The sequence below is a fragment of the Helianthus annuus genome, chromosome 12, assembly GCF_002127325.2.
Source record: "Helianthus annuus cultivar XRQ/B chromosome 12, HanXRQr2.0-SUNRISE, whole genome shotgun sequence".
Classification (NCBI taxonomy): domain Eukaryota; kingdom Viridiplantae; phylum Streptophyta; class Magnoliopsida; order Asterales; family Asteraceae; genus Helianthus; species Helianthus annuus.
Window position 1 is genome coordinate 37,413,050 of NC_035444.2, and position 72,089 is coordinate 37,485,138.

A 72,089-nucleotide genomic window follows, 5' to 3' on the forward strand; every position below is an offset into this window, starting at 1 on the left:
ATCCTTATTTCCAGCTTTATTAAACTAAAAAAATATTAGAAATGAAATGCAAAGTAGGAAAAAACAGAGAGAGAACGTCAATTTTCAATTACCATTTTACATATTTTGAATTTCAAAATTACTGATATTATCAGTAATTACTGATCTGATTTGAAAGCAATTGTCATGATGACTTTTCTAATTTTTATTTGAACTTTAGTTAAGAGATAATAACCGTCAGTTTGAAATGGTAATAGTCATCAAGATTTTATTTATTTTTTAATTTATCTCCTTGGAATGTAACGATTAGGTAAAATGGTAATTTCATTGTAATTCTACTTTTTTACTTGATAATTTCAATCTATCACTAATTAACACCATTAGTAATAAAAATGTGAGCAGTGGCTGTTTTTTAGGAAAACCGCTGATGGTCAATATCAATGGATGTCAACAATAAAAAAGTGAGTAGTGGCTATTTTTTCCTATCAGTGGATACCCATCAGTTTTTTAAACACTGATGTTTGGTCAGTCAGTGGTCAACACGAAGATTGAAGAAACAAAGGTTGTATTTCACCAGTGGATAACTTTTAACAATTAAATGTTTCAACCAACATAGTGGTTGTAACAGGCTTTTAAACAGATGTTGGGCGTTAAACAGATGTTTCGCCTAATATATCAGTTGTCTGGACTTAAACAGAAGTTTGACCTTAAACACATGTTTGCCCATAAACAGAAGTTTAGCCATAAACAGATGTTTGGCCTTAAACAAATGTTCGAGCTTAAACAAATGCTTGCCCATAAACATCTATTTGCAAAAAAGACAAATTTCAAGAATACTATACTCAAACAATCAAAATGAGGAGCTTAATAAACACAAAGACTGTTATAGCAAATAACCTTTGCTGATAAAACAACCTCTGCTGCTGAATATGAATACAAAAGCATCATAAAGCTAACATCTGTTGTTGAAACAAAAGTCTACAAAACATAACATCTGCTAATCATTCCACAGTATAAATTGCTAACATCTACTGTGACTTAACAGTGATACAGTTCAACAGAGGATTTCAAACATCTGTTTACACATGCCTCATGATGAATATCAGCTGATAAACACCGAGACGGTTCAAGCAAAGGTCTACCAAAGAGAACCTCTGCTATGGACTAACAGATGATGCAGTTCAACACAGAATGTTTAGGGAAAATGGGATTGAAAGATGATAACCCAATGGTGGAGGATCTCATTCGACAGCTTCGATAAATTCCATGGTATTCTCAAACAATGCTTCTTAGATTTTTGAAGACCGACAAGGACCAGCAAATGTCCACAGTGATACTTCTTTAGACATTTGTTGGTCTTTAAAAATCTAGTAAACATTATTTGAGAATACAATTGAATTTATCGAAGATGTAGAATGAGATCCTCAACTGTTGGGTTATCATCTTTCAACCCCATTTTCCGTAATTATATAAATTCTGATTTTCAGACCTCCCAAAGCCACCTATCAGCCTCCAAAGAGATCGAGACAGCTTGAAGCATAAGCTGGACTTGCTGTCATTCCACCAGTTGAGTATTTAATCCCAATATATACCAACTGAAAATCAATCTACTCGTAATCACATGGTACACCAATGCAAGCATCTGAATAAACAATAAACAATAACAAATCAAAGACAAAATCAAAAGCTACAAACATATCAAACAAATTTCATAGAATCATGATTTATTTTAAACACAAACAGACATTACCTCTTCATCAATAAAGTTGAGATCCATTTTATAACCTTGATCACATTCGGAAGCTCGGCCAACGAACTCAAGACTTCAACACCAAATAACAAATCCAGCAAGATCTACCTGAAGAACATTTAGCATCCAAACTTTCAGTTCATGATAAAAAGAAAAAAATCAAAAAATATATATTTTTAAACTACCATTCAAATCGATGTTAAATGCAACGCCTCTGTCGTCTTCATCCTCTTCTCTATATCTACAGTTTTAGAGATAGAGAGTTGAGAGAGAGTAGACAGAGATATTGAAAGGCTGATGTGTGATGGGAAGCTTCACTGAAACGACGATGTTGGAACAATGATACTAGAACGATAACATGTAAACATATTGAAATTTGTGATTGATTACGAGCTATGGATTCATAACGGAATCGTCACTCATGATCGCTATACCTCTTTGCATCTACTCCAACCTCTCAACCACTCTCTCTAAAAATTTCATCACATATCTCAATAATAGTATGTATTCTACATCAGGTGATGGGGGTAACTTATCATCATCGATCTCAGCACACAGTTGTCCACAGCAATCTGTAACCACAGAACTGATAATTGAGAGAGAGAGAGAGAGAGAGAGAGAAAGAGAGAAAGAGAGAGAGCAAGTGAGTTTTCGAGAGAGAAAGCTGAGAGTTCAATTGCGTTGAAGAAACATACTGGAGAGTTCTTCTTGCGTTGAAGAAACATACTGGAGAGAGAGAAAGTGAGTTTTAGAGAGAGAGAGAGTTGAGAGAGAAATTGATTAGAGAGAGTAATTGATTGAAGAAGATGATATGTTATATACCTGGAGCCATAATTTTGAATTTGGAGCCATAATATTGAATCATCAGAGGTTTTGAAATTTGAATTTTGAATCATCAGTGGTTTGATTACAGTGGTTTGATTACATTCATTTGAATGGGCAGACCTTTGAATGGACAATGGTTTTGATTACAGTGGCTTGAATGGACAGTGGTTTTTTATTACAGAGGTTTTGAATGGGCAGACCTTTGGAATCTAAATGTGGGTCAGCTTTAAATTTAAAGTTTTTTAATATTAGGCATTATGATGTAATAATGACATAAGAAAAGCCTTGTTGGACATGCTCTCAAGCTGACACATCAGCTTTTCTTATGTCACTTGGATTTCTCATTTTATAGAAAGTACAGATAGATAAGTAATTATGTTAAAAGAAAAATAGGAAATAAAAAATAAAATATCATCCAATCCTTTGTGCACATGTGGCATGAAAAGGTAGGAAGATGAGTGTCCAACCTAGGTCGTTCCATCGACCAGGTTTGACTAATTGAATTTTTTGTTTTTTTTTTTTAATTATTTGGGCAATCTAGATTGAGAAAAAGTAGGATAGTCTTAGGGATACTTCTCTCAAATGATTTGCTTAGAAGCGGATTTTGATCCTAAGACTATAGGGTGTGGTCATAACCTTCATGATCACAATAACCCTTTACATAGGCGTCATGTCATCCATCTTTAATCCACCATTCAAAACCACTACACTAAGGGTGTGGTCATGACCCAAACCACTATCCCTTTTAATTTTTTAATTTATTTTTGTCTTAAAATTATCAAATGAGACGATCGTGGTAATCGTAATTTTATCCATGGAAATCACCATCAATGAAAAAGGAGGATGCTACACCATTTAATTAATAGTCCTATATGGAAATAATATTCCAATCCATAACCTACACCTATGGCACTAACCTTTTTATGCTTAAAGTGGATTAACACTTCCAATAGCTTTGAAAGTTTAATACATTCTATACTAGTTTAGTATGAATTCTAGCAAGGGTTGGACATTTATGGTGATGATTATTCTCGTAAGTGTTCAAAACATCCATAGTGTTTTTTTTTAATTTTTTTTATTAAAGTTGTTTTACAATTAGGAAACTGGATTCTAATAATCTCTAGTAGTCGTCATTGATCATTGCTAGTTTCACTTTTTGATTCCCACTAGCAGTCTTACCTTTCAAATATTTTGCCTACACCGGTCCTCAGTTAAAAAACTTAACGAAATTAAGTTTTTTTCGACTTACAAACTGAGGGTTATGTTAACTAGTGAACAACCCCCTTGATAGTAAATACTAGTGAACTAATCCTAACCCTTGATTATTAATACACAAGTGTAAATCAATGGCCAAAATTTGATGATGAAAATACATTAGTTTATTTTACGATTTGATGATGTAGATCAATGGCCAGGATTTGTTCACTCAGTTCACAAATACACTAGTGTTCACTCTAGAACCCCACCCTACAAACTGATATGTTAGGACTTTTGATTAGAACGAGAATACGAGTCGTTGATGTAAAACTTACCTCGAAACAGTGCTCCAAATGGCTTGATATTTGTTAATTGGAAGTTTAAACACCCGAATTGAAGCACCTTTTCGAGGTAAGTTTTGCATCAATCGACTCGTATCCTCGTTTGATCAAAAATCCAAAAACATCAGTTTGTAAGTCAAATTAAAAAAAACTTAACGAACTTCGTTAAGTTTTTTTTTAACTGAGGACCGATGAAGGCAAAATATATGAAAGATGGAACTACTAGTGGAGTAAAAAAATGGGACCGCTAATGGCCAATAACGTTTACTAGGGTTTATTAAAATCTAATTTCCCTTTATAATATAATTTATTATAAATGATTATCTAGTAATAAGGTGTAAGAATTTTTGAAGAAACTACCAAATTATTTCCAAATGGATGAAGGTGTGAATTTTAAAAAATGGTTGACCAACTTGGTCAACAATGGGTTTAACATGTTCAAAATACTTCCAATAGTATTTGAGAATGAAAATTGGTGTGGAACTTTATAAAACTCATGTAGATGATTTCATTCGACACGGGTCCATATGGGTTAATTTTTCATTTTGGAGTAAAATGTACAAATAGTCCATGTAGTTTGTTAGTATTTTACCTTTAGTTTCTACGTTATAAAAATTACATGTATGTTTCATGTAGTATGATGGTTGGTTACTTGGACCACCACCCACTAACACAACATCATTAGCAACAGTTATTTATGCAGTACATTTTATAAGCTTGTGGTATGTTTTAACCTAAAAAACAAATCCTATAATTCATCCTTAACATCTTCATGCGACTCTTCTTCCGTCTGTTTTTCAACCTTAGCTTCTTCTGGTGTTTCTTTTACTTCATCATCCTCATCAACTGCTGCATCCCGACTTATGCTTAGGCTCGTCTTCACAGACTCATATATACGTGACGCAAAGTCCTTAGGATCGGGTAACATAAATCCACTCTCCATCAATGCCGTTAGGTACATAAGTTGAGCCGTTGTCTTTACACTTGCATCCTGAAATAAAACTAGTTCCTTTTATTCCTTGTATAATAAAAACAATACCATAAAAGACTAGAGTTAACCTTCGGGTCCTTCGCAACTCGCTCACGGAGCTCTTTAACGATGGGATGTCTTGCATTGATCTCGAGTACTCGTTTCCCACGCGTGTATCCTTGCCGTCCGGTCTCAGATAGAGTTTGAGATTGCATGATCCGTTCCATATTAGCACTCCATCCATATTTTGAAGTAACAACGACACAAGGCGTGTCAGCCAATCGGTTGCTAATAGTCACATCATCAACATCCTCACTAGCAAGAGTTTCCTTCCACCATTTTGTCAATTCTTTAAACGACTCCTTTATTTCCTTGTCATTTGAATCTTTACCTAGCTTCAAACCCTCTTTTGAAACACTTTGGAACTTCTTGTTTTCGTAATCCATCAAGTATTGCATCAAGTACTCATCCACAGGCTCTGTGAAGATAATCACTTCATAGTTTTTCTTTTTAAGCCTCTCGAGGAACGGGGACTTCTTGAGCTGTTCCTTGTTGGGGCCGGTAATGTAGAAGATATCCTTTTGCCCCGGTTTCATTCTCGAGATGTATTTATCGAGTGTAGTTAGTTTCCCGTCCGTTTTCGTGCTGCAATGTAAATTCAAAAAGATATCAGGATATCATATCATGCAACTATTTTTTTTTCAAAAAAAATGCAAGAAAGGTTTTATAAAGCATACGTCTCGAATCTAAGAAGTTTTGCCAAACGGTCCCGATTTGTTGCATCCTCAACGATACCAAGTTTGATCGATTTTCCAAATTCATTCCAGAATTTAGTATATTGGCCTCTCTTCTCATCATTCCCCTTTGAGTCTTCCACCTCTGCAACACAAAGTCTTAAATACTTAAATCTTGGTTTATAAACTATATCATATCGGATAGACCGACTTGCCTTTCTTGTCTTTGTCATCACTAGATTCATCGGGATCTTCTTCAGCAAGTTTGCGGAGCATGTCAAAGGCCTTCCTAATAAGTTTCTTCTTTATTGTTTTTAAACTTTGGTGCTGTTGAAGCATTTCTCGAGATACATTAAGTGGTAGCGTGTCAGAATCAACAAGACCCTGATGAAATAGAACGATAAGTAGACGTTGTTCGCAGCCTTTTTTCGAATATAATGATGGATAGAAAGATATATTACCATCAAGAACATTAGATACTTGGGTAAAAGCTCATCAAACTCATCAGAGATGAATACTCTTCTAACATAAAGCTTGAGGTTAGATCTATTGACAGTGTGGTAATTCTCGTATAAATCAGTAGGCGCTTTAGGAGGTACAAACAGAACAGCCTTGAACTCCACATCGCCTTCCGCATTAAAGTGACTCCATGCCATTGGTTTCTCATCACCAAAATCCTGCCAAACAGAAAACCATTTAGAACAATCGCGTAACACGATTGTGCCATTTTGGGTTTATACTTCAAATGTATCGCGTTTTAAATTCACCTTGGAAAGAGATTGATAGAATTTTACGTATTCTTCATTGGTCACCTCCTTTGGGCTTCTCAACCATATAGCTTTAACATCATTCAAGCGTTCCCAATCGTATGTCATTTGTTCGGCGGTTTTGGTCTTCGGTTTTTGTTCATCATCGTCTGTGGATTCTTCTGCTTAAATCATTCAAGAAAATTAAAGAAAATATTAACTTACGAGTATGTTAATAGATGTAACGCGGGTTTATAACATACGCTCATCTTCATCATCGCTAGAGTCATCAACTTCTTTGCTGGCCCAGAGGTATATCGGGAAGTTAATAAATTCCGAATACTTTTTCACCAAATCCTTCAGTTTTGATTCTTCCAGGTATTCCCCAGCTTCGTCCTTTAGGTGCAATCGTATTTCAGTACCACGACCGAGTGGCTCATTGTATGTATCTTCCGAAATTGCAAATGCACCATCAGCCTTCGACTCCCACACATACCTAAATAGTTACAAGTTGAAGCAGGTTAATTAGTAAAGCTAAAATGGACTCCTTCAAATATAATGCAATTATATCTAATGGAATAAAACCAGAAGACATACTGTTTGTCGTCGTTGTGTTTGCTGATGACTTCCACATAGTCGGCAACAAGATATACAGAATAAAATCCGACACCAAACTGTCCGATGAGGTTAAGATCGTCTCCTGTCTGCATTTTATCCATAAAAGCTGGAAACAAGAACAAAGAGCAAAACATATTATTAAAGAATTTGAGTAAAAAAAACTATTCTGTAAACTCTGGGATGCTGAGATGCGAATGCGCGATACCTGAAGTTCCAGACTTGGCAAGCGTTCCTAAGTTGTTGATCAGATCCTCCTTTGTCATACCCACACCTCTGTCACGAATCGAAAGTATTTTGTTTTCTTTGTCTAATTTAATCTGTATGTCATTTCAAAACCGAAAGTCGATTAGCTTTAGTAACTCAGGACAACGCTTAAAACAACAACGACACTGTATATACAAACCTTGATCTCAAGCTTGGTATCATCACCTTCACCGAGTATCTCCTTATCGGTAAGAGAAAGGAATCTAATTTTGTCCAAAGCCTGAAAATTGTAATTTACGAAGAAAGAATAAGAAATTTGGAAAATAATATTTATGCAGGCTTCAGATTAATAATAACTTACATCGGATGCATTGGAGATTAATTCTCGCAAGAAAATGTCCTTGTTGCTGTAAAGAGAGTTGATGATGATGTCCATAAGCCGCGATACTTCAGCCTGGAACTCAAACTTCTCTGCATTGCTGCGAAGACGTTTCTTGGACATTGACACAGCTTCTCTGAATCATGACAATGAAACCTCTTAGAATAACTAACATTAACACAATGCATTCTTTATAAAGGCAATGATATGCTCAATATTCAAGAGTACCAACTCCTAGCTAAAAATTCAAACACTACATGAATGAAATTAGTTATATCTCAGATCATGCATAAAGGTTTAGCAAACCTCTTGACGACATCAGAATCAGTAGATAAACCATGTGGAACAGCACCAAGCTTCTCTTCAACCTTGGGTGGATCCACCAGTTCATCTGAATTAGACTCCGCATTTGCGTGTAACTTTTGACCTAGAGAGCATAAACAAGAAAGATTATCAAACCACATTCGCGTGTAACTTTATGTATTTAGGGGGTGTTTGGTGTTGCGTTCTCAAAATAGATTATGCGTTTTCAAAATAGATTTTGCGTTTTCAAAACTGCGTTCTGAAAAAGCATGTAGGTACATGCTTCTCCAAAACTGCGTTTTGGAGGCAGATAATCACTTTTTCATCCAAACACTTTTTTAGATTATTTATGTTTTACAAACGCAATAATCAAATAATCACTTCAAAACGTAATCCCAAACACCCTCTTATACTACCATTTCATGTGTTTATACCTCCATTCCATGTATTTCTAAGGGGCTGTTTGTTTACCTCTTAATAAGGCTCTTAATCAAGGGCGGACCTAAGCCCAACCCAAGGTGGGCAGGCGCACCCCCGGGGAAAAAAAATTTAGTGCTAAATTCCGTCGAAAATCCCGTCCGCACCCCTTGGAATTTTTCGTCCGCACCCCTTGGAATTTTTCGACCGCACCCTTGAAATTTTTTGTCCACACCCCTTAGGTAAAAAGTGTTATCAATTTATATTTTAAATTTTTTTTAGTAAACTCTTATTTAAAAAAAAAATACTACCTAAATTATATAACTTTTAATACCTAACTAACTAAACCCAAATACCCATACCTTTACCCACTTATAATTGCTAAATAGCTAGCCCAGTAAGTCTTAGCCCATTAACCAAACCCAACGATATTTCAAACTATAATAAAATAATTAAAGCTCAAAACCTTTAGAAATTCTCTCCCGCTCTCTCTCTCTTGCGTCCCTGCACTGCCAACGAACAACATCACCCAGCGACAACAGTCCAGCAGCCGGCGACCACCGTAATCAGCCACCATACCACCGTCGTTTGACACCAAATCTAACCGGAATCCGAACATGGGTAAGTTTCTTTGTTATTTTGATGATTTTGGTTGATATTATAGGAGAAAAAAGGGTAATAAAGGTTTGACATGTTTTTGATGATTATATGAGAAAAAGGGTAATAGGGTGATTATGTTGTTTATATATTTTTAGGGTGATTACAACTTACGTTATGATTTCTAGGGCTTGAATAGTTGAAAATTAAAATTGAAACATTATGTTATGGAGCGGTGAACTTATGTTATATAGAGAAAGAATTGCTTAAGAAATTAGTTTTAGATGATATTTTGATAGATTTCAAAAAATGAAAACCCGTAGGGCGTTGACATTTTAATTATGTTTGTAACAAGGTTTGACATCTTTTTGATGATTATATAAATTTAGTTTGATGTTCCTTTATTTTACATGACCCGACCCGACCCGATACGAACCAATTTTTTTACTTATATACCTAGGGGCCTAAAATTTTTAAAAATGTTCCGCACCCCTATGGAAAAATTCCTGGGTCCGCCACTGCTCTTAATGGTTCAGACCTCTTACTGGTTCAGCACTTAATGGTTCAAACTGTTTGTTTCGCGAGCAAATGTCTGAATGGTTCAGACATTTGCCTCTGAATGGTTAAGAATTATACAGAGTCTGAATGGTTAAGACCTCTAATCTGAATTGGTCAGACATTTGCCTCTGAATGGTTAAGCATTATACTAGCTCTTAATGGTTCAGACCTCTAACTGGTTCAGCACTTAATGATCTAGACCTCTTACTGGTTCAGCACTTAACCATTTAAGAGTTGCCAAACAGCCCCTAAGTAAAACTTATAGCCCAGGTTTGGTTATTAATCGAACTGAACCAAAACTGACAAACTAATCGAATGGTTAATAAAATAGATTAACCGACGTCTTTGGTTTTGGTTTTGGTTTTGGTTATGGTTAAGGTAAATCGAAGAATACAACATTCAAACGAGCTCATAACATCATAGAATCTAAAAATACATCAACAATTACACTAGTAAAACACTAAAATAATGGGTGTGTACCGTGATTCGGAAGAAGAAAGAGGAGACATATAAGAAACAAAACGGGAGGAAGACTCCACCTCTGCATTCCGATCGATCAATCGCGATCGAAGTTGATGTTTTTTGTGTGTGAAATATGGTCGTCGTTTGCTTCAGCAGACTTATATAGTGTGGAAGAATAACTGAATAAAGAATGAACGGTTAGTGATGCCAGCGTGGAACGGTACCAGGTGGCAGTGTTTCATTGGTGGATATTGTCGCATGCCACGTGGAAAGGGATTTCTACTCCATACTGGAAGAAGACTTCAACGGACTTGTGATAGGGTTTTAGTTTTCATATTTTCAATAGTACACAGGCTAAATTAATATGTTTTGTTTGTTTCAAATAAATTTACATGAAACATTGAATAAAAAATATAATATTGTAACTAGAATTAATAGTTAGAAAAGTAAAATTATAATAATAATTTATAATTCTCTAAATAGTTCTTCGTATACAACATTTTTTATTTTATTTATCACACTATTATTTTTATCTAATATTAATTAGCTAAATTTGAACCATTCAAATAAGGAAAGATTGGCATCTATTAGGCTTAACTTTTATTTGACCACGTTTAAAATAAAACACAACCGCCTAAGATACTCTTTATTTGACATAAAAAAAGATAGGGTAAAGTTCTTGTACAAATAATCTTAACATACTAAACATACAAATTGAAGGAAAACTCAAAAAGACAAGGTGGCATTTTTGTAATTATCAATAACTTTCAAAGTTACTCTACAAATATACCTAAAAAAACCTAACCACTCCCCCCACCCCAAAAAAAACCTAAACCCCCCACCCCCCCCCCCCTCCCAAAAACCTAAAAAAAACCTACCCCCCCCACCCCCCAAAAACCTAAAAAACCCTAACCCCCCCCCCCACCCCCCAAAAACCTAAAAAAAAACCTAACCCCCCCCACCCAAAAAAAAAAAAAACCTAAAAAAAACCTAACCCCCCCCACCCAAGCTAAAATGCTAAAAACTAAACCCCCCAAAAAACTTAAAAAAATAAAAAAAAACACACAAATTATTTTTATTTTATTTTTTTAACATTTTTTATTAAAAAATCGCTACTTTTAGTAGCAGCCAAAAAAAAATTTTTTTTTTTTTTTGCTAACGAAATGTAGCGATTTTTTAATAAAAAATGTTAAAAAAAATTGTGTTTTTTTAGGTATTTTTGGTTGTAACTTTGATAGTTGGTGGTAATTACAAAAATGCCACCTTGTCTTTTTGGGTTTTCCTTCAATTTGTATGTTTAGTATGTTAAGATTATTTGTATTTGATCTTTTGCCAAAAAGATAATATAAAACTGACAACACTACAAGAAATAATCACTTTTAGCGGCGACATCATTAGCGGCGACATTTGGCATGTCGCCGCTATTGGTCGATCCGCGTCCCGGAGGCTAAAACCAAACCCCAGCCGTTGATCAAAATCCTAGCTGTTGATCAAAATCTTGATCTAACGGTTGGGAATTTAAAAGGTATTAGCGGCGACAAGAAGTGGGCAATAGCAGCGACATATCGTCTCTGCTAAAAGTGTGTGTCAGAACTTTAAACCCTAGCCACACAAATCTTATCTCTGGTCAACCCTTTAGCGGCGACTGTCACACCCCAATTTTCCACGTGTCACCGGTGGGCCCGGTGGGGAGTATAGTGACGTAGTTGGCGTCATCATAGACAAACAACACAATATAATAATGCACAGCGGAAGCAAAAGATAAATATATTACATTCCGAATATAAGTAATGTCAAAGTATTACAAAGGAAGGTAAAGGATCCACAGGCGGATCAATAATAGAAAACTGTTCAATAGACTTTAGGCATCTAGGACTTGCAAGATTCCCTAGTGACGCCCCGAGCTCCCAGCCAATTACGCATAGTACCTGTCACTTAACCTTTTGGAAAATACGTCAGTTTACACTGGTAAATACAATTAACTGACTCATTTTGGAAAAAGAGTTTGAAAAGTGATTCGAGTGCAAACGGCACAAAATATCTTGACACATCGATTAAAATGCACAGAGGCAAAATTAATCTTTATACTTGGGACAATTTTATTAATAAAAATCTTGTATCCGATTTACATGGTTGTCCAACATTTAGGGCCGGTGATTATACAATACAAGCCGGACAAGATTAATCGACACACCACAAATATAATCTCACAAGAAGATAATCTCACGAGTGAGTATACGTTATACATATGCAACAGGAGGTGTTCTGCCTACACCTTGTGCTTACGTCGTGGCCATTCACTTTTTAAAATGAGCCAAGGATATCCAGGACACGGTCATTAACCCCCAATGTTATTTGTTATCAATCAACACAGATTAAAACGGGATTATGCAATTTAATCATCTCCGATTAAACAGTTTCTACACCCGACCAAGCGGTATTTTTATAATACCGTATCCCAAGCCCGTATAAGGGAAAATAAGTTAAAAGTATTTACCTGAGCTAGCTCCTGTCTTAAATAGCAAGAATAATAACTCAGCCGTATTCCTAAGTAAGCGTAGGTACAATTTACCAGAAAGCTCTAGTCTGGAACGATGGTATAAATGACCAATTAGAATACTAACGGGTCTTTAATTAAGCCTAAGCTTAGACCGGTTAGTTTTAAGGAAATATACGGTTCAAGCGCACGATTAAGCGAAAGACCGGATAGAATGTGATTTAGACCCGACAAGTTTGGATACTTGTATAATATGGGTATACTAAATACATTCTGGATTTTGAGATAAAAAATGATAATGTTTGACCCGTTTTGGTCAATTTACGCAAACTAGTTACGTAAACCGAACCGAACGCAAAAAGGGCGTTACGGGTAACCAAAAGAGTCAAATGCAAGTTCCCTGAGATAATATGCCTTAAATATGACATAATATCAGTAAGTTATGTTCTATTATGCCCCGAATAGTTTTAAACTCAATTTATGCCTTAGAAGGGCATTTTGGTTATTTAAAAGATTATAAAAGAGTAAAATTGTAAATCTGAGTTACGGGTCTGGTTTATACAGTGAATATACTTCATTTAACATATTATAACAGTAGGGTATGACCCATATACCAAACTTGTCATTTAAAATCAAACTATGCACCGTAGGGGTATTTTAGTAATTTCACAAGGGCTAAAAATGCCAAAACTGGAAATCTGAGTTCATATACCTATACTTACTCTTATTATATGAAAATATACTAATTACATCAGTAGGTATAAGTCTTATATGTTTAAAACGAGTATAACGCTTACTATGCGCTTAAAACGCTAAAAATGCGATTTAAGGGCGTTTTCGGGTTTTCAAAGAAAAGCTGAGATTTTTATATTTCCAAAATACTTAAAATACTTTATTCAACAATTTAAAACAGTAGGAAAAGGTTTCGGGTCAAAAGAATGTATAAAACTCATTTTATGGCTTAAACGGTCAAAACCGACATAACCCGAAATAACTAAGCGATCTAAGATCCGTTCAGCCAAAAATTAATTAAAAATCATCAAAAATCCCAAAATATTATAATACATCAGTGGGTAAAAAGTTTTATATCAAAACGTGGCCAGAAATGGGTTATACGCGAAAAGGGCCGTTTATGTAACTTTAAGATATAGTTTTACGCTAATGGCCATAACTCAAAATCTGGACCACCAACTGATCCGAAATTTTCGGTGCAAGTTTATATATTAGAAATAAAGATTTCTACTCTTTCACTTTTCCAAAAATCACGTTTTATCTCAAAAAGGGCAAAATAGTCAACTTTATGTATAAATCGGAAACATGCATTTGAATCGGCTAAGTATAGACTCAATCAACAAAATTTAAGAAAGTTTTACCAAAATAAAAATGGTCAAAAATACTTTCCAATACAGATCTCGAACATGCATGTGCGAATCCGAATCGATAGTCTACGAAATAATCGTTTTACAAGACTTTCGGTTCCGATTCGTGTCTATACTATATATTGTCGAGTTGATGATGGTAAAACACATTCTTATATGTATTACAAGTTATTTATGATGATCAATCAGATTGCATGTCTAATATATTAACATTTAAGCTTATTTTTGCAAAAATCACTTCTGTTGACTTTTTGGAAACATATTTGACTCGACAATTAGCATGCATATAGTGGGATTCAGATAGTACCCTTTAGAGGGTTTGTTTCCCACATAAATACCAACCTATATCAGGTTTCAATTCGAGAAATGACTGAAAGAAATCCGTTTAATCATAAAGTCAAAGCTTATGAACAAACAGTTTGACTTTTAGCAATAATCAAAGCAAGAACGGATTAGAGAACGAATTGGAAGCTTACAAAGGTCCTATAGGTGCTTAGATAACACTAGGATGTTGCCTTGATGATCAGAAATGCTCCAGAAATGCTTGAGAGAGTTTTGCAAGTTGAGAGTGTTCTTGATCACAAAAGGAAATGCCAAGAAATGGAGCTTTGATCTAATTTAAAGATGGATTCAGAGGTTTGAGGATAGGTTACTATTGCACTAGGCATGCATGGGGTTTTATTGGAGCTTGTGGAGGTGGAATGAGCTGTTAAACACTTCCAATTCGGACCAGAATTGCAATTTTCACGAATTTTTGTTACTGGGGGTCTCACGCGGCCCGCTTGGGGGTGCCAGGCGGGCCGCCTGGCTTTGTCTGATCTCCAAAACTTTGTTAAATATTGCAGTTTGGTCCCTGCACTTTGGTTACGAGGTTTTGGCAACTTTTCTTGACTCGTAAACCCCCAAACTTGGTTTCTAGGAACCTTGGGACATTTACCAACATGGAAATGTCCTCGGATAACTTTGCGCTCAACCGAAAAGCCATGAAATTCGACGTTGACGCTTTTAGTCCCTCAAGTACGGTTTTGGCCATAACTTTCTCATACGTTGACGAAACTTCATGAAATTTTAACCACATATTCTAGTGAGTATATTTTAGCTTCTCAAAGCTTCGGGTCTGCCAAAAGTTCACTCAGAGGTATAAATTAAACATGTTGACACTTTTGGCCCCTATAGTTTGCAATACATCACTTTTGTGCAATTTCCGTGTCGTATGATCCATGAACCATCCGTTTAAGGTTATAAACATTATGTTGGGTTATCATAGAGTCTATTTATCCATTGTTGACACTTTGGACCCTTACGTTCCATAGTTTTCACTGTTTGTCACTTTTAGTCCCTCTAAAGTATGTTTTCACATACCGGAACCTTATGACACGTGTCAAGACATTATTGGACGGAAAGTTTCGAGGTGTTACATCCTCACCCCCTTAAAAGAAATCTCGACCTCGAGATTTACTGAAACAAATGAGGATATTTTTCCTTCATCGTGGATTCCACTTCCCACGTATATTCGGGTCCTCTACGGGCATCCCATTTGACCTTAACAATAGGCACATGCTTCCTTCGAAGCTTCTTCACCTGTCGATCCTCAATCGACAAAGGTTTTTCCACAAACTTTAGATTCTCGTCTATGTGTGAATCTGTATGCGGTATAACCAGTGATTCGTCAGCAAAACACTTTCTTCAAATTACAGATGTGGAACACATTATGAATAGCGCTAAGTTCCTCAGGCAAGTTTAACTTATAAGCAACTGCCCCGACACGTTCGTTTATCTCGAAAGGCCCTATGTACCTCGGGCTTAGCTTGCCTTTCTTTCCAAATCGCATCACACCTTTCCAAGGTGATACCTTAAGTAACACTTTTTCACCTACTTCGACGTGAAAATCTTTGCGCCTTGGATCCGCATTCGATACGGGTTTATCGTTATATCACAATTCTTCCAACCGTTATGTGATAGTGCTTCTTGGCTTATTGGCGAAACATATCCCTTAATCCTTGGGGTGTAATATATTGCGAGCTCCACCAAGCTCCTTAAATAGGTTTTAGCTCATAAGTTATATGATCTATGATACATTCGATTCCTTCGAATGATTTTTATATGTAATCAGAGTTTAACTAGCCTGATACTTATTAATTTGGCGCACCCTTCCAGAGTGATGTCTTTGATGAACCTTATTTCTTAACAAGGACTTAGGAGGGTTGCTATTTTCACAACTCTTTGATTTTTCTGCCCAAACCGGCAATCTTACAGATGATCATGGATTTGCCTGATCTTATTCGTTGTTTCCAAGGCAATTATCAGACCGGATGATTGGACTTACCAATCTTCTATTTAGCAATAGATAACTAACATTCCGTCTAAGCAAGGTCTCCAAAGGAGTAGCCTTGATACTTATACATCACTATTATAGAAATGCTTATCTTAATGTGAGATGGTCCTTCCCACCATTACTTAAAACTAGTCTTAAGGGATAGTTAATTCTCTCAGTTAGTCGAACAATCGACGATCCTGGGCAGCTGATGGAAATTCTTAATTGTTGCCTAAATTGGGTTGTGGTATTCAATGCATCAGCAGAATGAACCTTCTTTCTTAATTAACAATACCGATTTCTTCAGGATATCGAGTTAGGCTATATGAATCCTTTATTTTAAAACTTACTTATTCGGGGTTTCGATTTCTTCCAATGATGGTACTAGCTACCTTGAAGGTTTCATAACAGACTAACCCGAAATGGGATATAGATCTTAACTCTACTTGCCTCTCAAGAGGTGAACATAGTAATTCTTATAAGGAAGCTAATTATGACACATAAAGATGTCAGAGATTTCCGTACTCTCAGGCTTTGGCTCACCTATCGCTGTCGGTGTCAGATAAATGACACATTCCTTTTACCATTGCAAAGATGCCCTAAGTAGAGATACTTATAAGGACATTTTTATATAGGATATCTTCTTTGAATATTACTAGTCGACTTTAGTACAATATGACTATTGGGATATCTTCGGGGATCCCATGCATTAAACTTCCATACTGATCAGGCATGGAAGCAATCTATGGGACGCACTAGGATACGCAAATCCTCATATGGCACTTTTTATCAAACACAGTTTGGCATTCGCAGGCGATATAAAACAATGAGAAGAAAAAGAGGAAAAAATAATAATTAAAATAACATATGTTGTCGTATTCTATGCGAAGAAAGAGTACTCTTAGATCCTTCGGAAGGATCCCTTGCCGATACGAGAAGAATCGGTTACTAAGGTTTCCTTGGTAATTCATACCCTATGGCTAATATAAAGTTTACTAAGCTTATGGTTTATGAAGGATTTACTGGTATCCGAACCAAAATAAAACTCTTAGCATTTAGATTACTGATAAAACGACAAGGAATTGTACCTGTTGTCATTATTTATGGCCAGCTTAGGCATCTTGAGTGCTTTCAATTTTTGGCTTTACTTCCTCCGCCGCATTTCCTTTGACATATTTAGGGCACGTAGTCTTGATGTGGCCTTTCTCATTACAGCCAAAACAAACTGCATTCTTCATGTCCTTACAGTCCAATGCTTTATGTCCCTTAGACTTGCAGATCCCACAAGCCCTGGGCTGTGATTTGGATCTTAGTTCGAACCTGCATTTCCCATAATGGCGCTTCTTGCAGGTCTCACATACTGGTTTCTTGTCAGACTTTTGTTTGTTCTTTTTCTTAGAACTCTGGGAGTTATCTACCTCCCTTTTCCTTTTTAGTTCATCCTTCGCATCCGAGGCATGAACGAGATCCTCCTTAAGAGCAAGGAAATATGGTCCTAGATAAAACTTGGACCGAGCAGCATGGGGCTCCTTTAACTTTTTCACAGCCTTCTTTACAGCTTTTCCAACGGCTGCGTCTATCATAGTCTGAAGAACATCTTTGGAAATTCTAAGGTTTACAATTTCAGCATCATTAGCATGCGTCGCGTCATCAATGGCGCGATTGACTGTTATCTTACCCGAGTTTGCCATACTCGATATTGGTTCCTAATACCAATAAAACAATTTCTTAGTTGAAATCCAACAACTGCTATTTTTCACTCTGATGGCCTTAATATATACTAACCATGGTGTCAATCACCTATACAGGCTACTATAGCACTAACATTCTTAATGAACGTTATTTAAAATATAATAATATTACTTAGCCTAGGTTGCAAAAGACCATCAATGGCATTAAAGGTTTGGACCTAGTCCATTACCTTTCTGACAGAGGATCAAAACGTCACATCTGACTTTATTATATTAAAGAATTTAGGTAGCTTGAAAGCTTGTCATATGAATATCAGAAAAGAGTGATTCCTATTTAGATATAAAATATCCATCTAAGGTTTGTTGGAGCATTTTCTAAAGTATCATCGGCCAGTTCCTTCTTCGTATAAAATGACCGAAGTCCTACTAAGACGGAGACAACAGTTCTCAACAGTGATCGTTCATTATTGAATCACATGTGTCAGTATCAATTTAATTTCTGCATAAACTGCTTGATAAGGAAAAGTACCTGCTATATAGTTATCCTTCCTAGCATTCATCCGGAAGACTCATGCATTTGTTTTTCCTGGCCTCTCAGGCTTCTTTATAAGCTTTGGGCAGTTGGTTTTGATGTGTCCTTCCTCGTTACAGTTGTAGCATGTGGCGTTCTTTAACCCCTTGCATTCTAAGGTTTTGTGGCCCTTGGTCTTGCAAATTCCACACAATTTAGCGCGTGGGTCTATTGTACATTTTCCAAAATGCTGCTTTTTGCAGTTATTGCATTTGGGTCTGTTATCAGACTGACTCGAGTTCTTCCTAAACTCGGAATCTTTCCCACGCTCCGAGCTTCCCTTCTTCTTCTTGTTAGTTTGATGAGAGTTTTCCTCCTCTCTTTCTCTTCTTCTCTCGCCAGAAGCCTTAACAGACTTAATTCTGATTGCATCTAAGGTGAGAGATAAGGATAAGTCCACCGCGGACCTATATGTGGTTGGCCTAGATGCTTTAACATTTCCTTTTATCTCTGGTGCTAGGCCTCCAATGAAACGCGCTATGCGTTTAGGTTCAGGGGTGACTAAATAAGGAACTAGGCGGGACATAGTGTTGAAACTTGTCACATATGCCTGACAATTCAAATTTTCCATGACCAAAGTCAAGAAGTCTGATTCTATCTTTTCTACTTCATGCTGAGGGCAGTAGTTTTCCTTGACTAAAGCAACAAATTGTCCCCAAGATAAGTTGTAGAGTAGAACTTTCCCCGTGGCTTGGAGCAATGATCTCCACCATGCCAACGCTTCTCCTTTAAATGATTGTGAAACAAATTTCACAACATCTTGCTCCGCACAACCGCTGATGTCAACAACGGCGTCCATCTCATCGAGCCATGTCATGCAATCGATGGCCCCATTTTCTCCTGTAAAGTCTCTGGGCTTGCAGGAGATAAAATATTTATATGAACAGGTCTTAACTGGTGCCTCTTGATGAAACACAACTTGTCTAGACGGAATTCTCCTTTGATTTGACAAGTCATGATCATCGTCCTCCCTTGACTCATGCGTTTCAGGAGGGGGCTTACTACGAGCCATAGATAGAGTCTTGGAGTGGGTATCATTTGATTCATCATTCTGTCGATCAAGAGCTCGAGTAACAGCATAATCTATTATTGCCTGCAGTTCTGCTCCAGTTACATTAATCCCGGTAGTATCATTGCTCTCCTTCAAACGACTGTTAACTTCATCTAATCCAGCCATGTAGCTTGATTGCTACATAATTATTAACAATGATTTATTCAGAGATTGTTATGGAATCATCATCTTTGACGATTTATCAACCATGGTAATATAAACCATATTGGTTAACTTGTTAGTTATATTTAATTAGTATTTTCCATTATAATTTATCCTAGTTATAAAACATTAAGGATATTAAAGTGGCGCATAAGGCCTAGTCACAAGGACAGTTCTAATTTTTTTTTTTTTTTTTGCAAGCCATGATTTCAGAGAATCGAGGCATTTAAGGTTCGAATCACATTCATTACCTTCTATTGACAGGGAGTTGTAGACTTCAACTGTCTTTTGTCCTTTAGGACAATAGGCATAGCCCGTGGGCGTTCCCCTTTTGAGGGATGGTTATAATATGATCATCTTCTTTGATGCTATTAGTCGAGATCGTATGGATCCTACCGACTATTATGCTTGGACCTGGTCCAACACTTTTAGACAGGAGGTCAAAGACCACCACTGTCGTTGTCTTATCGGACAACAAGTTTAGCCCGGAGGCACTTCATCACTATCGGATGTTTATAATGTGATCATCTTATTGGATGACACAAGCCATCATTTCTGGATCACTAGGCTAGATGAGAAAATTGGAAGAATCCAATATAAGGATGACTGTTGTGATTTTATCGAATCACATTTGTCAGGAGTGCTAACACGTTCTTAGGTGTTAACAAGGATCTGAATCCCTTGGGTAGGTTTCACCATCTTGGCCGCGTAGGCTAGATTTCACCTTTAAGATTCTTTTTAAAAATGCCTACTGGCAGGGAAGGAAAGATATTTATTTTATTCAGGATTTTATCATAAATCCTAATTTATAAGTTAATAATAGCACAAATGGCCTAGTCGCGTAGACAAGTTAATTTATAAGCCATGATCGTCTGGGATCGAGGCATTTAGTAATAGCACAAAAGGCTTAGTCACGAGGACAAGTTTAATTTATAAGCCATGATCGTCTGGGATCGAGGCATTTGGTAATAGCACAAAAGGCTTAGTCACGAGGACAAGTTTAATTTATAAGCCATGATCGTCTGGGATCAAGGCATTTAGGTGTGAATCAAAGTTCATTACCTTTTCTTGACAGGGAGTCATAGACCACCACTGCTTTTTGTCTTATATGACAATTAGTATGGCCCGTAGGCGCTACATCACTAATGGATGTTTTAAATAAGTTTGGCCCGTAGGCATTACATCACTAATGGATGTTTTAAATAAGTTTGGCCCGCAGGCACTACATCACTAATGGATGTTTTAAATAAGTTTGGCCCGCAGGCACTACATCACTAATGGATGTTTTAAATAAGTTTGGCCCGTAGGCATTAAAAGATAATTATGTCCTTATAAGGACTAATAAGGAAAACGATTTTCAGTAAAAGGAGTTTCTTCTTCATCTTATTTCTGAATGCTTTCTCCTTGGATGTTCGTTCCATTTTAGCCGTGGTACAAGACTCAGCATCTCGGGCTCCGGTGTGGAGAACTCCTACTACGGCTTCTTCGCTTGGCGGCGTATTCAATATAAAAATAATCGGAAGCAGTAAATTCCAGATTAGAATCGGGAGTATTCCTATGTTAAGTCTAGACTCGAGTATGTGCAATTGTGTCACTGAGATTAAACACATTAGGATAGCGTTTAATTCACTCAGCGTTGGCTCTGATACCAACCTGTCACACCCCAATTTTCCACGTGTCACCGGTGGGCCCGGTGGGGAGTATAGTGACGTAGTTGGCGTCATCATAGACAAACAACACAATATAATAATGCACAGCAGAAGCAAAAGATAAATATATTACATTCCAAATATAAGTAATGTCAAAGTATTACAAAGGAAGGTAAAGGATCCACAGGCGGATCAATAATAGAAAACTGTTCAATAGACTTTAGGCATCTAGGACTTGCAAGATTCCCTAGTGACGCCCCGAGCTCCCAGCCAATTACGCATAGTACCTGTCACTTAACCTTTTGGAAAATACGTCAGTTTACACTGGTAAATACAATTAACTGACTCATTTTGGAAAAAGAGTTTGAAAAGTGATTCGAGTGCAAACGGCACAAAATATCTTGACACATCGATTAAAATGCACAGAGGCAAAATTAATCTTTATACTTGGGACAATTTTATTAATAAAAATCTTGTATCCGATTTACATGGTTGTCCAACATTTAGGGCCGGTGATTATACAATACAAGCCGGACAAGATTAATCGACACACCACAAATATAATCTCACAAGAAGATAATCTCACGAGTGAGTATACGTTATACATATGCAACAGGAGGTGTTCTGCCTACACCTTGTGCTTACGTCGTGGCCATTCACTTTTTAAAATGAGCCAAGGATATCCAGGACACGGTCATTAACCCCCAATGTTATTTGTTATCAATCAACACAGATTAAAACGGGATTATGCAATTTAATCATCTCCGATTAAACAGTTTCTACACCCGACCAAGCGGTATTTTTATAATACCGTATCCCAAGCCCGTATAAGGGAAAATAAGTTAAAAGTATTTACCTGAGCTAGCTCCTGTCTTAAATAGCAAGAATAATAACTCAGCCGTATTCCTAAGTAAGCGTAGGTACAATTTACCGGAAAGCTCTAGTCTGGAACGATGGTATAGATGACCAATTAGAATACTAACGGGTCTTTAATTAAGCCTAAGCTTAGACCGGTTAGTTTTAAGGAAATATACGGTTCAAGCGCACGATTAAGCGAAAGACCGGATAGAATGTGATTTAGACCCGACAAGTTTGGATACTTGTATAATATGGGTATACTAAATACATTCTGGATTTTGAGATAAAAAATGATAATGTTTGACCCGTTTTGGTCAATTTACGCAAACTAGTTACGTAAACCGAACCGAACGCAAAAAGGGCGTTACGGGTAACCAAAAGAGTCAAATGCAAGTTCCCTGAGATAATATGCCTTAAATATGACATAATATCAGTAAGTTATGTTATATTATGCCCCGAATAGTTTTAAACTCAATTTATGCCTTAGAAGGGCATTTTGGTTATTTAAAAGATTATAAAAGAGTAAAATTGTAAATCTGAGTTACAGGTCTGGTTTATACAGTGAATATACTTCATTTAACATATTATAACAGTAGGGTATGACCCATATACCAAACTTGTCATTTAAAATCAAACTATGCACCGTAGGGGTATTTTAGTAATTTCACAAGGGCTAAAAATGCCAAAACTGGAAATCTGAGTTCATATACCTATACCTACTCTTATTATATGAAAATATACTAATTACATCAGTAGGTATAAGTCTTATATGTTTAAAACGAGTATAACGCTTACTATGCGCTTAAAACGCTAAAAATGCGATTTAAGGGCGTTTTCGGGTTTTCAAAGAAAAGCTGAGATTTTTATATTTCCAGAATACTTAAAATACTTTATTCAACAATTAAAAACAGTAGGAAAAGGTTTCGGGTCAAAAGAATGTATAAAACTCATTTTATGGCTTAAACGGTCAAAACCGACATAACCCGAAATAACTAAGCGATCTAAGATCCGTTCAGCCAAAAATTAATTAAAAATCATCAAAAATCCCAAAATATTATAATACATCAGTGGGTAAAAAGTTTTATATCAAAACGTGGCCAGAAATGGGTTATACGCGAAAAGGGCCGTTTATGTAACTTTAAGATATAGTTTTACGCTAATGGCCATAACTCAAAATCTGGACCACCAACTGATCCGAAATTTTCGGTGCAAGTTTATATATTAGAAATAAAGATTTCTATTCTTTCACTTTTCCAAAAATCACGTTTTATCTCAAAAAGGGCAAAATAGTCAACTTTATGTATAAATCGGAAACATGCATTTGAATCGGCTAAGTATAGACTCAATCAACAAAATTTAAGAAAGTTTTACCAAAATAAAAATGGTCAAAAATACTTTCCAATACAGATCTCGAACATGCATGTTCGAATCCGAATCGATAGTCTACGAAATAATCGTTTTACAAGACTTTCGGTTCCGATTCGTGTCTATACTATATATTGTCGAGTTGATGATGGTAAAACACATTCTTATATGTATTACAAGTTATTTATGATGATCAATCAGATTGCATGTCTAATATATTAACATTTAAGCTTATTTTTGCAAAAATCACTTATGTTGACTTTTTGGAAACATATTTGACTCGACAATTAGCATGCATATAGTGGGATTCAGATAGTACCCTTTAGAGGGTTTGTTTCCCACATAAATACCAACCTATATCAGGTTTCAATTCGAGAAATGACTGAAAGAAATCCGTTTAATCATAAAGTCAAAGCTTATGAACAAACAGTTTGACTTTTAGCAATAATCAAAGCAAGAACGGATTAGAGAACGAATTGGAAGCTTACAAAGGTCCTATAGGTGCTTAGATAACACTAGGATGTTGCCTTGATGATCAGAAATGCTCCAGAAATGCTTGAGAGAGTTTTGCAAGTTGAGAGTGTTCTTGATCACAAAAGGAAATGCCAAGAAATGGAGCTTTGATCTAATTTAAAGATGGATTCAGAGGTTTGAGGATAGGTTACTATTGCACTAGGCATGCATGGGGTTTTATTGGAGCTTGTGGAGGTGGAATGAGCTGTTAAACACTTCCAATTCGGACCAGAATTGCAATTTTCGCGAATTTTTGTTACTGGGGGTCTCACGCGGCCCGCTTGGGGGTGCCAGGCGGGCCGCCTGGCTTTGTCTGATCTCCAAAACTTTGTTAAATATTGCAGTTTGGTCCCTGCACTTTGGTTACGAGGTTTTGGCAACTTTTCTTGACTCGTAAACCCCCAAACTTGGTTTCTAGGAACCCTGGGACATTTACCAACATGGAAATGTCCTCGGATAACTTTGCGCTCAACCGAAAAGCCATGAAATTCGACGTTGACGCTTTTAGTCCCTCAAGTACGGTTTTGGCCATAACTTTCTCATACGTTGACGAAACTTCATGAAATTTTAACCACATATTCTAGTGAGTATATTTTAGCTTCTCAAAGCTTCGGGTCTGCCAAAAGTTCACTCAGAGGTATAAATTAAACATGTTGACACTTTTGGCCCCTATAGTTTGCAATACATCACTTTTGTGCAATTTCCGCGTCGTATGATCCATGAACCATCCGTTTAAGGTTATAAACATTATGTTGGGTTATCATAGAGTCTATTTATCCATTGTTGACACTTTGGACCCTTACGTTCCATAGTTTTCACTGTTTGTCACTTTTAGTCCCTCTAAAGTATGTTTTCACATACCAGAACCTTATGACACGTGTCAAGACATTATTGGACGGAAAGTTTCGAGGTGTTACAGCGACACACAGCAATACCGGCGATACTACGTCACCGCTAATGGTTAAAATGTATCAGTCCCTATACAGCGCCATTTTCTCCCTCCTTCTTCACTTTTCCCCCAAAAAACTTCCCTCTACCGCCGGTAACACGCGATTTTCGCCCAAATCGGTTAGTTAAACTTTGTTTTTGTTAAATTACTTCTTTATTTTGCTATATACATGTTATAGGCTTTAATTTTTGTGTATTTTTGTGTTTATGGTAGAGAAATCGGATCATCACCATCACTGCTCCGATCACCACCATCACTTCTACGGTCACCAACTCGTCTCCGCGGTCTACATCTCTTTGAAACTTGAAAATACGGTTAGTTTTATATGTATTTTTTTCAAAGTTTATAAATTGTATAATTTTTGGTTTAGGTATGTAAATGTGTATGTAAGAATGTATGTTTGTATGTCAAATGTATAATGTAGGTGTATTTGGTGAAAATGTGTATAGGGAAATCTATGTATTTGTGTATGTAGGTGTATGTAAGCATGTATGTGTGTATGTAAGTCTATGAATGTATGTATTTAGATGTATAGTATGTCAAATGTATAATGTAGGTGTATTTGGTGAAAATGTGTATATGAAAATCTATGTATTTGTGTATGTAGGTGTATGTAAGCATCTATGTGTGTATGTAAGTCTATGAATGTATGAATGTAGGTGTATGTAAGCATGTATGTGTGTATGTAAGTCTATGAATGTAGGTGTATGTAAGCATGTATGTGTGTATGTAAGTCTATGAATGTAGGTGTATGTAAATGATGAACAATTGTGCATGTAAATGTTTGCAATTGGTGAAAAATGTGTATGTTAGTACGTATGTTTGTATAAAGTATGCAAATGTGTATGTAAGTATGTATAAATTTTATATTAATGAAAAAATATTATAGTACTTTGATATATATACATCATCTTAATTAGTTAATATTCAATAGATTAATGATTGTTTTGGCCCCTGTAGTTAGCTAGTTTAACCATTTCAGTCAAAAAAAAAAGAAATTTTTTAATATATTAGACCCCGAAGTTGCATTTTATAACGGTTTTGGCACCTAACTATAAATTTGTTACTTTTTTGCAGTTATTTGTAAGAATAATTTGGTCATTATATATCTTAGGGGTTGTTTTTTGATAATTACAAAGTTCTTTAATATTTAAGAGATTATTAATGCAATTACTCAAGTTTTTTTTTATTATTTAGTTATTTTCACAATAATACGTTTTAAATATACAAATAAATATGTATTTTCATTAACCGTTTATTTTTATAAAAGTCGTTTTAAAGAATAATTTGTTATTTTACATTTTGTTTAAACAATCTATCGTTTTCAAAATTGTTCTTTTTTAAACCATTTGTTTTTTTAAATCATTCTTTTTAAAGTCGTTTGTCTTTTAAAGTTTCTTTAAACACTTTATTTCATACCATTCTTTTTAAAATCATTTATTTTTAAACATTTTAAACTATTCACTTTTTTAAGTCGTTAATTTTTAAAAGCATTTCAATTTAAGCCGTTCCTTTTAGAATCGTTTTTGAAATCGCTCATTTTTGAAACTTTGTATTTAGTTTACTTATAGCCATTACGGAATCAAATTCTTCGTATAGAAAGGACTTGTGTCCTTTTTTTGCAGACTTGACAATGGAAAGTGCTACCTAGCACTCTTGTTTCGATTCACTTTTAATAACTTCTGTTACTATGTATGAAGCTAAATTCAAGCTAGTGTCTACAAGAAGTGACATGAACCGGGTTTCCAAATTGCAACCATCACATATGAGCCACTTCATATGAAAACATAAAAGTCTTGTTAGGTTTATGTAACACACCATGTGTCATATCTTGACTTCATTATTTTGGTATGGTGACTAGTTATTTTAACATCAACCTTCTATTAAAAAAAGGTCTATAATAAACCCATTTAAATCATATAGTTTTATTAGGCATGCAACTATTTTTTTTTTTTTTTTTTGTTTTGACAGGTAATTATATATATGATCAAATTTAAGAGTAAAAATGTATCTATATTATAAGTAACATCTTTCTAACAAGTAACTTTTTTATTAAGAAAATATAAAACTAATGACGGATGATGATGAAACCAACGAACTTTAAAGTTTGTCTAATTCTAAGTAAGTGTTTAATTTACGATATCAAGATAGTTTTAGTGTCTTACTGATTATAGTATCATACATTCAATACCATGATAATTATGAGCTAACAAAGATGTTTATATACTTTATCAATGATGTGACCAACATATTAACTGAAAAAATAACAGCTAAGTTGTTTTTTATTCGTTCATTTAAATTTAACCACAGAAATAAATAATGTTTGGTTTAAGATTTGTTGTTTTGGTCTTAAACAACATACACACAAAGAATACATAATTATCTAAATATCTTTAATACAAATAAGTATTATAAGAAATTATATACATATATACAAACCCAATATACCGACTTGGTTGTCAATGTGTTTACTATTTGAAAATAGTAAATTCAGGAGTCAGGAGATATCAAATGACATTTTTCTCCATTTTAATCCCAAAAAACATGATACCTGTACTTGTAAATATCATAATGTATGAAGAAAAAGATAGGACAACCGTTTTAAATAATTTTAAACTATATTACAATATGAAAGAAAATAAAATTACAATGTAGTTTACACTTAAAAGAAAAAAAGGCGATGGCCGAAGATTCGTGTTCAACTGATTGCGTGTGTTTTTTTTTTTTTTTTTTTTTTTTTTTTTTTTTTTTTTTTTGAAAAACATATCAGATAAGACTTGAGTGCAAACGCACATGAAAGTCGTAGGAAGGAACTTTAAATTTTGGAAATCGTTTTTGTGGTGTTTTGTTGCGTTTGAGAGTATTGTCGTGTGTATAAACTAGGTTAGCAACCTTGGTTTTGTTGACAAATTAAATCAGTAATAGTTGAAAACATTAAACCCAAGAGTTGGATTTTTAAAGCGTCTTTAAGACAATTTGATCAGTTTGATTCTCAAATGAAATAACACGACATTTTATCTTTTAACTTCTCAATAGTAGAAACCAATGTCATTAGCTATCCGCAATAACTACGTATCTCCAGTGAGAACCTGTCGATACATATTAGCAACAAGTTTCTATTGCTAACCGATGGTGGAAACCACACGCGCATCAACAACAATGGGCTGCTTAGTAGGAACCCACAACCGCCCATCAGCGAAAACATGTTGTCGGCACTAATTGTCATAAGCAATAAAGTGCGCCATTAAAATACCATTAAAATACCATTATACGGTAATTGCCCACGATCACAACGTACTACGAACTAATGTCTTATTATAAAAACACCCTTTTCTTTTCTTTATACTATTGATTAGTATCTAGATCCAGCCTAATAATCAAAGAGGATATGGAGAGGGGTGTAGGTAGGGGTGCAAACGAGTCGAGCCGAGCCCGAGCTCGACTAGGCTCGAGCTCGTTTAACATATGAAAGCTCGAGCTCGAGCTCGGCTCGATTCGAGCTTTATTTCTATAGCTCGAGCTCGGCTCGAATGTATTTTTTCAAGCTCAAGCTCGGCTCGGGCTCGACTCGTTTAGTATTTATTAATTATAATTATTGTTATACATATAATTTAGTTATTTTTTATATTTATATTAATGGTAAATATTATTATTTAAATATATGTTTAATATATTAATAAAAAATATATAAAAAGAAAGCTCGTTAAGGCTCGCGAGCCGGCTCGAGCTCGATAAGCGAAGCTCGGGCTCGGGCTCGTTTACTAAACGAGCTTGTTTTTAGGTTCGGGCTCGAGCTCAAGCTCGTTTAAGCTCGGCTCGTTCGAGTTTTTTTTCGAGCCGAGCTCGAGTAGCTCGCGAATAGCTTGGCTCGCTTGCACCCCTAGGTGTAGGGAATACAAGGGTAACTTTGTCAAAAGAAAATTTATCTTGATTAACACACTGACTAAAAGCAAAAAAGAATAAAAGGTAAGAGCTGGTTCTTATGAAACGTCGCCCACCGTGGGGCTCGAACCCACGACCACAAGGTTAAGAGCCTTGCGCTCTACCAACTGAGCTAGACGGGCCGTTTGAAATGTTTTTCATTTATGTTTATTAGATCATTATACACGAAGACTCGGGAAAAAGAAAACTGCATGTATAGTCGTTTTCTTAGTTTCAGACTTTCAGTTGTTTTTCATTGTTAGTAAATTTTATATATGATTTTAATTTAATATGATATGACATATTTTAGTTGTTTTTAATAGTTAATAAATAAATATAATATAATATAATATATGATTTTATATGATATGATATATTTCAGTTGTTTTTCATTGTAAATAAATATTATATATGATTTTAATATGATATGATATATATGGCCGGCCCTGAGGGTGAACAGGGAGGACCACCAGTCATGACCCGATATTTTAAAGGGCACGTATTTAAAAAAAAAAAACCCGATATGTATGTGTAAAAATAAATAAATTAATAGTGTATGCCCATACAAATATCAACATAAACATAAGCTCACTTACAAAACTATTTTTATGGTTTAGATTAGTTATTAGCCCATTAACATTAGGCTTAGACCTTTAGTGAGTTCAATACCCAATTTCGTTAAGGCACGACGACACGTTTTTTCGAGCTCGAACATGATACATGAATTGGTCGGCCCTGATGATATATATCTTAAAGTGAAATTTTAAAGTTAATTGCTAAAATCGTCTCTGAGGTTTGGGCGGGTTTGCCATTTTCGTCCAAAATGACACTTTTGTACCAAATTGCCCCCAACGTTTGTAACTTTTTGCCATTTTCATCCAAATCACTAACCTAGTTTATTTTTTCTGTTAAGTTGAGAATATTTGGATGAAACTGTCAAATATAACAGGGAGGATTTTGGCAATTTACTCAAGCTCTTTTAAATTTCTTTTATTTAATTAATTTTTTTACATATATAATAAAAAGAATATACATGCAATTTTTATATGAAAAAAATAATAGCTTTGTCACATAATTTTTGTAAATTTTCATCCAACCACTAAGTTAATTTTTCTATTAACGCGAAAGATGTTTATAAACGAAGACAAAAATTAATTTCTAATTTTTTTATATAGATCAGTTTTATAAAAATAAAATATACTTAAACCTCTAAATTTTATAAAACTAAAATGCTGGTGACCTTATTGAAAAAGGTCAAATTAAAAAAATCTTATCATATGTACCAAGTTTGTAATTATCTTCTACTCTTTTAAATTCGCTACTAAGGAAAAACAGAAATCAGTGCCCCCCCCCCCCCACCTATCAAAAAACGTATCGTTACCAAAGCTTAAAATTACCCACCAAATTGTAATTATAATGCTATGAACCAAAAGTTTCTTACTCAAGGCACTCAGAATAAGTATTAGTTAGTTACCCTCATAATTTTAGTTAACTAAATATTTTATTTCTACCAACATATTCCTAGGTGCTCAATACATTTAAAAAATATGTAACCTTTTACAATTTTTTTCTATCTCTACAACTGATAAATACTAAAAGTTGTAATCGATTGTTATGTGTTGCACACCAATGTCGTTTTCTCTTTATAAAACTGATTTATATAAAGAAGCTGTAAATTAATTTCTGTCTTAATTTATAAAATTTAAAACATGCTTCACCTTAACAGAAAAAATAAACTGAGTTAGTGGTTTGATGAAAATTTATAAAAATTATATGACAAAACTTTTAATTTTTTCATATAAAAATTGTATGTATATTATTTTTATTATATATGTAATAAAATTAATTAAATAAAAGAAATTAAAAATGGTTTGGCTAAATTGCCAAAATCGTCCCTGTGGTTTTATATTTACCAGTTTCATCCAAATATTCTCAACTTAACAGAAAAAATAAACTAAGTTAGTAGTTTGAATGAAAATGGTAAAAAGTTACAAACGTTGGGGGCAATTTGGTACAAAAGTGTCATTTTAGACGAAAATGACAAATGTGCCCAAACCTAAGGGACGATTTTGGCAATTAACTCTAAAATTTTATGTAATGCTAATCTTTGTTTGACTAAATATGCGAATTGTGTCGTGTCTTTCATAAAAAAATATTGAAAGCTAAGATCTTATGGATACTCTTTAAGTGGGTGTGGGCGTGGGCGTGGGTTTTGGGCCTTTTGGCCCTTTAACGTCGGGTGCTCTATCCTAGTTTGGCGTTTTGGTCAGCGTTACCTGTTTGGCGTGGAGATTCTGTCTGACGTGGGGCGGGGGGCTGAGTGACATGGCGGGCTGTGTTTGGCTGGTTCAGTGTAGGTTTTTTTTTTTATAATTTTCTTTGTAGTTTTTTAAAAAATTTCCACATGGTTGGCCACGCCCAGCTAAGCGATGCCCCACCACACCCCTAGTTTTTGAGTTAGGTTTTTTTTTTTTAATTTTCTTTGTACTTTTTTTAAAAAAATTCCACATGGCTGGCCACGCCCAGCTAAGCGACGCCCCACAACACCCATAGTATTTGAGTATTAGCTTGTGGATCTTACCCTCGTCATGTGTCGAACAATGCCCCCAACCCAAGCCCCTCCACAGCCCATAGCCTAACGAATGCACCCAAGTTAGTTATTGAACCTCGGTCTCCATTTGGTTGTTAACTTCAAATTTTATTTATGAGTCTGTGACATGTTTTCTAAGTCCATGTGTTATGAATTATGGGGGCAAACAAATCATGGAACAATGCAACGCCATGGGCGCTAATGATTTTCTTATGCTAATATTTGTGAGTGTATATCATGTATTAAATGTAGATTGAAAGATTAAGTGAGAATGCAAATACGAGGGTTTATGAACCAAGCAATTGTGGTGTTTTTAGGGTCTTGCTAATGAAGCTTTACTTGTTTTTTATTTCTTATTGAAAAAAAAAATTGGTGTAGTTTTGTTGGAAAACAGAACCAGTGTTATACAAAACTAATGATTATAATCAGGGGTGAAGGATAAGAGAGGCGGGGAGGGGCGCCCACCCCTCGAATTTTTCGCTCAGTAGTGTTATATATATGTAGTTTTCGTATAGAAATTTGTGGGTATATACGTTTTCGCCCCCCGGTTCTATAGAAATTTTTGGGTATATACGTTTTCGCCCCCCGGGCCAAAAAATTCAAGCTTCGCCACTGATTATAATGTGGTTATGAAATTTGAAAGTGGTAATGTGTATATACATTATAAATGGCTAAATATATTTTACTTTGGTTAAATTCCTTAATGGATAAATTAGACTTTTCGTCCTTTATGTTTGTATTGAATTGCAATGGATAACCTTTAACTTTAATAATTACATTCACAATCCTTTATTTAGAAAATTATTACACCTTTCGTCGTTTACCACTAAATAGGTTAAATTTTTCAGTTAACTTTAATCACTTAAGGGTAATTTAGTCTTTTAACTTTAAAAGAATTTTAATAAATAAAACGAATATAATTTAACCATCACATCACCAGTGAAGCATCAAATCTACCCATCTAACAAAAATAATTTAATCAGCACTATCAAACAAAAAAAATCTCCAGTGAAGACCAAATCAAGCATAAACTACAACCCACCGCCAGTAAGGGTTTTCATTAGTCTATTAGGAAAGATGAGGATTTAGGGTTTAAGAATATGGATCAAGTTGAGAACAAGTTGGAACCGGTTGAGCAACCGGTGCATCGCCTGAGCCGGTTTGAACAGGTTTAAGGTCTATAGATCTACATATAACTTAAAGTTCTTCAGTCAGACTAGTGGTGATGATTTGGTGCTTTGGACGCTAGAAACCATGGTAGAAGACAGTGGTGGCTGATGGTTTCACCATCAAGTATCTAGGGTTCAGATCCTCAACTATCTAGGGTTCCGGTGAACTGTAAGTTTTTTGTGCTTCGTGTGTTATAATCAAATGTTGTTAATTAGTTTATTATTGTGTTTGTTATTGATTGATTATGGATGCCTAACATATAATCTTGTGTTGTATGTATATATGTACGTATGTTTGATTAGATTTATACACACATATGTGTGTATGTTATTGAAATAGATTTGGAAATTGTGATGATTGATATAAAAAAAGGTTAAATTGCACTTCATATTGTTGTAAAATGAATGATTTATTGGTTGCGGATCACTCCAAAGTGCTGTTATTTGCAGGGCAAGCTTTAGGAATGCAAAATCTTATATATGGGTTATGTGCTTAGGATTCCATCTATTGAATAACACATATCATATCAAACTCTAAATATTTATTCCGATTTGAGGCAAGTTGCTGTAGTTTTGAAGTTTTAAAAAGGGTATAATCTACGCTACAACTTATAATATGGCTACCTATTAACATAAAATTTGCCTGGCACATTTAGCATTATCTTGATATCTTGTAATATGAAACCTACTGCTTATTTTATAAATTAGGTAATATAGTTCATTAGATTTTTTGTTTAATTTGAATGAAATTTTGTTACCGCACACTACGAATTCTGAATTTACTATCAGAATCATCATCTTTTCTTTAGTTCAGCTCATGTTAGACTTATTGTTGTTTTGTAGTGTAACACCCCGAAAACGGGTTTGGTAATCAAACCACGTTGATACTAAAAGACGGGTAAAGTACCTTTAATGGTAAAATTAACCTGAAAAGTATTAGGATTTATTTAACTAAACCTAATATTAAATAAAAGTTAAACGAAAGCTTTAGAAGAAATAAAGTTTATAAAAAGGCCCGAGTTAACGGGACTTAAAATAAACTGAGTCCTAAATTCCCCAAACTCATTAAGTTAACTAGGAATGTTTAACCTAGTTAATAAGTGGAATATTGTTAGAAATTAAGTGGGTTATGGCCTATTTAATAAACTAACCAAACAAGAGGGGCCAAAGTGGATAAACTTGAAATTTTATTTATAAAATGAAATTTAAAACAAAACACACACTTAGTGTGTGTGTTCTGTTCGACCAAGAGAGCTCCCCAGGAGCCACAAACCCTAGTTTCATAAGAATCATCAAATTGAAGGCTCAAAAAAAGTCTAAATTCACAATTGAACGTGAATTAACGATCACCCAAGCTAGGGGATCATAAGGTATGTCAAATTTTAATGATTTGTGAAGTTGTGAAATTTTAATAATCATCATAATCGCGAATTATGAATGAATTATTGAAGCTATGATTGAATTAGTGATGTATACATGCTTAGGAACCAAACCCTAAGTGAAAATTATGCATATGATGATATAATTTGAACAATTTGATGATTTACCACACTAGGATAAGTGGGTATTAATCATATGATGAATTTGATGATATAATTATGATTAGAATCATCATACATGATAGTAATCAGGAAATACTTGAACAAAGTGTGTGTTTGAGTATATAATCATACTTGCTAAGTAGTGAGTTTAGTATGATAAGATGAAAAATCAATGATATATTCATGTTGAATGATGTATGATATCATTATGTGTTAAAAATGAACTAAGTTGTGTTAAATTGAAGAAATTCGATTACATGAACTTGGTTAAATAAGTAGTTAGAATGGTAGCCTAATAAGGATGCTTACTGTCTGATGAAAAAGTAATAAAACGAATAGTTAAGCTACATCGTGTAATTATTTTTGTCAAATAGGCAGTTTGACTCTTTAAAGTCAAAATGATCAATGATATGATCGAATGATAATTTCGACATAAAGATCGTAGGATGGAATAGTCGTGAATGATTATGACTAGTCTAACCATCTTACAAATTACATTGATAGTTTGACGCTTGACAAGCTAGGTGAAAGCTTGGGAAGGAAGCGGGTCAAACGGATCAAGAATGACGGAAAAGCATAAATTGGATGCTAGGTAAGTACAACTTACACTCTTTGTATTAAATACCTATTGGTTTTATAGGTTATGAATAATATAAAGTCTTGTTGAATTATGATGTTTCGACACGGCATGTGCGGTTCGGAACAAAGGACAATGATAATAAACCATGTTTAATGGTTAAAAAGAGCTAATACGGTTATTTAGTCAGGAAATGACTAAAAGATAGCGAGTTTTGAATGATTACCTTATAAGGTAAACCAATGCAAATAATAGGGTAAAACGGTAATTTGGTCACTCGTTGACTAGAACCGTTAGTTTTGAAAGACACTTTATGGCGTAAGTCATAATGGGTAAAAAGAGTTAAGAAAATTGTTTATAAGTAAATTGACCGTACGATGTAAACCGGTGCGAGTCATGTAGACGAGATGATAATAAAACCATCTCCCAAGATATACAGTCATTTAGACCAAACGGGTCAAAAGGTGAAATTATTACCCTTTGACAATATCGACTAATGGTTTGTCGAGTTGTATAATTATAGGAATAAATATCAAATGGATATTTACATCGCTATTACTTAGTGGCTATTAATGCAAGGTATCGAAACGGGTCAATATATTGATCCGAGCCAGGTATGTATAATAGGTTAACTACTCAATTTGAAACTAGAGGTTCATTGAGAGTTAAATGAAGTCAAATAGACATTTGGTTACTTTAATAAGTAAACCGAATGATTCATATGATGGTCATTGTGTTTTGAGAACATAATGACTTTTCAAATCAAAATCATAGTTTAAAAGAGGGATTTTGGGTCGAGAATGCGTTTAGAAGTCCTTCATTTTAATGAAAGGTGAAAATGGACCAAAATGCCCTTATAAGCTAAATAGAGCAAACGACCCTTAAAGGTTGTTTGGAATAAGTTTTGTGATCAAATAAATACTTGGAATAAGTATAAAAAGCGAAAGATGTAAATCTATGGGTCAAATGACTCTATAGGAGTCTTTGCCGTAAAATGATAATCCGAGGGGTAAAACTCGGAATATATAGATTTCCACACTAAATCCACCACACATATAGTTGTGGTGGAAGATCAATTGATAAATAATGTGGAAATAAGATGCTAAAAGCGAATGAGCATGAATTATGCGGAAAAATGCTTAAATACCCTTAACGGGTCAAAATAAGCATTTAAGTAAAAACGAGTTTAAGAAAGTATATAAACCCAGGATTTGAATCTAGTATTATAGATAACATTGACTTTATAAAGTTTATGGGAAATTGAGATCAAACAAACAGGTTTGTTTGATTAATACATGAACGAGTCAAAAGTTCATAATTACATTTTTAAGCCGAAGGCTTAAAAGTCTAAAATTTTGTTAATCCGGATGTCGGATTTTAACTCCATATTATGGAGAATCAAATTACGATCACGTAGGAAGAAACGGATTGTAGAACGGATCAATAACGATCAAGTTATGGCCGTTTTCGTAAAACTGAGTTTGGCTGGGAAATATGCAGACTTGAACCAAACCTGCTGTCGAAATACACCCATCGCGCTACGCGACGGAGATGCCTATATGGCGTCGCGGCACGCGACAGGTTTGGGTGAACAGCGTCGCGGCACGCGACGGCTGTGATACTGGGCATTTTGTTGCTGTTGATCAGTTTGATCTTTGGAACTTGTATAAACAAGTTTTAAACGCTCATAACTGATAATTCTTGAGTGTTTGGACTCATGAACTTGTTCGGACATGTTTTAAACACCGAACGACTAACTCATTTCGTGTGTTATGAAATGTAGGTATAAGGGAAAGTATCGGAGGATGATCAAGCTCGATAAAGAACCGAACACAATCAAGATTCAAGTTTCCGCAAAATGACTCGTCGTTATGTTTTTAAACGGCGAATGTTTTATGAAATGTTGAATTGTGTTATTTCTTAAAAGTTTTTAAGAAATTCATATTTTGTAATGTATGTGTAAGTAGAATTAAATAATTATAGTCGAAAATTATATGAAAATCGTATAAATGGACTAAGGGTCTTACGTGTAGGTTAAGGTGATTGTCACTCGCAACAAAGTCAGTTTTGTACTATATTTAAATTTAGTTTCATCAATGCATGCTTTCAATCTAATCATTGTCTCTATGCATACCATTTTTTTAGATCCATATTTTTTGTCTTTCGTATTTGTATGCTAATGTGCAGTTATGAGATGGCTACATCTACATTTGAGTATCACGTTTTTTAGCTTCTCTATCTCCCATTAGCTTCGAGTAACTTTTATTTTGCTTTTATCTTGCATACAGTTTTTTAGATAATTGATAGGCATGAATCTCATGTGTATACTTTTTTGGTTTCAATTGTTATTGTAGGTGTATTGATATATATATATATTTGTTGATTTATATGTTGAGGCTTGCCTATTTTTCAGTTTTATTATGTTTACAAGCTACATCTTCTACTCGATTCTCATGACATGTTTTGACTTTCATTCTTAAAGTTTTGACTTTCTTATGTAAAAGGTGTGTGTTAGATCCGGGTGAAAGTATTGTTGATTGACCCCCAACCTTTAAAATGTATGAATTTGGTGTTGTTGATGAGGATGTCAATTTTGCATATTATAAAAGCGTAAGCATTTACAATTTGAAATCTTTATCCATTTTGTCGCCTACGCTTTATATTGTTAATCGAAAAAGTTATGATATGAAATGTGTTATTTTTGTAGGCATGGATTTTCATGAGCTGTTAGAAATACCACAAGGAGATAGAAGGCGTTACCATGATAATGTTTTGATAATCATCATTTTATTTGAAGGAAGGATACGAAGATCATGTGTGTGAGCGAGAACCAATGACTCGATGATATGTTAATATAAAATAGGGATAAGCTCTGTACCGGTACTGAAAATCACCAAGTATGGGTATTGGTACCGAAAATGTTCGGTACGGTTTCAGTATTTGAAGGTAAATTTTGGTAAAATACCAGTACCGTACCGGTATCGAAAACGCAAAAAATAGGGTACCGGTTCGGTACCGAAAAAATCAGTACGGAATATTTGGTACCGGTACCAAATGCCCATCCCTACTATAAAATCCGAGTGGGTAAATCCACTTTTTGATTATCTTTCTTTGTTTTCTTTAAATCTTGGTCACCTTATGTAACATGGCAATGAAGCTTAATAACTTAAAAAGAGACTTGGTTGTGCAATGTAACTTGGCTGATTAGGAATTGTAAAGGTGTGAAAACTTTACTCAATTTTATAATATGTAATTTTGTCATGGATATTCTAATAAATGACGTCATATAGTTTTATTTTATTTATATTTTTTAGGTGGGTAAATGTTTCATTAAGACAAAAAGTCCAAGTTCAGATTCAATTACTTGCTTTAGAGTGAATACTAGATTTAAGTAAAAATATTTTTTGTGAAAGCAAGCAAGTCTTGAAAGGATAGTCACATGTTATTTTTTAGCAACCAAAAACAAACTTCATTAAACAAATTGGAAATGCAGAGACTCATCAATCAACAAGTGCACAGACAAACTTAATATGAATATGACTGAAATAAAAACGAACCACACCCTTGGACATCCATAGGCTCTTCCTTGAGAGAACCTTTTGTTATTTGTTTGAAAGCGCCACCTTGTGAGTTCGACCTTTCAAAGTTATGGGTTGGGATTTCCATTAGTTTATTGTGTTAACATCAGTTTGCAAATGGTAATATCTCAAAATAGATTTCTTTTTAATTTCAAAGTTGATTTCTTTTTAATTTCACATGAGTATTAATTTGTGAATTCAACATTTGCTTTGTGTTACAGTCGGATGTATACAACGATGGAGTGGTGGGAAATTGTCACAAGTATGATCCACTAGGATGATCTTAACCCGATGCAGGTATGTCATTCACAAAGTCTCATAAGTTTTAACTTCAATATTGTTATAATACATGTTGTTGCTTTGACTTTCAAGGTCAAACATATTACTTTTAGAGGGTGCTAATCAATCTTTGTAATATAAACTTTTAAAGGTTGTATTGATGCTTGTGGACGGTAAAGGGTGTTTGATCTGATGGCAAACAGAGGAGATGCATTAGGCAACAGACATACAAAACTAATTTCTGTTGTGTGTGTTGACTGAAGTTAAGACGCTGTAAAAGATCTACATGTGTTTATTGAATAAATGTTTGGAGATGTAAACTGAAGATAAAGAGAGTTGTAAGTTTTTATAGGAACATGTGGTATGTCTTGATAATGTCTTAAGGTGGGTCATATGTTACATGGATAAAGATAGTTGTTTCTGTTTTTGAGAATTTTATATTAAAAATCTGATTAGTTGCAATTGTTAATATGTCAATTTGTGTGTATTATTGTAGTTATATATTATACATATTAAAAGATAGTGGCAAACAAAATTACAATTATATATGTTATTATATTATATTTTTTCTAGCTTTTAATTACTTTATTATAGTAATTAAACATATTTTGTGTATCTATTATATGATATAATGTTTTATAAAATTTTTAGTATGCAGTACGACATGTTTATTTTTTTATCTACGTTTTAGTATTTTTATTATATGTCGACGCCGTTTATCCTTTACATTCTTTTAATAATAAAAGTAATGCCTTATAAAATTTCAAATATAGTGTTGCGACATGCTTATTTTTATCTATATTTAAATATAAACTTTGTTTGAATCGAACGGGTAAAATATAATTAATTTTTTTGGTTTTTTTATTGTGACGAACCGAACCAATACCGTTTGAACAACTTCGGTAGCAGTATAGAGTATGTTTTATATATTGTAAGCTATAGCGAGTGTTGGAACCATACCTTTACCGTGACTAACTAAAGTGACACCGTCCTAGCAACATAAATGCCCTGTCGATTTCGACCGAACAACATTGGTACTGGTATCGTTATTATTGGAACCGATATTCGTTTTTATGGTTTTCGTCTTTCGACCATATAAAACACGTGTTGACATCATTTTGGTCGTATCATTTCTTTTATTTTTTGGTTGTATATTTTGGTTACTCTATCGAGTGCCGTTACCATACCGATCCTGTTATAAATCGAACCGATGCTACCGTAGACCCGCCGTAACGCGCGGGGAGTATTACTAGTTAATCATTAATATATATAACTTGCTCTAACCCGTAAGCATACATGCACTTTGTTTGTATTTTATTTTATTTATACACTTATAATTATGATTTATCTCTTTCTCAAACTCGGGAAGTAGTCCTGGGTGATAACTTAGTGTGTATATATATAGGGTGAGGTTCTAGAGTGAACACTAGTGTATTTGCAAACTGAGTGAACAAATACTGGCCATTGATCTACACAAGTGTATGGCCAGGATCTCATCATCAAATCGTAAAATACACTAGTGTATTTCAACATCAAATCCTGGCCATTGATCTATACACGTGTATGACCAGGATTAGTTCACTCAGTTCGCAAGTGTTCACTCTTGAACCTAATCCTATATATATATATATATATATATATATATATATAGGGTTAGGATCGTGTGAGAAGCACTAGGCTAATTGAGAAACTTGAGAAGCATTCTGGACCACACATTTTCTTTAAGCTTTTCGTTATATACATATATGTATAATTTAAAATTGAGTATATACACATGTGTATAATTCAAGATTTGACAATATACATATATGTATATAGTTGATTTTAAACTATAAAATATATGTGTATATTACGAAAAGCTTAGGAAAATGTGTGGTCCAGAATGCTTCTCAAGTTTCTCAAATAGGATGGATTTCTCTTAGGATCCCTACCCTATCTATATATATATATATGTATATATATGGATATATTAGGAGTTGTGTACAACGTTCAAAACTCCTAAAAAGTGTGAATAGTATATTTAGACATTGTGTTTTAATTTTTAGGTATGAAGATTCAGATTTTTTTGGCATGATATTATATAGAAAAACACTAAACGTAATAATTTAAGACACAATAAAATATAATTTAGACATGAAATTTAAAACACCATGCCAAGAAAGTTAATCAGTGTTTTGAATTTCATGACTATAATACATTTCATTGTGTTTTAAATGGTTACATTTAATGTTTTTCTATATAATACCATGCAAAAATAATCTAAAATATTACGTATAAAATTTAAAACATAATGCCTACATAGACTTCTTACACTTTTTAAAAGTTTTGGACTTTGTATGCAAATCCTACCAAGTGGGGAATAAATTTACAGTGGGTAATTAAAACAAATTTACATAACTAAAAGGGGCACCATGTAAAAACCCATCTATCATGCTTTGAAAACATGAGTTTTTTTCCCAAAGAGGTGTAGTTGCAAAAAATATTTACTAAAATGGGTAGTTTGAAATTTATTTATCAAAATGGGTGAAAATCTATCTATTTTTATTTTCTATTAAAAATTAATAATTGGAATAAATGGATGTCACGTGAAACTTAAAAGATTAAATGCATTTTCTCTTCTCCACAAGGAATATTGGCAGCGATCAACAACAAAGATTCCGGTGAGCTCGGATTCATAGCCATGATTTTCATGTTTCACCGCCGTGATACTTTTGATCCGTAGCCGAAAGAAGTACCATCGAATCACATGAAACCCCAAAAGAAGTACAGGCGATTTAGTCGCAACCACCATTTCGCAAGCGCCGATTGGCGTCTCGAGAAAGCTGGAAACAATTCCTCTAACCCCACGTTTTCGCAAGCGCTGATTACGACCATGGTTACGCCGATTTATCGATAGGTATAAGAATGTAAGATTTTGTTACTTTTGTGGAATCACGTACAGTTTGCCACAAAAAACTTTTCCTTATGTGGATCAGATATATACTTATGTGAATGTATAATTTTATGCATATATACATGTTGAAACACATATATTACTTATGTGGAATCACAGTGTGCTACAAAAATTTTCACAAAGTAAAATGTCAGCAACGAACCTTCTTTGGTAAGTTGCATGTTATTGGATAATTTGTGTCAGATGGATATTAAGAGCTTCCGAGCACGGCAAAATCTCCGTTGGTAATCATTCAATGCTATTCTAGTGGGAAGTGAATCTGCTCTGTGAAGCGTTCATTTGGAGTTAAGAGGGATTCTTTGGTGCTTTTGGAATACGCCGGAATCGTGGCTCAGAGCTCGTCGGAATTTTGGTTGTCAATCGCCGGTAACGTTCACAGTGGAAAGGAAAGGAACAAGGAACATTTATGTTTTGGGTTTCACGTGGCTTTTTATGTGATTATTTTTTACAGAAAATAAAAATAGATAGATTTTCACCCATTTTGGTAAATAAGTTTCAAACTACCTATTTTAGTAAATAATTTTCACCCATAATGCCTACATAGACTTCTTACACTTTTTAAAAGTTTTGGACTTTGTATGCAAATCCTACCAAGTGGGGAATAAATTTACAGTGGGTAATTAAAACAAATTTACATAACTAAAAGGGGCACCATGTAAAAACCCATCTATCATGCTTTGAAAACATGATCACACAAAACTACGCACCCAGAAACCCTTCTTCCCCCCACTAAATCCAATTCTTTGTCCATAGCTGTTCTGCTGACATCAAAATTCAAAGTGTTAGGAAATAAATTACGGAAATACGTGCATAATTGTATTTTCTTGCTATGTGTTATCTGACTATCTGTTAGTTTACAGTATGAGCGACCAATGACCATCTGACGCATACCTTCAATTGTCTGGTTCGCCTAGAAGCGAAGGTGCCTCTTCTCAGCCTGCCCTCTCGAGGTACTCTGCTGATACGGAAGAAGGAATATTCGTGTTTAAGGCTCAGTCTGAAGAGCCATTTCTTCAGAAAAAAGGGGGATGGTTCAGTAGGGGAGCACATGAGCGTAGAAAGCGTATGAAAAAGTTACAGGAACGGCGAGTGTTAGCCGCAGCCAAAAGAGAAACCGATGCATATGCCCAGGATATGCTTAATAGGGGAATAGCTAATATCCATATCTTAGCAACCACTGCAGCTGACCCAAACCTGGAACAAATGCTAGCACCCCAACCACAACCACAACTACTAGCAAGAAACGGAAGAATCGAATGCTATGAGAAAGAAACCAAAAGAATGAAAACTAAACAAAACTTGTTGAGGAAGAAGCAAGAAGAAACAACAATGGTAAACAATGATTTACATGTTCATAATTTTCAACTCTCGAATAACAATTAAGTTTTTGTTCGTGCCTAAGGCGATTAGAATCATCAGGGATATCTATTAATGAAATCGACACCAGAGGGTTTTGAGTGCATTTACGAGGCTAATCTGTTAATACAAAAACGAGGTATTGGCCGATTTAACCATATGTACTGAAGTCCAGAACTAGATAAAAAAAGTAGCATAATTAATTGTTATTTTATATGAATTATAATTATAATATTTTATATAAGAATTGTAATTATTTCAGCATGTTCGTCTATGACAACTTGATAGAATGCATTATCAACTTCTAATAACTTCTAATGGAAAAGATAAAGTATGAAAAAACATTAAAGAAAGCTTTTTCTTTGTTTCTAGGAAATATACTGATATTTTTTTTGGTGGAGCTGTATAATACTATATATATAGATATTGATTATGAAATTGTGATTTGATAATTTATATATAATGAGACCCAACTCGACTCGGACCGAAAAGAATTAATATATAATGATAGCCAAACAAGCGTTTAAAGGTACATATATGTAATACTACATGTGTGGTGTATTTTGATTGTTACATTTTTTGTAATATTTAATGTATGTAATACTTTGACTATTACATATGTAATACCTAAGTATTATACATGTGCAATATGACAAATTACATATGTGTAACTTGAAATAAAAAAAGATATAGATATCAAGGTTTACACATGTGTAAATCCTAATAGTTAAAAATAATAAACGTTGTTATGGATGTTTACACATGTGTAAATCGTAATAGTTAAAAAATAAGCATAGTTATCAATGTTTACGTATGTGTAAATCTTGATATTAAAAATATATTAAGCACATATATAGAGGTTTACACATGTGTAAATCAAAACATTATAGATATCAAGGTTTACACATGTGTAAATTGTAATAATTAAAAAATAAGCATAGTTATCAATGTTTACGCATGTGTAAATCTTGATATTAAAAATATATTAAGCACATATATAGATGTTTACACATCTGTAAATCAAAACATTAAAAAAATAAGCATAGATATCTTGGTTTACACATGTATAAACCCTAATATTTAAGAATAATAAGTATAGATATAGAGGTTTACATGTGTGTAAATCATAATAGTTTAAAAAAAACATATATATCAAAGTTTACAAATGTGTAAATCATAATAGTAAACAAAGATTCTTACTAAAGAGCAATTAGTAGCATATGATATAGTGGATAACTCAGGTGTATGTAAGTCGACAAGTAATCTAAACTCTTGTTATTATGCTATTTACACATGTGTAATTTAGCAAGCTATTACAATTGTGTAAATTGAATACTAAATTATGCATATACTACCACTATTTAACACTTAAATATATGTGCTCGATATTGATTTACACATATGTACAATCAAACTTTACACACGTAAATATCAATCGATACATAATAAAATAAACCCATCTAAATAAAAATATTGCAAAACTGATATAATAAAATATGTATATGAATATGCAAAATCCACCGAGTGAACAAACATAAAACGTAAGTAGTAATTATATTGAATTATAAAATGTACGAAGGCTTCATTTTCTTGTTGCTAATGCTACTACGCCAGCCGCCAAACTTCTTTTTTTTTTCTTCTATTGTCGGTGATATAGACAACCGGAACACTAATGGTATCTCAAAATGGGCCATGGATTTGACCTTTTTAGTTTCCTTGCCAAAAAACCGTAAGGATGTGCCACCTCTTTTGTAACATTAAACATCGCTGGCCGACATCTACATTGTTCTATTATGTGAGGCTCAACCTTTTTCGGGGCTAGAAGATAATTAGAAAGTAAGAGCATTTTTTTCATAAATAAGATATTTTAATCAAGTGAGTTAATGAGTTGGGTATCATTTAAATATAGTGCAAGCGCATTTTGTAACGGGTCAAAAAATATGACAGTTATAATAGAAAAAAATGTAGAATGATTATCTGAATGCAATTGAAAAGCTATGGCATTTTATTAAAAAGAATATATGGATAGAAAGGAACTTGGTGATTGTGTACATAACATCTAAAACAGATTGATAGAGAAAATAAAAAAAGTATCTTAAACATGACACTATTTGATTTGGTTTGTGAGCATTACCACTTGCACTAGTTGCTAATTGATATGAATTAGAAGAAAACAAGAAATAACCCCTACACCTATAGTAAAATTTTAATCCAAACGTCGATGGGTTAGATGTGAAATAACTCCCAGAAATTTGTAGCAAAATTTGAATCCAAACGTTTTTGCCGACCTTCGTCACTTTATCGATTCCTTGAGCTATAGTTTATCTTGGACCTAGAAATCATCTTTGTCGGTTCTTTTTCTCGCTAAAAGTGTCATGTTTCAAATCAAGCCGGAAACGAACGACATCGAGTGTGAAATCAGCACGTATGTTGGGTCTTCGGCTTCTTATTTGACTCAACCACCAATACATAATGGCCTTCTTTCACAATCACCTCACAGTGATCATCATGCTGAGCCGGAATCAGAGACATATACCACACTGTTGTTGCTAACAAGAAATAAAAAAGAAAAGCAGGTTTCTAGAAACTACATTTACAATTACCAATTTACCCTTATAATTTAAATGAAAGGGAAAGGATGAGAATTGTTCTCATTTTTCTCACAAAAGATGGGTGTTCTCATTTACGATTTCATGATGAGATCCTGGTCATACACGTGTGTAGATCAATGGCCAGGATTTGTTCACTCAGTTCGCAAATACACTAGTGTTCACTCTAGAACCCCACCCTAAATATATATATATATATATATATATATATATATATATATATATATATATATATATATATATATATATATATATATAGGTAGAGGATCCTGTAAAAAGTGCTCAAAGTGTGAGAAGTGTAAGAAGTGTATTATAACACTATATATAATACTATATAACACCATATAAACACCGTATAACAATATGTAACAACATATAATGCTATATAACACTATGTAACACTATATATCATTATATAACAAATATAACACTATACATCTATCATAGACATGTTATCAGACAACCTATAGTGTTATATTTGTTATATAATGATATATAGTGTTACATAGTGTTATATGGTATTATATGGTGTTACATATTGTTATACGGTGTTTATATGGTGTTATATAGTATTATATATAGTGTTATAATACACTTCTTACACTTCTCACACTTTAGGCCCTTTTTACACTATCCTTACCCTATATATATATATATATATATATATACAAGAAAAACAGTTTGAATTTAGAAAATCTTGTTAAGGATTTGTTATTTACTATTATATTATACATCCATAAAATTTTGAAGATTCTTAACTATAGATCATTTGAAATTTCTATCACATATACAAGTTTAATTACATTACAATAAGTCACAATACGAAATAAATAGTAAAATCATTTAAATGTGTCATAACACACTTATATTAAAATATAATATATACGATATATTGCTTAAAGTTTGTGTAGAATCAAGTGAGCACCAAACTGAGGTTGCAAAGTAATCATTGTGAGCGGAGCATGCGAGTAGGATGGAGATAGCTCAAAAGAAAATCGTTGTAGAATCATTGCAAGAGCCGTTTTCACTTCCAGCATAGTATAATTCTCGCCTATGCATATACGTGGGCCACCACCAAATGGAAGAAATGTAGCTTGCCCCTTAGTAACCATTGAAACACCTTCTATAAACCTTTCTGGCTTAAACTCATTCACATCTTCACCCCACATATCTTTGTCGTGATGAAGAATCAATATGTTAACTTGGATAAGGGTTCCTGCCGGTAAGGTTAAGTTACCTAATTTGGTTTCTTCATGTACTAGTCGTCTAATTAATATTGCTGGTGGATATAGTCTGAGAACCTCATTGAAAATAATGTTCATCTACACAGTGAGATATAAAAGGAATAAGAACTCCTAACATACTCTGAAGTCATCAATATTTGGTTATTATAGTACGAGAAACTTACAACTTTTAGGTGACTCAAGCCATTAATATCTGGTTTCTTTTCTCCAAACACATGTAAAACTTCTTCTCTAGCACGTCTTTGCCATTCTAAGTATTGACCTAATAAAATCATAGTCCAAACAAGCATATTTCCGGTGGTCTCTTGCCCATTAAAGTAGAAAAGTTTGCATTCTTCAATGACATCGTCAATGCTTAAACCAGAATTGATATGCCCATGTTGCTTAATTTCTTTGTAGTTGGAATCTAAAAGTATGCCTAAAAGGTCATCATGGCTAGCTTCCCCGGCTTTCATCGCAACAACTCGTTTATTAACTATGTTCTTTATTAAACCTTTCACTTGCTGGTTAATCTCTTTCATCCTCTTATTGGTTTTTGTTGGCAGAAATCTATTAAATTTTATTTTATTAGCACAAAGTTCTAGTTATACTACCAATTTAAGCATTCAATGGAGATGAAAAGAAGTTTGGAAAGCAACTTGCCTTGAACCTGGAATGTAAACTGAATTAACGACTTTCATAGTTAGTTTTGCTTGTTCTCTTTGAAGTTCAAATATCTTTCTCCCTTCCTCAAAACTACTACCAAATGATGTATGTGAAATTACATCACTTGAAAAAGTTTGAATATAAGGCCACACATCCACTTCACATGAGGTTTCATTGGTTAGAATTTTCTCCCATTTGTCTATCATCTCTTTGCAACTCGCATAATAGGTTGGTACCATATGCTGCAAAAAATATATATGTACAGATGAACATCCCCATAAAGGGCTTCTTTTGCGTAATAAAATAAGGCTATATCGATCATGTGATAAAAAAAGTTATAGGAAGAAAGTAACCTTGAGCTTTTCCATGTGGAATGCAGGATTGATGATTTTTCTATGTTTAACCCATTGATCACCCTCCGCATCAATTAATCCTCTAACTAGCAACTTTATTAATGGATTACCTCCCCTTAGCTTTTGATATTTATTATAATTAGCCAACACCTCTCGTATCATAGTTGGTTCAGATACGTGTACCACTGGTTTTGTTCCCATCCATGTAAAACAAGTCATACCTATATTCAAGACAAAAGCCCCAAAAACATAAGGGCCCCATAGATATATTTAGATACCTGTTCTCTAAAGAATATACAATAATCCAAAGCATATATGTTTAGGGGTGTTAATCATGGTGGGTTGGTAGGTTCATCTCGAACACGTTTTTCATGTCAAAAACACTAACCTTAACCCGAACGCACTTAAAAGCATGTAACCCGAACATGGCCATTTAACCTATTTATCTTAGTATGCTATACGATTTGACGGGACCTGAAGTAGTAATCAAGTTATAAACGTGTTAATCGGGTTGGTGGTTGTAATAGTGGGCTAAACTGTTGTAAACGGGTTTTCGGGTTGTCATGTTTAATTAAAAAGGTTGTCAGGTTGACATGTTTGAATAATAAGGTTAAACAAATTAACTTGAACACGAACCGGAAAATAAAGTTTTCATGGGCGAATATTTACTCTTTCAATTTCTATTTCAGTTCTATCATTAGTTCATAACTTTTCCGAATAGATGAATTGGTCTCTGGCCGGTTCCGTCATCCCGATCAATGAATCCTTCGAATTCATTTTCACTGAAATCTTTTGAATTCACAGGTTCCATCGTTCCCATCGCTTCTTACTTAATGGTTAGGTCTGAATTTTACAAAGCCGGATATGAGAAGCACTGACATAAGGCGGCTTAAATGCAAATTAAAGGATGTTTACCTCCCCTATATTCATGTTTGTTGGCTTATACATAATGCATGAGTGTTAAATAATAATGTAGTACCTTGATGAAACTTACACTGTGGGAAGTGGAAGGAATCGTCCTGCAGCAGCCAATTCTTTCGTGGAAAGGAACAAATCATGATCACAAATACGAGGAGGTATGTAGATATCTCGTAAGTTACTCGGTTTACCATTCCAGTTCTATACTTCTTAACCTAGCTTAGATCTGTTCGTTTCCAACTACCTGTTTTGGGTTTTGAAGTGAAAGTTCATTTGTTGGTATGTTGTAGTTTGTATAAGACTGTATTTGGGGCAACGATCTACGAGGTTTGCTACGGCTGATTATAATTTATATTAGATCTTGGGTTCCTTACAAAACTTATTGAACTATAATGCTTTCTTAGGACAATTCTTTGCAAGCGGTGTGCGCAAACGATGAAAGTGATAAGAGGCTAATGAGGTACTAGAATCAACATATGGACTTGACTTTGTTGCTTATAGTTTTAGAGATTTTGGCTTCTACTATTTATTACCACTTTCTTCTTTTTGTAGTGTTGAAGTTTTCAAATCAGAAGATATCGATTTATGATTTGTTGTTTTATTGTCTGCAATCTTATTTAGAATAGGTTATTATTTATATTATAGCTGGAAAAAAATCGTTGTTTAATAAAATGTGTTATGTAAAATTTCTAAAAACTACCCGTGTTTTATACGGGTTTTACATCTAGTATTTGATTAATTTTAACTAATAAAGAGTGTACTTTACTTGTAGGCTTTTCATTTTATGTTTCATTTATTTTTTAAGCAGTTGCATGTACGTAGTTAGATATAGTATAACAAAATATTAAAGATCATAACAATTACCATAATATAAATTAGCAACACAAAGTTGCTTTATGTTGTTGTACATTATGTATTGGGAGTCTTTCAAAAAATAATTGATTTTTTTTCATTTTCAACACAAAGTTTTTATCTTTTAAATTTAACCACTTTAATTTTTTAGCTTTTTTTCAAACGGTTTATGGATAGGATGTCGCTAATCGGGTTAGTAGTTAGTATCATCAAGTTAGTATTAAAATTCCCCAGTATCTGGATTTGAACCCAAGACCTCCAAGAGAAGCAAAGCTTCTCACCTCCCCTTGACCACTAGCACAAGAGATCATTGGTATAATACGTTATGATTGTACGGTATAAATTTGATTTACTTTTTGTTTTGATCCAATCGCAATGCTTATACAGGTTACATTAAGTTCGATCGGATAGGTCGAAACGCGCGTTTTCATATGGTTAATGCATCACGTAACGTTTGTACTAATCCATTCGATGTTTGCACTGTGGCCGCGATGCAACGCGCGCGGGTGTTTTTGCTAGTTCTACTTAATTACAGATAGTATAACAAAATAAAAGAACCAAAGTTTCATACCAATAGTGGTGAGGGATTTGTGGTAGAAGGGCGAGGCGCGATGCCCGATATCGTGAGTAAGATTCATGGGTTTGGATATGGCTTCGTTCATCATTTGCATAATCTCTTTCAGATCTCCATACAACAATCTATAAGGGGTACCCTGAAGTCCTTGATCTTTTAAAAACTTCTCCATTTTCTTTGGTCTGAACCACAACCAATTCAAAATCCTCCATATATAAAACAAGCAGATTGCTGCTACTCCAAGAACACAAGAAACTGTGGTGATCTCCATGGCCAGTGGGTATAAAAATTTCTTTTTGTTATTTTGAAGCTAGTGTAGTGATGAAAAGTAAGACAATGATGGAGATTATTTATTGTTGGGGTGATGTTCAGTTAACCCCTTTGTGGTTTGAGTGGTTGATGGACTGATGGTTATCATACATGTGTTTTTTAACGTTGTCATGGCAAGCCCTCCATAGTCCACATTAGTTAGCTGAGTGTAGATATAGCCGAAAGATTTATGACATTTTAATGTTTTTTTTAAGAGTAAATTATTGCTTTGGTCCATGTGGTTTAGCTAATTTAATCATTTCAGACTAAAAAAAATCTTTTAACATATCAGAGACCCTGATGTTGCATTCTATAACGGTTTTGGTCCCTGACACTAACTTTATTACTTTTTTTGCAGTTAAGTGTAAGGGTAATTAGGTTATTATATACCTTAGGGGTTGTTTTTGATTATTAAAAAGTTCTTTTAGTACTTAAGAGATTATTAATGCAAATATTCTAACTTTTTTTATTATTTTGTTATTTTCATGATTATTATTTAACAAAATACGTTTTAAATATATATATAAATATGTACTTTCATTAACCGTTTATTTTTATAAAAGTCGTTTTAAAAAATAATTTGTTATTTTACATTTTGTTTAAACCATCTATGGTTTCTAAAATTATTCCTTTTAAACCATTTGTTTTTTAAAAACATTCTTTTTTAAGTCGTTTGTCTTTTAAAGTTTTTTTTAAACACTTTATTTTATACAACTTTTTTTAAAATCATTTATTTTTAAATATATCTAAATTACTCACTTTTTTAAGTCATTCATTTTTAAATTTTACAAAACGACATGTATGAGAAAAAAAAAGAAATGCAAGATTTGAAAAAAAAAAAAAAAAGAAATGTTCTAATAGAAAATTTGTAAAAGATTATTCTTTTTTCAAATGTTTTTAGAAAGTTTTATTTCTTATTCAAATCTTCCATTACTTTGACCGTTTGTTTATTCAAAAATCGTTATTTTTTAACCTTTGGTTTATTAAATTCCTGTGTTTTTTAGTTCCTTACACTTGTTAACTTATTTTTTTTAGGTTTTGCTTTTTTTATAAACATAATTTTTTAATCTTCGTTTTTTAAACCACTTGTTCGTTTAAAATGGATCGTTTTTAAATTCCTTCGATTTTTGAAATCGTTCATTTTCTGAAGTTCTTTTTCCGTAACGATTATTAATAAACTGAATACAAAGTTTAAAAATGAACGATTTAAAAAAAGGTTTTAAAAGGAACGGTTTAAAAAGAAACGCTTTTAAAAATTAACGACTTAAAATAACAAATTGTTTAATAAAGTTAAAAAATATTTTAGAAAGAATGGTATAAAATGAATGGTTTAAAAAAACTTTAAAAAAGGAACGATTTTAATAAACAAGCGGTTTAAAAATGAATAATTTTAAAAACGATAAACGGTTTAAAAAGGGTTAAAAAATAAATTATTTTAAAAACGGTGTTTTTAAAAAACAAACGCTTAATGAAAATACATTTTTATTTGTATATATAAAACATATTTTGTTAAATTATAATCGTTAAAATAACGAAATAATAAAAAACTTGAGTAATTGCATTAATAATCTATTAAATATTAAAATAACTTTGTAATTATAAAAAACAACCCCTAAAGTATATAATTACCTTTACACTTAATTGCCGAAAAGATAACAAATTTTGTGTCAGGGACTAAAACCGTTATAAAATTAATGCAATAGTAGGGTCTCATATGTTAAAAGATTCTCTTTTAGGCTGAAATGGTTAAACTGGCTAAACCACATGGACCAAAATAGTAATTTACTCTTTTTTTAATGTTTAGATGTCAAGGTATTTGATATCAAAATAAAATATAAACGTTATGTTTAATTTTTTTTTAATATTATTAAAAACAAAATATCTTTTTGGTATTGTAACAGCATTCACACATGTTTTGATTGGTAAATTTGACTAAATATGAACCACAACCCGACGCCGGTGAAAACTATGTATTTAATTTTGTTTTTACGTTTAAATTATTGATATTATTTTTCTCTAATAACATTAACTTGTGTTCATTAACGTTTAAAAAAAAAATAGATGTAGAGTCATGTGTAACTTCTTTTATAAATTTTAGAGTAAATTACAAAATTTGTCTTTTGTGTTTATACCAACTTTCAATAGTCGTTTGTCACGGGATTCATACTTTATGGCAGCCATAGTTATGATTTTCTCCATTTATATATTTATTATTTATGTGTAAACGTACAGAACACATTTTTTATATAATAAGGGTATAGGTTGCATTAGGTGAGAAAAACAATACGAAATATTCAATTATTCATTTATTATTTAATTATTATGATCAGTGACGGAGCCAGAAATTTTTTCTTATGGTGTTATTTTTTATGGATACCCCGGTTTATAGTAACCCGGAGTCGAACTTTTTGGATTGATTCGGATCTAGTCGGGTCAAATTACATAATAAAAGCAAATATCACTGTAAAAGTATAATGTCATTGAATAAAAACACATAATAAAATTACAAAGTCATTTGAAATATATAAAAAATGCATTTAATAGTTGCTTTGTATGCATTTTCATGTTTTGAAGACGATTCATAATGTTTTCACCGCCAACTTGCAAAAAAAAAAAACCTCTTTTTCATTATAACAAACAAGTGCACGCATCATTCAAATGATCATCAAATATCCTTTTAGGTTAAACAATTGAAACAAAACCAATTAGACATGGGACTATAATGCTTACTGAATTAGAAAAAAAAAATTAAGCATGGATCTTTAATGATTTAAAGTATACTAATTAAATTCAAGTAATTGGGCTTAATTTTTGAAACATAAATTTGTTTATTATGTAATTCTTTTAGAAGAAAACAAAACAATGGCGTCGCTCGTAAAAAATAATGGTGTCGCTCGAATTTTTCCTGTTATACTTGTATTTGATACACAAAATTCAATGCTGTCGGATGACACCGTTGTTCAAAGTGTGGCTCCGCCACTGATTATGATATGACAAAATAAAAAAAAAAGGAGTAGCTTGGCCTGCTACTTAGAAAATCAGTAAAGTTTGTTGTCTTCTTTATTTTTTATATTCATAATCTTGCTCTTAGTAGACTTTGTTATTTAATGAAAAATTAGCGTTAAATGTTTGGTTTGTATGTGGTTTGTAAATATTGCATATTTGTTTTTAGTGGTTCAATAATTACAAAGTTGGCCCTGGTAGTTGTAATGTTTATACTCGGTTTGTATTTATCACTAACTCATGTTATATTTTTCAGTTAAATATGTGTAAAATTACATAAATGCCCCTAAACAATTAAGAAAACTAAAAATATATAAATTATAATTATTAATAAATTCAAGGGGGTCTCATTTCCTACCCATACCCCACCCCAACCCCCACCTCCACCCCCACCTTCTTCTTCTTCTTCTTCAATTCTCCTGAAATCCACCATAACCACCCAGTTTCAAGTGACAATAAAACCTCCACCACCACCACTATCTCACTTCCACCACCGGTAACCCACCACAACCACCTCGACCGTAATCGAGTAGTCGTAACACCGAATAATCTATGGGCAATCTTTAAGCTCTTCTAATACCATTTTCACCTTCTTTAACGACTCGGATTGAGATAAACCGCATGATTTTACCGTTGAAAGTTTCGGTAACCCATGTACTCTGTTTTTTGGGTTTTTCTAAACCGATGGCTACAAAGCTTCTGTGATCTCTGACCCAGTTCATGTTATGAAAATTGAAGTTTTTTGCAGATGATTATTGAATTTTGGTTGCTGATTTGTGTGCGGGTGTAGATATTCTTTTAGCTCTTTTTACTCGCCGATTTCAAGTTTTAAATTTATAAAACACGATATTTCACTATCACTCTATACACACGCTAGGGCAAGTGCACCCATCGCGGACGTAGTATAGTGATGGCAAGATACCGAGGTCGTCCAAGGACACAAGAGCTTTTAATACCAGCTTATCGTCAACGTCTAATCGAACCAAACTTTGAGAAAAGATTTTTAAAACTATAAAAAGATCAACTAAAAACAGAAAATAAAAGTAAAAACAGATAGACAAGAAAGAATCACTTGGTTCCGACTTATCCTTCATGTACCCTTTTGATGATTTCCGCACTTTGGGCATTTTAAGAGATAATCTTAGTTATAGTAGTAGACCCTTCTTGTGAAGGCGAGTTACCCTCAACCTAGTGGTTTGAGTCAGCAAGGATACAATCTCACTAGGTCGGATTATTGAAAGATAATTAAGTTATTAATGCAAAAAGTAGTGGGCCCCCTTCCAGGCAGCGATCACCCTCAACCCGTTGGTCTGAGTCAGCAGGGATACGGTCCTCGCAGGGTTGGTTTAAAGTTTTAATAGATAAGGGATTCAAGCGTTTTGCACATCTCCCGTGGTGGGTAATGCCCGCTCCGACTCGTGAGGTGTTACTAAGCTTGAACCAGGTTCTCGCAGGATCTATACACTGAACGAGACATAAAATTTACCCAACCACCCTTCTAACCCCCTTCCAGGCAATTAACGCGCTTTATATAGACCGTAAAGACATGAATATGTGAATCAACGACATACGAAGAATGATTAGATAAATTTTTCTTCAATATATAAAACTAGTTATTAAAGTCATTAATACATACCTATTGTGAAACAACAACCTACTAACCTAATAGCAAACAATAAGAGAAAGAGATGTGATGTGTGTGAGGTGTTATATATTTTTAGATATATTTTAAGCTCTTTTTACACTTTTAGCCAAGTTTTAAATTTATAAAACACGATATTTACTAACACTAAACACACATATGGGCAAGTGCACCCATCGTGGACGTAGTATAGTGTTGGTAAGATACCGAGGTCGTCCAAGGACACAAGAGCTTTTAGTACCGGTTTATCCTCAACGTCTAATCAAATCAAAAAGTTAGAAAAGTTTTTTTTTTAAAACTAAGAAAATAAAAGCTAACTAAATGCTGAAAAATAAAATAAAATAAAAACAGATAGACAAGATGAATCACTTGGATCCGACTCATGTATATTAGTATAACCTTTGATTATTTTCGCACTTTTGCACTTGTTTAAGAGATTATCTTAGTTATTGTAGTAGGCCCCTCTTTTGAAGGCGACGTTACCCTCAACCCAGTAGTTTGAGTCAGCAAGGATACAATCCTAAAGGGTTGGATTATTGGAAGATAATGAATTAAGTTATTAATGCAAATTGTGGTAGCCCCCGCTTTTGGCGGTGACGTTACCCTCGGCTAAGTAGTCTGAGTCAGCAGGGATACAGTCCTAAATAGCCGGGTTATAGTATTAATAGTAGTTAACTTATGAGGGGGTCAAAGAGTTTGGATCCCCGCCATCCAATACCTATGGGCATTGAAGGAGATCCTACTAAATTTGACCCAGGTCCCTTGCAGGACCTCTAAACGCTGAACAAGGGCAAGACCCTTACCAAATCGTTCCCTTAACCCCCGACCAGGTAGCCAACATACCTCCATATAGACCGTGGAGATATGAATGGTGAAAATCTTTTATTTTATATAGACAGTAAAATAATGCCAAGACACCACGGACAAACGATAAGGAAAGATCACCTTCAACATAAGCAACTAGTTATTAAAGTCATTAATACAAAACCAAATAAAAAGTGCAAAAGATTAAAAATAAAAATTATTATACTAAACACTTGTCTTCACCAAGTGATGTAAGAGACTTAGGCAAACATGGCCTTGATTGTCAAGAACTCCTACGATCAATCTTGGATCCCGAGACGACTCACACACTCTATGATGGACAATGGATGATGGTGGTGGATGATGGTGTTATGGTGGTGGTGGGTGGTGGATGAAGTGTGAGAGAGGTGGTGTGTCAAGGGATGAGTTGAAATGAAACCAAGCACTCCTATTTATAGGCTGAACAGAAGGTTGGGCACGGCCCCGTGTCCGCTGGACACGCCCCCGTGCCCGTCTGACACTCTCTCTCTTCATTAATTGTAATTCGCAATTACAATTAATGCGTCTGCTGTACTTTCGCCACGCCCCCGTGCTCACTGGACACGGCCCCGTGGTGGGCAATGGAAGCTTCTATAGGTTTGTCTTTTCTGCTGCTTCTTGGGCACGGCCCCGTGCTGGCTGAGCACGGGGCGTGTTCAGTCTTCTGACTTCTCTTCTCTGCTTGGGAGGATGCCGTTGAGGATTCGGGCAATCCACTTTTGTTCCTTTTCTTGTATTTATGTTAGAATTAGCTGTCTTTTTGCTTCTTTTGTGAATTGGAGCTCATTTCATCCTGAAAATACAAAAGGAAGACAAAAACACTCTTTTTCCAACATTAGTACTTAAAAAGGGTTAGTTTTATGCCTCATTTGATGTAATTTATATGTTGCATTTTACACACATCAAATACCCCCACACTTGAACTTTTGCTTGTCCTCAAGCAAAACTCTTTAAATATGTGGCTTACACTCCCAAATGGAATGAGTAGAAGAGAAGGTTTTTGGTTTGTCATAGAGTGTCGGGAATCCAAGATCTTTTTGGGTTTTATTTTTATTTATTTACAATCCTAATCGTTATGATTTATCTAGAACGTTTCATAAGAGAAATTACTTATTTGGGCATAGCATGCCTTTTTGTAAATTTCATTTATATACAAGTTCACATACCTCATGGGAGAAATCACTCAACACTCGGCCGAAGGTGTATTTTTAGTGAATCACTCGAGAGCGGCATGGAACTTATTCCTACCATAAGCTTGCCAAGCAATCAATCCTCCTCCTTTTTAACTATATACCTTTGTAAATATCAAGAGGACTTTTTGGGTGAAGGGTTAGGCTTGGGCTAAAGGTGGGTGGTTGGGTTAGTAGTTAGTAAAAGCGTGAAAAGCGTAAAAAGCGTCGGTTTTCGTAAAACACTTTGTTTTTAGTGACTTTTATTTTGAAGTATTTCTCCAAACAAGCTTTTGTTTTTTATAGCTTTGTTTGTTTATTTCTAACTTCATCATTTTTTTTTTAGTCACACGAAAAACCGAGCTTGTTACTAAAATAAAGGGTGAAAATAAAAAGGGTTTTTGGTGGGTAAAAAGGTTTTTAGGGTAAAGAAATGAAAGGTTTAGGCTCAAAAGGGGTTAACTAGGGGGATTTTGGGTAGGTGGTAAAAAAATTGAAAAATAATGGTGTAGAAAGAAAAATGGTTAGTCCTAATGCCTCCATCATTTACTTACTTGGGTTTAAGTTGGTAAGGACCGGGAATGAATCGTCGTGGCAAGTTCTAGAGTTGTAAGAACCAAGCGACTATTCACACAAGAAACGAAAAATGAGCATTTAGTCTAAAGATGTAAATTTGTATGCTCAATAAAGGCTCAAAACTCACTTTTGTGGGAATGGGTTTTTATGTGATCGAGTATATATAATCAAATTTTAACTAAGCTTGTCATGTCGTTTCATAATTTTCTTATGTTGGTTCTTGTTATCACGACGCTTTCGGTTGTAAAATTGTAAAAATATAACCTTATTAATCTTAGGATTCCTAACTTAAACTTTAGACAAGTAAAAAAATGAAAATTTTTTGAAAAAAAAAATTTGGGGTGTTTAGCGGTTCCAATAGAGTTTTGTGTAAGGCTTGTTGTTAGGACTTGCAAAATTTCAAGGTTTTAGCTTCCCCCCCCCCCCCACTTAAATTACACATTGTCCTCAATGTGTCCCAAAAATAAATTTTTAGGTTGATTGGATGTGTAATGTGGTGTTGAAAAGCAAAGATTTATGTTACTGGTAGTCTGGACACGGCCCCGTGTTCAGGTGCCAGTAACAAAAATTAAAGAAATGAGACAGAAGCCTGGACACGGGGGCGTGTCTGGTGAACACGGCCCGTGTCCAGTTACCTGAACTGGGCATTTTTCTGCAGGGAGTTCAGCACGGGGCCGTGTTGGTTGGGCACAGCCCGTGTTGAGCCTTCTGTAATGGAGAAATTTGTGTCGGGTTGCCTTGTTCTTGTGCATGGGGCCATTTTTCTCGTTCTCTTTTTCATCCTTTACCACCATGAGTGTGTTTTATTCCTGCAAATTAAAACTAAAAGATTAAACTAAACTAAGGATAGTTCCGCGGAATGCCTCCGTGGTGCGCCACGTTTATAAGGGTCCTTGGCTAGACCCAACGTGAGGTTATATATTTTCTGAGTGGGATGCTTGGCGTCCCATGTTACACCGTCGGAGAGCAGCATCCAAACTCGAATCAATAACCTTCATGTAGTTGACCGGGTCGTCGTCTTCTATTCTCTTCCCAACTCCGAATTTTACTTCATCATCCCCGTACCTCAAGGTGAGCGTTCCATCATTCATATCTACCACTGCTTATGCGATGGCAAGAAATGGTCTCCCTAGTATGAGGGGGACCTCGGTGTCTTCCTCCATATCGAGTATGACAAAGTCGGCTGGATAGACGAATTTGCTTACCTTTACCAAGACATTTCGATGACACCTTGCGGGAATTTGACGGATCGATCAGCAAGTTGTATGCTCATTTTTGTAGGACTCGTTGTTCCTAGGCCGAGTCTTTTAAACATTGATGAGGGCATGAGGTTAATGCTAGCCCCAAGGTCGGCTAGTGCATTACGAACGGGTGAGTTCCCGATTGAGCAGGGAATCGTGAAGCTTCCGGGATCGATTTTCTTTTGGGGAAGTTTGTTGAGTACGAGGGCAGAGCATTCTTCGCCTAAGTTAACTAATTGCAAAGTTTCAATTTTCTTTTTATGAGTGAGGAAGTCCCTCATGAATTTAGAGTATTTGGGCATTTGGGTTAGGACATCAATAAAAGTAATATTGACATGCAATTGTTTTAATAGACTTTCGAATTTTGCGAATTGCTCATTGGTCTTTTGACGAATTAGCCTACCGGGGTACGGAACTCGAGGAGCCTTGGTAGGCTCTGGTGACGGAGGGGAGTTCTTCTCCTGCAGAGGTGGGGGTACCGTTTCTTCTGTCGGTGGTGGCGCTTCTGCAGGCCCCACGGTGCGGTTTCGTAGCGTGATGAGATGAACTTGCGCTTTTGGGTTTGTTTCGGTATTGCCTGGTAATGCACCTTGTGGTCTCTTGGAAAAATTTTCAGCTAGTTGATTTAGTTGTTTTTCTATGTTTTGTATACTAGCTTGTTGATTTCTAAAATTTAATTCTAATTGTAGAAACCTTTCCGAGTTTTTCTTTTCAGTGTCGGAGATGAGGCGAGATACAGTATCTTCAAGCCTTTCCCGTCCACCTTGTTTTTGAGTGAAATTTTGTGACTCATTTCTTGGTTGTTGAAAGTTTGTTCGTTGGGTTTGTTGGTTACTACTATTGTCGGGTTCTCTCCAACCAAGGTTTGGGTGGTTTCGCCATCCTCGGTTGTAAGTGCCAGTTGGAGGACCCGACGGCCTAGGTCTATTATCAATGTAGCTTACCGATTCTTGTTGATCGTCCATTTCTTTCATACAACTCCAATTTTCATGTGGCCCACCACACCCTTCACAAGCCATAACCGAGACTGTTTTTGTCATTTCTAATTTTTTTATTTTTGAAGAAAGGGCCTCAATTTGGGCTTGTAAAGAAGTGCTTTCATCAACCTTATGGGCGCCCGGGGCAATAGATTTATTGCCTCGGGGGGTGTGCCATTGAAAATTGGTTTGAGCAATTTCCTCAATTTGGTTATATATTTCATGCGGGCGGCGATTACCTAAAAGTCCCCCGGAGCTAGAATCAAGTGTCTGCCTTGTGTGTGGCAACAGTCCATTATAGAAAGTGGATACTTGTTGCCATATCGCAAGGCCATGATGTGGACACTTGCGTAATAGCTCCTTGAACCTTTCCCAAGTTTCATATAAGGATTCCCCGTCCTCTTGTGAATATGTATTAATTTCAGTTATTAATTTAGCCGTTTTAGCGGGAGGGAAATACTTATATAGAAATTTTTGGGCTAGTTCATCCCAGGTGTTTACCGATCCAGCTGGGAGGGCGTTGAGCCAAGCTTTTGCTCGGTCTTTCAGTGAAAAAGGAAACATTCGGAGGCAGATGGCGTCATTTGATGCTCCATTGATCCGAAAGGTATCACATATTTCTAAGAAATTAGTAATATGTAGATGGGGATCCTCGTCCGCAAGCCCATGGAAGGTTGCAGAGTTTTGGAGCATTTGTATCAAATGCGTCCATGAGGGTACGTTGGTCCGCCATTGGAGGTGGATCACCCGAAACTTTCTCTTGGTTTTTAGCTTTTAGTCTTTTTCTAAGAAAGCACTCGGGTTCTTCTAGAGGTTCTTTTATGTCCTTATTAGAACTGGAGCTCATACACTATGTAGGATGGCGTCTGGTTCCAAGTCCTGCAATAAAAACAGAAAAGAATGCTGGTCAGAAGGTTCACCACGGCCCCGTGCTCAGCGAACACGGCCCGTGGTCGGAGTTACAGTGATTGTTTTCCAGATCCCAGTTACTGGAAAGTTGGACACGACCCCGTGTTGCACCGACACGGCCCCGTGGTCAGCCTTCTGTAACTTAGAAAACTAAAAACTGCCAGTAACGATACTGGGCACGGCCCGTGTCCGACCAGGCACGGCCCGTGCTGAGCTCTGCAGAAGCTGAAAAACTAAGAAAATTCTAAAAAATTAAAAAGAAAAATAAAAATATGATTAGGCTGTTGATTCCTAACTTGCTTAAAATCCTTGTGTCCCCGGCAGCGGCGCCAAAAACTTGATGTGTGTGAGGTGTTATATATTTTTAGATATATTTTAAGCCCTTTTTACACTTTTAGCCAAGTTTTAAATTTATAAAACACGATATTTACTAACACTAAACACACATATGGGCAAGTGCACCCATCGTGGACGTAGTATAGTGTTGGTAAGATACCGAGGTCGTCCAAGGACACAAGAGCGTTTAGTACCAGTTTATCCTCAACGTCTAATCAAATCAAAAAGTTAGAAAAGGTTTTTTTTAAAAAAAAACTAAGAAAATAAAAGCTAACTAAATGCTGAAAAATAAAATAAAATAAAAACAGATAGACAAGATGAATCACTTGGATCCGACTCGTGTATTAGTATAACCTTTGATTATTTTCGCACTTTTGCACTTGTTTAAGAGATTATCTTAGTTATTGTAGTAGGCCTCTCTTTTGAAGGCGACGTTACCCTCAACCCAGTAGTTTGAGTCAGCAAGGATACAATCCTAAAGGGTTGGATTATTGGAAGATAATGAATTAAGTTATTAATGCAAATTGTGGTAGGCCCCGCTTTTGGCGGTGACGTTACCCTCGGCTAAGTAGTCTGAGTCAGCAGGGATACAGTCCTAAATAGTCGGGTTATAGTATTAATAATAGTTAACTTATGAAGGGGTCAAAGAGTTTGGATCCCCGCCATCCAATACCTATGGGCATTGAAGGAGATCCTACTAAATTTGACCCAGGTCCCTTGCAGGACCTCTAAACGCTGAACAAGGGCAAGACCCTTACCAAACCGTTCCCTTAACCCCCGACCAGGTAGCCAACATACCTCCATATAGACCGTGGAGATATGAATGGTGAAAATCTTTTATTTTATATAGACAGTAAAATAATGCCAAGACACCACGGACAAACGATAAGGAAAGATCACCTTCAACATAAGCAACTAGTTATTAAAGTCATTAATACAAAACCAAATAAAAAGTGCAAAAGATTAAAAATAAAAAGTATTATACTAAACACTTGTCTTCACCAAGTGATGTAAGAGACTTAGGCAAACATGGCCTTGATTGTCAAAAACTCTTACGATCAATCTTGGATCCCGAGACGACTCACACACTCTATGATGGACAATGGATGATGGTGGTGGATGATGGTGTTATGGTGGTGGTGGGTGGTGGATGAAGTGTGAGAGAGGTGGTGTGCCAAGGGATGAGTTGAAATGAAACCAAGCACTCCTATTTATAGGCTGAACAGAAGGCTGGGCACGGCCCCGTGTCCTCTGGACACGCCCCCGTGCCCGTCTGACACTCTCTCTCTTCATTAATTGTAATTCGCAATTACAATTAATGCGCATGCTGTACTTTCGCCACGCCCCCGTGCTCACTGGACACGGCCCCGTAGTGGGCAATGGAAGCTTCTATAGGTTTGTCTTTTCTGCTGCTTCTTGGGCACGGCCCCGTGCTGGCTGAGCACGGGGCGTGTTCAATCTTCTGACTTCTCTTCTCTGTTTGGGAGGATGCCGTTGAGGGTTCGGGCAATCCACTTTTGTTCCTTTTCTTGTATTTATGTTAGAATTAGCTGTCTTTTTGCTTCTTTTGTGAATTTGAGCTCATTTCATCCTGAAAATACAAAAGGAAGACAAAAACACTCTTTTTCCAACATTAGTACTTAAAAAGGGTTAGTTTTATGCCTCATTTGATGTAATTTATATGTTGCATTTTACACACATCAAGATGTGGGGAGAAAAAGACTGATATTTCATTGATAGATATATCTAATACAAGAGATACAATGTAGTATATATAAGAGAAGAAAACTTGGAGAAGAAGTCAATCTATTTTAGGAGTTGATAACCATAATAATATAATAATATATTTATAACACTCCTCCTTGGTTATCAACTTAATACGCTTTGAGATGCTGCCTCGTTAAAAACCTTGCTAGGAAAACCCAGTGGGACAAAACCTCAGCTAAGGGAAAAAGAGTGCAGCGCGTATTTTATTCTCATGATACTTCTGGATCATGTGTGTTGCTTCATTAAAAACCTTACTAAGAAAACCCAAATGGGACAAAACTTAGTGAGAGAAAAATAGTGCAACTTGAATAAGTCTCCCCCTCATTTTAACATGTATCTTGATGTGTGTCCACCTTCCTTGAAAGTTGTACAAAGCTTTTGCAGCCAATGATTTGTTGTTCGATCCCTTAATGTGCAATCTTTTATGTTGAGCAATGTTGTATAATCTTCTAACAAGACTTTATGTGTCTCTTTCCAAAAAATATCATATGTTCAAGATTGTGTTTTGTTACATTCCTGCATCTACAAGACTAACCAAACTTGTTTTGATGGGTTAGTAAAATATAATCAAGTACGTTTATACCTGAAATATTTCTTTGAACTCATTCCAATGTCTCTTCGCTTGACAAATGTTATATCATGACAATAAGCTCAAGTGAAAGATACTATAACCATACATAGCTAGCAAAACATATTAATGCACTTATGCATTTAACGATGGTACTTCTAGAATGAGAATCTCTACTTTGGTAGGAGATGATAATATGCATTTCTTATAACAAATGACTTAACAACCTTTAACATACTTTAAGGAGTTAATAGCCAAAATGGTCCCTGAGGTTTGCTCAATTTTGCCACTTTAGTCCAAAATCCAAAATTTTTAAATCTGGGTCCCTGAGGTTTGCATTTTGTTGTCATTTTAGTCCAAATTTCAAAAAGTCCCTTTTTTATACTGTTGCAACCAAATGCAAACCTCAGATGTACTTGAGGGATTGGTAAAATATAATTACATATATACTCGAATTGCAGTTCGAGTAATAATTAGACCGTGCCAATGTCATTCAGAAATTCTCCCTCTAAAAGCTAGACAATTTCTCTTGATGATGCCTAGGCATCATTACTGTAAATTGAGATTATAGTGAGCTTTTAAAAGTAGAATATTGTTGGAACATGGTTAATTTAATCAAACTTATATCCCTCTTTATCCGAATATCTCGAGTTGTACAACACTCGTCTCGACTATTTAGTCCATAAGTATTTTGCCAGCTTCATATAATACGTTCTTGAGGTTTTAACATCATTAATGCTTCTAGCATTATCAATCCATGAGTTAATTCTTTCCATTATCCAAATATGCATGTGCTTTCACTCTTTAGAAGTTTTGAAACATAAATTTGCCCATTTAACACATAGATATCTATATCATATGCAAAAATATCATGAACACTTACTTTTGTCTCCAAAATTCACATTGTACCATGCGTGTACACTATTTATTGAGATGTCACAATCACCGGTACAAGTTTTCTATATATGTTTCTTGGTGCACAAGTATTACATCGTTAAGATGTTTCAATTAATCTTTTAAGCACTCAGTTTCTTTAGAAACTCATCAGGAGTTCTAATTATATCCAACCTGTAAAATAATTATAACCTATTCAAATATGAATATGTAGAATGATCACAGTGTTCTCGAGAACTTACTTTACATGACCTACATAATTTAATCATTCGGGAGTATCAAGTGCTACATAACATTCATCAGACGAATATCAATTCTCTCTTTATATTACAAGACTAATAAAATATTGGAAAGTCAATGCATACATCACTGGAGAATACGTCTCCTCATAATCAATCAAAGGTCTTTGCGGAAATTCTTGTGCCACCAATTTTTCCTTATATCACTCAATTTGATATTCACATAATTCGCATAAAAGACCCGTTTATATCCAACATATTTTACAACTTTAGTTGTATGGACTTGTAACACCCTTGCTTGTTTAATACAATATTTTATATAAGTTTCGTAAAAATGCATGTTTTTACGATTACACGTAAGTATGTCAATACGAGTTTACTAAAACTTTTAAAATTTAAAAAAAAAAACAATTTCATGTTATTGAATTCGTCGTTTAAAAGATACGACGAAACGCCGCACGGAAGCTTTTAACTTTATCGTGCTCGGTTCTTCTTCGAGCTTGATTTTCATTCGGGCACTCTTGGCAATCACCTATGTTCAAAACCAACTTAAAAGTTAGTTTTGATAGTTAAATAACAAGTTTAAACAAGTTATATGGGTCAAACAAACAAAATTAAACGTTTTTCAGGTTCAGGGGGGCTAGGCGTCACGCCTAGGGGCTAGACGCCCCACTTAGCCCCCTTTTTGGCAGAAAGTTTTTATTATGTTGCTGCATATTCTCAGCATAACCCGGTTTCACGGAAACGGGCATAACTCTCTTGTTTTTCATCCGTTTTACCCGATTCTTTTTCCTACGCGTCCGTAATTTAATTGTCCATCTTATGAAGTTGAAATCCAACATCCGGCATAACAAAATTTCAGACCTTTAAGTCTTCGACTTAATACCTTTTTACAAAGTTTTGACCCGTTCATGCGTTTATCAAACAAACATGTTTGCTTGATCCCAAATTCACATGAATCTTATAATTTCAATCTTGTCTATCATACTAGGTTCAATTCACGAGTTTATGTATATTCTTAAACCCGTTTGTACTTAAATGCATATTTTGACCCGTTAAGGGTATTTAAGTACTTTTCCGCATAATTCATACTCGTTTATTCTAGCATCTTATTTTCGCAATATTTTATCAAATGATCTTCCACCACAACTATTTTTATGGTGGATTTAGCATAACTAACCTATTATCCCAAAATTTACCCATCGGTTGGTCATTTTACGCAAATGACCATTTTTATGCATTTGACCCATGAATATGTATTCCTGTAACTTTTGTTCATATCTAATGATTCCATGATCTTGATGCAAGTTCCTAAACAACCCCTATGGGTCGTTTACCCAATATACCCTTCAAGGGTGTTTTGCTCCACTTTAGTCCCTCACTTTACGACGAAGGACTTTCGTTAAATATTTGACCATAAATTATATGTTTAACTAAAAGCTTATTTATGCGTACCTGGCTCGGGTCAAGGTATTGACCTGTTTACATAACTTTTTTGCTTTAAATCTTTCTAGTTAAAGCAACGCATGCTTATGTTATTTCCTGTGATTACAAAACTCAACAAGCGATTTGTCAAATGTAATTGTCAAATGGTGTTAACCACACCATTTGATCCATTTAGTCTAATTGACCATTTGTCCGTATGAGATGGTATTTAATTACCATTTCACCCCTTTAAACCTATCCCGGTTTTCCTTTGAACTTGTTTTACTTAAAACCATTTTTATTTATTCATCATTACATGACTAATTTACCATTTTACCCCTTTTTACTATAATTCATGATTTCTTACCATTTTCCCTCATTCCGACTCTCATTGAATCGTGTCGGAATATCATATACTTCATATCAATACTTGAAATTAAGTAACTTTGTAAATAATGTAAAGTGGCGTAAGCTCTACTTACCTAGCATCCGAATACGCTTTCTTCTCGTGCTTGATTCGTTTGACCGCTTCTTTCCCAAGCCCCCACCTAGCTCGTTAGGCGACAAACTATCATCATTCACAAGGTGGTTAGATTAGTCATTTCAATTCACGACTATTCCACCTTACGTATTTTCTATGTCGAAACCACTATTCGGCTTTATCATTGGTTAGTTTGACTTTTATAGGTCAACTATCTTAAATCATACAATAGGCATAATTAAGTTAAATCAACATTATGATTAGAACCCGTTTTAACCCTTATTTCACGTAATTAGTCAAACAAGGCAATTACGCGTTTCATTCGTAATTTCAACATATAAACATTCACTTAGGCATTTTAACAAACACCTTGCGGGCATGATTTCTCACAATTTATTATCAAGCTCAATACTTGTCATTTAGCCATGGTTAACATCAACTAAGCATGTTTGCATCAATTTTCACATTAACAAAATCTGAATTTACTTCCTAGAACTCAAATTACACTAGAACAACAATTAAAATTCTAGTGTTTAACATGTTCCTACAACACCCACTTATCACCTTCAATGGTGATTGTGAATTCACAAGAAATAAGCATGATTTCAACATGTGATTGACTAGGGTTTTACTCCTAGACATTATATCATTCCTATTTCATCAAAATAACCAACATGCAACCATCAATTTCGAATTCTCTAGGTTTGCTCAGAAATTCAAGTAGAGATTTTCTATCAAGTTTCACATACCTTATGACCCCCTTGCAATGGAGATCACCAATCTAGGCTCGGATTTCGTTTTGGAGTTGATCTTGACCTTCAATTTGATCAAATTGCACAAACTACGGTTTGAGAGCAAGCTCTGGTCGTCCCATGTGTTCTAATCGACCAGACACACACTTAAGTGTGTGTTTGGTGTTAAATTTTTTTGTTTTAATAATATAACTTTGCAATTGTCCAACTTTGGTCCCCCAATTATCCATGGTTTATAAAAGACTTACTAGTCCATGCTTCTTTATTGTTTTTAAACAAATAATTAACTAGGTTAATTACCCCTAGTTAACTTAGTAAGTCCCGGGAGTTCTAACCCGTTTATTTTAAGTTCCGTTAACTCGGGCCTTTTATCTATTTCATCTCTTGAAAGTTCTTATCCGCTTTTTAATTAATATTAGGATTATTTATTTAAATCCTAATATTTTCCGGGTTACTTTTACCACTAACGGTACTTTACCCGTCTTTTAGTATTAACGGGGTTTGATTACCAAACCCGTTTTCGGGGTGTTACAGGACTGTTGGTCCAAATATACTTTCCATGTCATTAGAGAATTCAATTTTGCCTTATTTGTGTCTTTCCATTTTGGCCAATCATTTCTATGTTTACGTTCATTGGCAGATCTCAAATCTTGATCCTCATCATTTAATCATTTCAAGCGCTACATTATATACAAAAGTATAACGACGTCGATAAGGTAAATAAGGGAAGGTTTGGACAGGAGCGAGCCGACTCACACCTTCTTTAACAAGAGCCCGGATAAGGTAAATAAGGGAAGGTTCCATTTTCCCATTTTTAAATTAGGATTCTATCTTTCCGATAATCTCTTGCGTTTTCGTACCTCTCGCCGGAGCCTAAGGTATATCCGGCAATACGGTGTTGTTCCAACCAATAAGGAACCACCTGATAACGGACATTTCCTTAAAAACCTAGACGAAACTTCATAAATACCCTGAAACACGGGGCCGTGTCTAATTTTCTTCCAAACATGGGGCGTGTTGAATAAACATGGGGCGGTACCCCTCGTATTTTTCAACACGGGGCCGTATCAATCTAGACATGGGCCGTGTCTCACTAACGGACAACGTTCTCTGAGTCATGCAAGCGACATGGGGCCGTGTTGCACAGGCACGAGGCCATGTCAACGTGATGTCACTGTTAGGGCATAGGTTTTACTTATTATGGATCAGTTATCCTTAAGTGTTGCCTATATCACTTATCCTTAGCGGATGGTGCAGGAAGCCAGAGGATCAAGGATCCTTAGATTTACTAATGTTTACTAACAATTATTCTCTATGCTTTTTCATAATCTATGCAAGTTGTGGGCGACGTGGACCAAGTGATAGCTGGAATCTCGGTCAATATTCGTTGAAGATGTCGCACGTGTTGAGTTCCATCAACATTCATGAGCTTGGACGTGGTCTCCCATGATTTCGAACTTAGTTGTTAGTTTAATTCAAAAGGGGTTGATCAAGTATTTTAGGCAAAACATTGGCTGATACACACACTGACACTCTCGAATACAAGCTCGCATACATTTCCAAACTAAACTCTCTCTCACATTAGAATACAATCATTGTACCACACTTGATCAACATCCGAAGTTGTAATCTTTTTTGTGCAATATAGTTGATAGTGATAGTTTTCACTATTTGAGGTTTTTTATGTCGGATATATCATAAACATCAAAGGCTTTTTCCTCGTATAAATCATTGTAGTCATTGTTCTCTATATTCCAAATTTGATCATATACTTGTTCATCATTCAAGCACACTACCTCACAAAATCAGATTTTGTTACATTATCATTTGTTTGATTTTAAACCAAAACAGTTTGGTGCCCACCGTGTGCCAAGTGGTGCTTCCATTTTAAGAAAAATCTGTTTTTTGTTCATTTTTGTTCATTATCATCACTTCCATGGATTCTCAGGGAAAACCCACTTCAAATGTCATGCCAGCCTACTTAGACAAAGCAACTTATAGCCAATGGATTATGCTTTTGATTATTATTATTATTCATTATATAGTATGTCCGACTAACTACTTGACAAAGCAACTTATAGCCCAACTAATAATGGGCTGAACTTTTATAGAACTAAAATAGCCCAACTTCAAGCCTTCAACATATAATACAACTAAAAACGATCATTAGGTTGGGTGGTGTGGCTTTATCACGCCAACTCAATGCTACATAGACGACAGGTTAACAGAGGGCTCTATTGTTACCTGTATTGTCATGGGATATAGCCCCTGTCAACATTAATCAAACATTAATTTTATTTTTTTTTTCTACTTTATGAGCACTATAAAATTAAAATAATATAAGTTACAAAATTAACAATAAAGATATAAATAAAATATAATTAAGATAAAACTTAAAAATGTGCCATTGAACTATAATTAAAATAAAATTACATAACTATAAACTCATCCAATTTATACACTCACTTATTTAGGGGGTGTTTGGTGTTTCGTTTTCAAAATAGATTATGCGTTTTCAAAATAAATTTTGCGTTTTCAAAACGCAGTTTTGAAAAAGAATGTAGGTACATGCTTCTCCAAAACTGCGTTTTGGAGGCAGATAATCACTTCTACATCCAAACATTTTTTTAGATTATTTATATTTTACAAACGCAATAATCAAATAATCACTTCAAAACGTAATCCCAAACACCCTCTTAGTTCAAGTTACTTATCAAATTAATAACCCACAACTCATTTTGAATGGCCCATTTATCAGCCCATTAGCGCATCTTATAATGTGACCTAATTTAAAAAGTTCTAAACTTATCCACACACAACAGTCCTTGTTCTTCTCTGGCCGTTTTCCGGCCAACAAAGGTGGTGAAGACCGTGGTTGGCAAGGGGTGATGATGGTGGGTAAATGAATATGGGGTGGGTCCCCCCTTTTCTTCCCTTCTCGCACTCGTGAAGAGCTTGGCGGACTCAGCCATGACGCCCCCATGGCGCATGTGCAACGGTGTTGGGGGCGCCGTGGGTCTTACTTGGCAGGGGACGTGGTTCCACACTGGGTGATCTTTCAACTTACACCCACCACTGCACACTTATAAGGCACAATAAACCCAGCGTTGCTCAACCCTACATGGGTTTTTTTCCCACAAACCGATTATGGTGGGTCAACAAAAATCAAAACTGGTTTTTGTTGACACTAGTTTTTGATGAAAAGGATCGTTTGGGTTCAGTTCCAAAACCGTGTTTTGACCGGTTTGGTTTTGGTTTGACCATTGGAACCAGTTTCAAAGCATAGGTTCCCAACACAATTACAACCCACCAGTTTGGATCGATTCCAATCAATTTTAGTAGCAGCTCCCAAACTAGGATCAATTTCAGTAGCGGCTCCCCTACTAGTTTTTTTGTGCACCTCTATGTTTGAGCACATAGCAAACATAAAATCATTATAAAGTTCTAGATCGGTTTCTCCTACAACACGCAAAATAAGGTATTGATGGTCATTTAACCTCCAACACATGTAACTTGCTAGCATGTAGTAGAAACAAGTTGGAAGATTTCACAAGACATTACCAATGCTAGGAACTATTACACAGTAGGCAAGCATATCTAATCATCTAGAAGTATAACACGAGTAAAATCCAATCTTGATACTACCATTGACACATCTCTTACTCTTGGTGTTTCTTTGTGTCGCCTAGGCGAGGTGACACGCAGCCTAGATGCCTCAAACACAGCAAAGCGAAAAAACATGACTAAACCATAATAAACCGGCCAAAACTAGTTTAGATCAACCATCCAAAAACAATCTAAATCAGCCAATAATGGTTTGGGCCGGACTAAATCAGGGTTGCACAAGCCTGAATGAGCGTGTGCCTTGCTTGTGTCGGGCATGGTCTTTTTTTCACCTAAACGTCAGTCGCTCCCTTTGCGGCTTGTGTGCGCCTTTCACTACCTACCTCCTCGACCTCCAATTCTGTGGATTTATTCTTGTACACACCTGTTCTGAGTAAAACCGAACCTGACTACCGGACCTGAATTGCTAGCACTATACAAGAGTACTTGTTTTCTACGTGTTACATATAAGATATAACACAAAAAATACAACTTGTGTAGCCTGTTGTGTAAATCAAATAAGCACAGGATCCAAGATAAAGCACCCAAAAACTAAACTTTATAAATTTAGTATGATGAGAGTCCTCACAAGTCTTTTCAAATGGGTATTGTTTGGTATCAGGAGTATGAGTATCGTGTAAGATCAGGATTATCAGGCACCAAGAGGAGCATTTGCAGTGGTGGCGGAGTTTATATCTCTATAAGGTTTGGGTCATTTGGTTCGGGTAGAGATTGGCCCGCTTGTTCAAATATGTTTCCAGAAAGATAGTAATTGATCAAAGAAATGGTTTAAGATCCAAGATACAGCACCCAAAACTAAACTTCATGAACAAAGTAATTGATCAAAGAAGCCTTAAACAAGCTCCTCCTAACCAATCAGAACCTCAAAAGCATGATATACCCTACCCTGTTAGCTATTGCGTTGCTTCAGGAAAACCATGAATTGAAAGCATCACCATTCTGCAACCCACTTCATGCTAAACAAGATCAACTTAATACAAGCAGAAAAATTTCAACTCTCATGTTCAAATGGACTGAACTTTTACAAAAAAATTTTTCTTTTAAAAATTATAATTATAGTGTCAAAACAATTGTTAATAGATTTCATTATCTAAAG

The 72,089-nt window shown here is 34.8% G+C and overlaps 2 protein-coding genes, 1 long non-coding RNA gene and 2 other non-coding genes across 5 annotated transcripts; 2 read left to right on the forward strand and 3 right to left on the reverse strand.

Moving 5' to 3' along the window:
• Positions 1-4,718: 4,718 nt before the first annotated feature.
• LOC110894690 (endoplasmin homolog) lies at positions 4,719-10,259 on the reverse strand. The gene is made up of 13 exons (XM_022141916.1): positions 10,099-10,259; positions 8,050-8,170; positions 7,726-7,879; positions 7,564-7,644; positions 7,366-7,477; positions 7,140-7,266; positions 6,806-7,038; positions 6,564-6,724; positions 6,258-6,473; positions 6,012-6,180; positions 5,800-5,941; positions 5,152-5,707; positions 4,719-5,083 (listed from the first exon to the last, which is right to left on the reverse strand). Exons 1-13 carry the CDS (start codon positions 10,163-10,165, stop codon positions 4,841-4,843), a joined length of 2,382 nt encoding a protein of 793 aa, XP_021997608.1. The 5' UTR covers positions 10,166-10,259; the 3' UTR covers positions 4,719-4,840.
• An 18,811-nt stretch (positions 10,260-29,070) lies between these two features.
• On the reverse strand, positions 29,071-29,143 carry TRNAK-CUU. Its single transcript has one exon. It is a non-coding gene; the product is annotated as a tRNA-Lys (tRNA).
• Positions 29,144-32,582: 3,439 nt separating this feature from the next.
• Positions 32,583-36,992, forward strand: LOC118484873. Its single transcript, XR_004874799.1, has 3 exons — positions 32,583-32,928; positions 34,805-34,892; positions 36,661-36,992. It is a non-coding gene; the product is annotated as an uncharacterized LOC118484873 (long non-coding RNA).
• A 9,421-nt stretch (positions 36,993-46,413) lies between these two features.
• On the reverse strand, positions 46,414-50,560 carry LOC110894689 (cytochrome P450 CYP72A219). Its single transcript, XM_022141915.2, has 5 exons — positions 50,236-50,560; positions 47,895-48,115; positions 47,539-47,783; positions 47,061-47,445; positions 46,414-46,974 (listed from the first exon to the last, which is right to left on the reverse strand). Exons 1-5 carry the CDS (start codon positions 50,507-50,509, stop codon positions 46,549-46,551), a joined length of 1,551 nt encoding a protein of 516 aa, XP_021997607.1. The 5' UTR covers positions 50,510-50,560; the 3' UTR covers positions 46,414-46,548.
• Positions 50,561-60,326: 9,766 nt separating this feature from the next.
• Positions 60,327-60,433, forward strand: LOC118485350. The gene has a single exon (XR_004875650.1). It is a non-coding gene; the product is annotated as a small nucleolar RNA R71 (small nucleolar RNA).
• Positions 60,434-72,089: the final 11,656 nt, after the last annotated feature.

Bases quoted from the DNA above. Each gene is read 5' to 3' on its own strand.
- LOC110894689 (XM_022141915.2), bottom strand. From the start codon at position 50,509: ATGGAGATCACCACAGTTTCTTGTGTTCTTGGAGTAGCAGCAATCTGC. The intron at 48,116-50,235 runs GTATGAAACTTT...TCTTGAATATAG, and splicing joins CAAATCCCTCACCACTATTG to GTATGACTTGTTTTACATGG. The intron at 47,784-47,894 runs GTTACTTTCTTC...TATTTTTTGCAG, and splicing joins TCCACATGGAAAAGCTCAAG to CATATGGTACCAACCTATTA.
- LOC110894690 (XM_022141916.1), bottom strand. From the start codon at position 10,165: ATGCAGAGGTGGAGTCTTCCTCCCGTTTTGTTTCTTATATGTCTCCTC. The intron at 7,880-8,049 runs GTTTGCTAAACC...GTCATGATTCAG, and splicing joins GATTCTGATGTCGTCAAGAG to AGAAGCTGTGTCAATGTCCA. The intron at 6,474-6,563 runs GTGAATTTAAAA...TCTGTTTGGCAG, and splicing joins TCTATCAATCTCTTTCCAAG to GATTTTGGTGATGAGAAACC.